General features: G+C 59.5%; 1 protein-coding gene, 1 long non-coding RNA gene and 1 other non-coding gene across 4 annotated transcripts in view; 2 read left to right on the top strand and 1 right to left on the bottom strand.

Moving 5' to 3' along the window:
- LOC130845855 (uncharacterized) overlaps positions 1-1,330 on the top strand; it is a 3,043-nt gene extending 1,713 nt beyond the window's left edge. The window contains exon 3 of the long non-coding RNA XR_009051474.1: positions 1,051-1,330. This is a non-coding gene — a long non-coding RNA (uncharacterized LOC130845855). The remainder of the gene's footprint in view (positions 1-1,050) is intronic.
- A 40,974-nt stretch (positions 1,331-42,304) lies between these two features.
- Positions 42,305-42,430, top strand: LOC130847262 (U6atac minor spliceosomal RNA). The gene has a single exon (XR_009052045.1). It is a non-coding gene; the product is annotated as a U6atac minor spliceosomal RNA (small nuclear RNA).
- A 4,536-nt stretch (positions 42,431-46,966) lies between these two features.
- On the bottom strand, positions 46,967-64,832 carry WDR5 (WD repeat domain 5). Of its 2 annotated transcripts, XM_057723151.1 has the most exons (15): positions 64,749-64,823; positions 63,159-63,308; positions 62,276-62,452; positions 61,508-61,616; positions 61,247-61,320; positions 60,811-60,900; positions 60,509-60,598; positions 60,313-60,396; positions 56,459-56,514; positions 52,635-52,681; positions 49,888-49,963; positions 49,232-49,265; positions 48,907-48,981; positions 48,319-48,406; positions 46,967-47,358 (listed from the first exon to the last, which is right to left on the bottom strand). In XM_057723151.1, the coding sequence occupies exons 3-15, from the start codon at positions 62,354-62,356 to the stop codon at positions 47,258-47,260; spliced, it is 1,005 nt and encodes a 334-aa protein (XP_057579134.1). In that variant the 5' UTR covers positions 62,357-62,452; positions 63,159-63,308; positions 64,749-64,823; the 3' UTR covers positions 46,967-47,257. The 2 variants fall into 2 exon arrangements, with proteins under 2 accessions (XP_057579134.1, XP_057579132.1); XM_057723149.1 differs by lacking the exon at positions 63,159-63,308 and having other exon boundaries at positions 64,749-64,832.
- Between the last annotated feature and the right edge of the window lie 4,291 nt (positions 64,833-69,123).

Genomic DNA, 69,123 nt, shown 5'->3' with positions numbered 1-69,123 from the left:
CTATGGGCGGAAAGAAAAGGGAAAGAAAATAATGATCTATTTTTCTAGAAGAAAGTGAAGAGATTCGGAATCTCCTGGCGGCATCCTATTTTCCAAACACATGGTTTTCCTTTAAGTCAGAAAGAGGTTCGAGAAACTGGCTGACCCGCAGTTCACGGAAGGAACACCCCAGCAGGCATCGGGACCCCTCAGCAGCTGCTGAGGAACTGAAGTCTATCCAGGCCACGGCCACGGCCCGGGATCAGCCCCAACCTGGGGAGCACATTAAGAATCACTACCTGGTGATTTATAAAGCACCCACTGTGTGCCCGGTCCAGGGGGGCCCACAAAGGCCAAGGGCACAAGTTCACTGCCTGCCAAGGGCTTACCCTTGGCAGATTAAACTGTAACTGGGCTCTGCACCCAGCCAGCCCTTCCGAAGGCTGCTGGGAAGAGGCAGAAGTGAGACTAGGGCTCCAGGGATGAGCATGGTTCAGGGGCTGGGTCCAGAGGACAGGAGAGCACAGAGTCCGGGCTGCACGCCTGGGCAGCGTGTCCCCTGACCTCCAGAGCCTCCGTTTCCCTGTCTTTCAAATGGGAATCACATAGTACCTACCTATGAGGGTCAGTATGAGGATAAAAGGAAATGAAGTGTGTGGAATGCTGGCCAGAAGCTGGTGTTTCAGACACATTATCAAAAAGAGGAAATTTGGGAAAACAACGTGGATGAACCTCAAAACATCAACCGACGTGAAAGAAGGCAGACGTGAAAGGTCACATACGGTACAATTCCTCTTATACGCTGTGTCCAGCATAAGTAAATCCTTAGACAGAACGCAGATTGGTGGTTGCCACGGGCTGGGGGAGGCGGAGGGGGTTTCCTTGTGGGGTGATGACCATGCTTTGGAATTAGATAGGGGGCGGGTGCGTGACATTGCAAATGGGCGCAATGTCACGGAATCGTCCACTCAGAAGTGCTTGGTTTTGTGGTATGTGAATTTCATCTCGATAAAAAAAAACCAAGGGACGTCCCTGGTGGCGCAGTGGTTAAGAATCCGCCTGCCAATGCAGGGGACAAGGGTTCGATCCTTGGTCCGGGAAGATCCCACATGCCTCAGAGCGACTAAGCCCGTGTGCCACAACTACAGAGCCTGTGTGCCGCAACTACGGAAGCCCATGCACCTAGAGCCCGTGCTCCGCAACAAGAGAAGCCACTGCATTGAGAAGCCTGCATCCCGCAACAGAGTAGCCCCCGCTCACCGCAACTAGAGGAAGCCTGCACGCAGCAATGAAGACCCAACGCAAAATAAAAACTTAAAAACTAAAACATTTCTTAAAGAAAGAACTTTATATTGACAAACATGACAGGTGGAGTCCATGCCGGGGCCAGAGCCCAGACACAGGGCCCCCTGCCACCCCTCAGCCTGTGAAGCGTGAGCTGCCGGCCCTCCCCCCACCTGCCCCTTCCAGCCCTGGGAGCTCGGAGCCTGGCCAGTGGTGCCCAGCAGAGCCCGGACACGGCAGGCCGGGGGAGCGAGGAGGTAGGCTGCCCCACGAAGTGCGGTGGAGAGGCCCGCGGCCTGAGACTGCTGGAAGGGCTACGGTAAATGCGAGGTGATTTATGGGGGGGTGTATACGAAAGAGAGAAGGATGAGCTCTCAGGCACGCTGGCTGCTCCTGCCGGGAGCTCCTGCCTGGAGCCACGGGAATGTGCGCCATGAGAAACCCACAGGGGCCCGGCAGAGCCCCCGCCTGCCCTAGACTTTGGGGGTGTTCTGCTCCTCTGCCCACCTCCCCAGCCACGCTCCCTCTCCTGTCTTCTCAGGATTCCTCCCAGATTTCCCATCCCAATTCCACCCAGCAGGGCGAGGGAGCCGGGGGCTGTGGGCCTCCGTGCCCTCCCCGCAGGCAGCCAGGCCCACAGTGTGAGTCTCCTGTCCGAGAGAAGGCTGCCCAGCCCAGCAGCCACGGAGGAAGCACCAGCCACAAGTGGCTGACACGGAGGTGGTGCCGGGCTTTCCCCGCTGGGCCCCACCCCCTGGACAGCCTCCTGGGCTCTTGGCCACCAGGAAAAAGGATAAAAGGGGCTGTGTGCCTCCTCCTGCCACGTGGAAGCACCCGTGCCCGGGGGGCGGGGCAGCAACACTGCCACGTGGAACTCAGGCGCTCAAGGACCACGTGGGCGTTTGGCCGGGTGAGGCTCAGCAGGACCAGCAGCACCGCCCGGTGGGATCCCAGGGCTCGGGGAGGCCCTGCCGCCACAGGTGCCCAGCTCTGCCCAGACCAGGCTGGGCCGCACAGCGTTTGCAACGTCACGTGACTGGCAAGAGACACGCGTGCCGAGGACGCTGCACGTCTTCAGGTTCACAAACGTCCTCACGGGGTGGTGACCCCTTGCCACGCAGGCGGGTGTTATGGAGACGCGCACGTGACCCCTTCCTGCTCATCATAACCCCACACGGAGAGAAGGAGAGCCAATTTGCAGAGCCCTTGGCTTTTCTTGGGGTGGGCTTGCCGTTTTCTCCAGGGAGCGGGTTTCATCAGCTCCGGATGCCCAAGATCCTGAGACCCGGCCACTGAAGGACCGGGCTGGGCAGCCCGCCTCGGGAGCCACACCCTGGCTGGCCCTGCACCCAGTCCCCACGTGCAGCTCAAGCACAGGGCAAAATCCACCTCGCGGGCCTGCAGTGCGACCTTACAGACGCTGAAACTGCAGCAGGACCCTGCCTGCCACCCCACCCCTGCCCCTTGCCGCCCCCTCTGTCCGGAGCCTGCAGGCTGCAGCCCATCTCTAGGTCACCTCCTTGAGACCATCCCGACCTCCCACGGACAGAAGCCTCCGCCTGCCCACGGAGGCATCCCCTGGAGGCCTGTCCTCACGGCCCGCAGCAGCTTTTCAGTCATTCTGTTCTGTGACCTGATCTGTGTTTCTTTCCTGCCTCAGCCTCCGTGGGGCCTGACACCTTCCCCACGGCATCTCCCAAGCTCTGGGCCACGAGAGAGGTCAATATTTGTTGAAGGAGGGCTGGACACTGAAACAGAAAACACTCTGTGATCTAGACATCTGAGTTTGAATCCCGGCCCCACTGCGGAATTGTGACCTTGGGCTCGTTACTTAATCCTTCTTGTCCATAAAATGGACAGAACGACCCGTCCGCAGGCTGGCACAGTTTCTCCCTCACTCTGCCTGCCCGCGAACCTCAAGAGTGGAAGGATTTTTTAGGAGGTCTGGAGACCACCCCCACCACCAAAGAGAGGAGCTGCACTTCTCTCCTCCGATGTGTCGACACAAGTGCATTGTGAGCACCCAAATAATCAAATTGCCGGAGGAGAGGGAGGGCGCGAGGGAAGGATAATTGAATATCCGAGAGGAAGCTATTCTCAGGTCAGCCATTTCATGGTTCATTCTCAGATTTATGTTTTCTAAGAGAGCCCCCAAATAAAACAGTTCTACTATTTTATGACATAAAATAACGTTATAACATCTTCCAGCAATCATCGTAACTGCACTTACTGAATACCTACTATGCGCCGTAAAACTCTCAAGGTGGGTCTTACTCTCCCACTTTGCAGCCGGGAAGGCCACGGCCACGGCCACGAGGCCATGCCGGACTGGACCCCGGGTCGGCCTCATGGGAAGCCGCCCTCCCTCCCCTGCGCCCATGAAAAGCCCTTTCCAGATTTCCAGGCGTCCACGCTCAGCCCTCCCTCGTGAGGCTTAGGCACTGCACTGCTTTTCATTTCCAAGTCTGGTTACTACAGATGCAAAATGAAAAATGAGCCAATAACCCACTAAATCCGAGCCACTCGGCGCGAAATGCAATAACCACGGTGAGGACCGGGCAGCGAGTCCAGCCAGACAGATTAAGCGGGCGTCGCGGCGAGAAGCTGCCCTCTCGGGCCCTCGGTGACGTCAAAAGGGCACAGAAAGGTCTCACCCTGAAGGACAGAGGGGGGGTCCCAGCCCGGGCAGGGGTGGGGATGGGGACCCAGGCCCCGGCCGTGACTCACCCTTCCCTGCGAGGGGCCCGGGTAGGGGGCTTCACTCCTCTGCCCCTCGGCTTCCAAGTCCGGACGCTGAGAACACACACCTGGACTGTGCGGCACAGGTGAGGACTCCAAGAACGTTCGTGCCCGCCCGGTGTGTGAAGTGGGTGTAAGCCTGCCAATCCTGAGTGGCACCTTGCCGGCAGAGGGCAGCACAGGTGGTGGGGGCATTTGGGGTGTGGGGTTTTTGTTTTTCACTTTTTTTTCAATTGAAGTATAGTTGGTTTACAATGTTGCATTTGTTTCAGGTGTACAGCAAAGTGCTTCCGTTATACACACGTACTCCTTTTCAGATTCGTTTCCCTTATAGGTTATTACAAGATACTGAGCAGAGTTCCCTGTGCTACACGGTAGGTCCTTGTTGGTTGTCTATTTTGTATATAGTGGTGTGTCTATGTTTATCCCAAACTCCTAATTTGTCCCTCCCCCACCCCTATTATCTAAGTCTGTGGGTCTGTTTCTGTATCGTACATAAGTTCATCTGTACCGTGGTTTTAGATTCCACATATGAGCCATATCGTATAATATTTGTCCTTTTCCGTCTGGTTTTTTGAAAGGAATCGATATAAAATATGACAAGCCAGGACTTCCCCTGTGGTGCAGCAGTTAAGACTCCCGAGCTCCCAATGCAGGGGGTGCCGGGTTCCATCCCTGGCCAGGGAACTAGATCCCACGTGCATGCCACAACTAAGAGTTCGAATGCCACAACTAAGGAGCCCACCTGACGCAACTAAGGAGCCCGCCTGCTGCAACTAAGACCCAGTGCAACCAAATAAATAAATAAAATATTTTTTTAAAAAGCCAATGACTTTAAAAATAAATAAATAAAAAATAAAACAAAAGATAACAAGCAGGTCTGCCTACCACACTGTGTACGCTCTCCCAGGAAGGGGCGGGCAGTGGTGGTGTGGCAACGCCCACGCTAAAGCAATTTGCCAGCACAGACTCAGAGGTCCGCGGGCCGGGTGAGGTCCTGACTGGCTCTCGGTTCTGGAGAGGTTTTAAAACATTCATGCCCCACCCCCGGCCCAGACTGGGATCTCGCCGGCCTGGGTGTGGTCAGCTGGCCCAGCACACCTGACACCTATGCTCCATGGGCCACCCCATCCGGCAAATGGGCCTCCCTCCTCGGTGCCCTCCTGAAGGGCCAGGAGGCTGCAAACCCCTCAAAACGGGCCTGCTCCACCCAGCCCAGCGCAGCCGGCCCGGGAACAGCATCAGAGACCTGCCGCCTTTGGTGCAGAGTCACTGAGCACCGGACGCTCTCGAGGCCCAAGACCCCGTACCTTCCAGCAAGTCTCCGTCCACCAGGAAACCCAACCAGACGCCCTTCTCCCAGTCAAGGCCTCTGGGTTCTGGGTCCGTCAGACAAAGTGAGGCCCTGGCCTTGACCGGCCCCTGGCAGCACGGCCGGAAGGGTCTGGAAGCCTCAAGCATCCACGGCAGGGATGCAGGGCCCATGCCAAGCACGTGAACCGCCTGCCCAGGAGTGAGCCCTTCAGGGCTAAGAGCCCCAGGCAGCAGCCTGCCCGGCCGCATGGGAGCTGGAGGCAGCAGGAAAAGGCAGTGACACTCACCCTCTGTGTTTAAGAACTGGGTATTTTATTCACTGTGGACTTTTTGCATTAATTTTTATCTTTAAGAGTGTTGCATTAAAGCCGTTTCTCTCGATGACAGGGCTTCCTAGAGCCTGGGCTGAGCGCCTTGCTCTCCTTACCCCGGTCCCAGCACTGGCCCCTCCGTGATCCACTGTGCTGGTGCCACGCTGCCTGTTCTCTGGACCTCTGGACACGCTGCTGGTCACTCTGGTGACCTTCCAGCCCCCCTGGCAGGTGAAGATGTCCTCTGTTCAGTCTCCTTATGTTCCCAGAGAGTTTATTGTCACTGGGGTCCTTCGTGATGTTTCAAAGCTAGGTGACTCCACCTCCAAGGGGCATTTTGGAAATTCAGGAAGGGCTGTTTTGGGGGTGTCTCAATGGCCGTGGCGACGGAGAGGCGCCCTTGACATTCAGTAAACAAGGGCCCTCTGTCACGCAGACCAGCCCCACCAGTTACTCTGTTCCGAGTCACACACAACTTCTTTTTCTCTTTTTCTTTCTTTCTTTCTTTCCTTTCTTTCTTTCTTTCCTTCTTTCTTTCCTTCTTTCTTTCTTTTTCTTTCTTTCTTTTTCTTTCTTTCTTTCTTTCTTTCTTTCTTTCTTTCTTTCTTTCTCTTTCTTTCTTTTTTTCTTTCTTTCCTTCTTTCTTTCTTTCTAATTTAATTTTTATTTTATATTGGACTATAGGTGATTTACAATGTTGTGTTAGTTTCAGGTGTAGAGCAAAGTGATTCAGTTATACATATACACAGACCCACCCTTTTTCAGATTCTTTTCCCAAATAGGTTGTCACAGAATACTGAGTAGGGTTCCCTGGGCTATACGATAGGTCCTTGATGGTTATCTGTTTTATATACGGTAGCGTATATATGTTAATCCCAAACTCCTAATGTATCCCCCCCACCACGTTTTCCCCTTAGTAACCGCACACAACTTGTAAAGGTCCCACCAGACATTCAGGTACATGACCCGAGCTGCAAGCTCACAAAGGGAACCCTGAGCCTCTTTTGTGTGTATTTAGCAATTGCCAGATTTTCCAGGAAATTGTCCGCCTGGAAGTTGAAGGCCGCGTGCCTTGCTCTGTTTGGAACTTTACCATCTGGGAAAATCACGTCACAGACAGACACACCTACAGGTGCTGGAGGCCCACACACCTCATCTGTGTCGACTGCCTCCTCAGCTGTGGTCGGTGTGGGGCCTTCCTGCGGCCCCAACAGGAGGCGGGCGGGGCGTCTGCATCCCGAAATACAGATTATCTTATTAGCAATGATCTCCCTTCAATTCCTCCTTTATATCACAGTCGGGACATTATATTGATTTTTTTTTTTTGAAATGATGTGTGAGATGAGTTTCATCTTCTATGATTTTTATATCAAACAGTAAAGGGATGGGCCTAACGAGGGAGAACAGGTCAACACGGTGTCCAGGCTGCCCACCAAACCACCCGGGGGGCGTCCCAACGTGCCGGTGCCCAGGCCCTGGCCCGGGATGCTGACGTACCTGGTCTGGGAAGCGGCCCGGCAGGGGGCAGATGGAGAACGTGGGCAGCACAGATGGCGCCCAGCCCCAGCCTGCGTTGAATTCCCTGCGCTTTCCGGGCCTCGGTTTTCTCATCTGTGAAATGAGACCATCCCAGACGCACCCAGAGCCAAGCACACGGACACGGGAAAGCGGCCACGTCCTTTGGACTCACGTTCCCCCGACAGCGCGGGAGTGTCTGCGTGTCCGCCTCGCCGCTCCCCAGCCTGGGCCCCCTCCGCACGGAGCCAGCACACAGCAGGTGCTCATCAAATGTGCGTTGCCGCGAAATGAGCCTTGGGGAGGTGAGAGCTTCCCTTTCCTGTAAAGGGGCTAGTGGGGGCTCCCTATCCCCGATGGGGGAAAGTAACATGGTCACGGGCAGCCAGGCTAACCTGGCCGATGGGACGATACAGTGTTGAAGACACAGGACCCCTATGTATGGGCCCCGGTGAAGGTTCTCCACTCCAGGGAGGGAGGGAGACCCACTCCCAGGAGCTATTTTCTCCAGCACAGAATGCCCGAAGGGGGCTGTCAGGGCGCGAGGGCAAGGGGGAGAGAGGGAGAGGCCACCAGCCGCCAGAGGCTCTGGGGGAGGTGGAGGCAGGGAGAGGGCCGGCCTTCCTTTGGGGGAAATGAGGGATGAACCCCTCCCGGGAGCTTCCCTATAATCTCAATTACCATTACACAGGGGCAAATGGGAGATCCCTCCCCAAGAGAGTTCCTGATGCTTAATTAGCCTGTTATCTTCCCAGCCCTCTGACTGGAAAGCAAGCCCAGCAGCGGAGAGGCTTTGAGATCCCGCTCAGTCCGCTCCCCCTCCCCCGCACCTGCAATCTTCTGCGGTTGGTTTGTTTGCCTGTTTGGTGAAACGGCCCAGGGTGCTGTTTTTGCAGGAGGAAGCCTCGTCCCCAAAAGAGCCCTATCTTCTGTCTCCCGGGGGGCCCCACTCACCCAGGCCAGGGAGGACCAGAAGCTGGGGTGGGTGGGTGCGCCCCTGAGGCCCCTGTTCCTGCCCCCCGGCAGCCAGGCCACCCTCACCCCAGGAGCTTTTCCCGACTTCATGAGGAGCAGCGGCTCCAGGCCTAGAGAAGGGCAAAGGGACCCAAGGACAGACGGCACAGGCCCTTTTCGGGTTGTCGCTTGTTTCTGAGCAGTGCGTCTGGCCTGAACCATCCCGGGTGCCGACTGTGCCTGGTACAGGGAGGAAGAATCCTTTTCATTGCTTCGTTGGGGTATAATTCACATCCAGGAAAACGTGCCCTTTTTCGTGCACATCCCTGAGAGTCCTGACAAATGCATGCGGTCATGTAAGCATTGAGACCTAGATCTAGATCGTTCCATCACCCGCAGACGCCCCTGTGCCCCTTTGCTGTCTGCAGGCCCTACCCCCGCTGCTGGCAGCGGCTGAGGCTTCCTGTGCCTGTCATCGGGCCACATGAGTGAAGCCAGAGGGCACGTGGCCTTTGGAGCCACGCTGCGCACCCAAGGCTCGCCCTGGTACTGCAGCCCCTTTGCTGCTGCTCGGTGGCACTCAGCGCAGTGGCCTTGGTGATCTGCTCCCTAGACAAGGGACACTCAGGCTGTTTCCAGTTTTTGCTTAGCCAAGTTCTAAAAAGTTGCTTCTCAGCCCAGAACAGGCTTCGTGGCCACCAGCTCCAGAACAGAGCCCCAGAGCACAGCGTGCTGACATCTGGGTAATCGTGAGAACCCCTGGGGGCGGTGCGGCTCGGGGACCCCGAGCCTCCGGCTGGTACTCACCAGGGCCGTGGGACCCCCGCCCTGCTCGTCCCTGCATTGGCAGGTCGGGTTGCTACAAGGCCACCTAGAGCCTCGGGCCTTTTATAAATGGGGTGATGGGAACTGGAGTCCTGAGGGTGCCTGAGGGTGGGCTGCTACCCGCTCTGTGCCCTGTCCACACCCAACACCTCCCCGTGTGGGCGGCACCCAGGGGCTGTGCCCGCCCTCGCCCAGCCCTTCCTGCTGGAAGAGGGTGGAATGAATGATGTTTCTCAGCGGCCGATGAACTGAGCGCGAACTCAGCTCGGGTGAGGGAGGGAGGCGGGGAGAGGCCCCCGCAGCCGTTTCTCGGCCCCTCCGGGCCGTGCAACCCTTCATTCCCCAGGGAGGGACGGTGGGGCTGCGGGGCCACCAGGTGCCTCTCTGGCACCCGCCAACGAGCAGATCACTCAGGCCTGATACGATCGCTGCGGGACAGGCGGAAATTGGAGTGTCCCCGGTGCTTGATCGCGCCCGCGCCAGCCGCGGCCGCAGGGACATTAGCAGCCAGCGTAATGGCCCGCATTCAGCTCCCCCGGCAGCCCCGTGACCTTGGCGGCTTGGAACCCATTTTGGTTTTAATGAAACATCAGGAGTTAGGGAATGGCTGTGGCTCGGAGCGGGGAGAGAGGGGGAGGGCTCCGTGCAGCCGCCCTCCGTCCATCTGTCCACGCCGGCTGCAGGCCGCCCCGCTCCCACCTCAGGCCAACCGGCCCCACTGGCCCCCTCACACTGGGGCCCAGGGACCCCTGAAGAGACAGAGATGCCAGCGCCGGGACCTTGGGTCCTCTCTGTGATGAGGAGCGGGGGGGCCCTCAGCGGAGTGGGGGCGGGGAGGAAGGCCGAGAGCAGCTGTTACAGGGGTGGGAGCAGCCCGCAGGGGCTTGTCCTCACCACTTCAGGACGAAGGGCCACTCCGTCCAGCCTGGGCGGAGGTGCCCACTCCGCCACCCACCCCCCGGCCTCAGTTTCCCCGTCTCGCATAGCTCGGCCCCCCTCTGGCTCCCCCCGTGAGAACTGACGGCGTCATTGAAGCACCTACTCTGTGTCCCCACAGTCCCCACAGCCCCCCATGACCCCAGGCTGTCATTCACCCCATTTTCAGATGAGGAAGCAGGAGTGACCCCGCCGCCAAGATCACACAGCAAAAGGAGAGCACGCCGCCAGGGCGCGGGCGGCCGCCACGCCCACCCCGAGCAGCGTCCGGGAGCTCTTCCCCGGGTGCTTGGGCTCAGCGCCAGGCCCGGCTCCCCCACCTCCCACCTCTGAACCTGTGCCGGCCCCTCCGGGCTGATAACGCCCCCAGGCAGGATGGGGTCTAACCCAGCAGAGCCCCCTGCCCTCGTCTGTCTGCACCCACCTCCAGGCCTACACAGAAGCCAAGTGCCAAAGTCAAGGGCAGGGCCCAAGCGTCTTTGCTGGGGAGACTCCCGGCCCTCCTTCCCCTCACAAAAGGTCCCCAGATCCCCGCCCCTTACAAGCACCCACAAAGCACAGCAACCCCAGGGCGAGCCTGGTGCGGCCCAGGGAGGAGTCCCAGCCCAGCCGTGAACCGGGCAGGGCCCCGGCCACTTCCCCTGGCCCACTGGGAACTGATGGACATAGGACCAGGAAAGGGTCCCCGGCACGTGGGCCTGCCCTCTACTCTCTGGCTGGGCTGGGGTGGGGGACTTTCCTGCACCTTCACACCCCTTCCCAGAGCATCCAGAGATGTGGACAGCATCACAGGCAGAGCTGGGAAATGAGGCCCTGGCCTCAGGTTGGGGGAGGGGTGGAGAGATGGCAGAGGGGTTTTAGGCCTGATGCCCCCCCACCAGACCCAGGACTGTGGCTTCCCGGGGCTGGGACCTCTCCCAAACTGAATCCTCTCTTCCAGGGCTCCCCCTCCCACCCAAGTCCAGGGCTGATGGACATGCCATCAATAAGCAGGCCTGCTACCCACAGGACACTTACTGGGAACCTTGGCCTTGGCCCCTCCTGTTGCCTCTTTGTTCTGTGCTCGCTCCTCCTTGGCCTCTCCTGGGATTCAGGAAGGAGGAAACCCTTAGCTTCACCTGCTCCACACACAGCTCAGAAGGGTCACAGTCGTAAGGGCTCACTACATCTTTGTCCCTCCAAGTTGACCCCCATCTCTGAGCAGGGATACACCTGAGCAGCTTCCCTGGGGACAGTCAGTCCCTCTCTGAGAGCAGAGAGAGAGAAAACAAAACACCCAGTGATGGTGGCTGACAGGCCCGGGTCCTCCCCGGAGGCCTGGACTCCCTAAGGGCCATACATCTGTGACACTCTAACCCTCACAGCAACCCCAGGAGGCAGGGGCCACCGTCAGCCCCATTTTGCAGACCAGAACACAGAGGCATAGAGAGATAAAGTGACTTTCCCACGGTGACACAGCTCTCAAGGGGTGGGACCAGGATGCAAACCCCAATAATGAGTTTTAGAATCCATGTCCCTAAACCCCACACCTTCCATCTTCCACTGCCTTGTTTCCCTATTATTTCCCATTCCTTTTTAGGAAGACATGGAACACTAGATCCATTTCCCTGATGGGAATACTGAGGCATGAAGGGTTAAATTGGCACCCTGCCACCTGCAGGGAACCTTCCTGGTCTACCACTACCTACATTCCACATCCCTCCATGTCCCTTGGGGGCCCCTCACCCACACAGCATGTACTCTCACTTCTATAAGGAAGCTTGGATGGTTCAACCCCCTCCCCCAAGATGGCGTGTCCCTGGCACTGGCACCTTGTGTTCTCTTCTTTCTTGCTCCTGGAAAATTATAGGCAGAAGGTACTCAAAAATGTAAACCTACTAGATAACTTTGGGGTTGCAGAGAAACTGCACCCGGCCGTGGAGCCGGAGACCAGGCACCCGCATGTTCTCTGGGGCCCCCAGGGGAGGGAAAGAGGAGGCGGGGAAGAGGAGAGGGAGCCATCACTTCCTGAGGGCTTCCCCGGCCTGGCAGAGCCAGCCGCTCCCCTGCATCTCCCCCAGAACCTTCAAGAGGCTCGTGGCAGCTCTGAGTCAGATGGCCTCCCCACCTACAGATTAGGAAAAAGAGGGTCGGATGGGGGGAATTACCTGGGCAGCGTCCGCAGCCTGCAAGGGGCGGAGTTTGACCGGGCTCCTGACAGCCACATCTCGCAGCCCCAGGACACCTGGCACGGGGCAGGTGTCAACAAGCATCCAAGGACAGAGCGCCTCACTGCAGGCACAGCTGGCGCCCGTCCCAGAGGGTGAGTGGTGAGTCCACGGCCAGGCTGCAAGGGCACCAGCCTCCCCAACCCCATGCGAGCAGGTTCAGAGCCTCCCAGGGTTATGAGTCGTCCCCCAAGCAGAGGACAGATGTGACTTATAAAGCGGGTTTGGGAGCCCCTGCCTCCATTCAGTGGATGAAGGCAGGGTTTGGTAGGGTCTGCAAGGCTGGGCGTTTGGTCCGGAAAGAGTCGCCTTTGACGATTTCTGCCGGGGGCCTGCAGCAACAGAATCGAGTCACCCCTTTGCCAGTGGGCATACCCTCACCCGGCCAACTGGGGCCATCTGGGGACCCAGAGGGCAGGGGAGCTGGGGGACACTGCCGCCACCATATATACTGGCAGTGACGTGGGTCCTCCTCATCTCCCGGCCAGGTGGACTCCGTGTGGGATGCCAGTGAAAGCTGGAGGCTGGGCTGGGCTGAACTTCTCAGAGGAGAGGAAGGAGTGAGCCCCCCATGCGGGAGGGAAGCAGGGAGAAACAGGGAGTGTTCCTCCTCCTCCTGTTCTCAGAGCCTTCTTCCCAATCCAAGGCACTGCGAATGGCGACCCAAGTCCCAGCCCAGGTCACCTGCACCCCTCTGAGGACACCCCAGTCCCCTTCGGTCACCTCCATGGTCACTGCCAGCGCCCTCTCTCAGGGGCCATTCTCTGGTCTACCTCCTGAGTTAGACCCTGGAGCCCAGACTCTGCCAATGGCAGGCTCCTCAGTGGCGTCCCCTCTCTGAGCCTCAGTTTCCTCATCTGTAAAATGGGTACCTATCCCACAAGGTATGTTTTCTGTGAGGCGAGACAGGTAAAACAGTGGGTGCAGAACCTGGCTGGGGAAATGCCCCATGACAAGGAGCCACGATCATTAGTGACATAATTGGGGCCTCACCACTCAACCGCCTGGTCCAGCCCAGGCAGCTCCCAGAGAGGGAGGCGTCCATTTGCCACGTGGTTGGGTTGGGTTGGCTGGTGGCAGCCAGGACAATGGGCCAGAGCCCGGGGACACATGGACATCACCTGGGAGCAGGACAGCTTGACTGAGATGCGGCGAGGAGAGACCGGGGAAGTTCCTGGAAGCTGGGGCCCCCATATGGGTGGCCCTGCTCTGGGTGTCAGAGGCCCAGGCCCGAGGCACATCCACGCCTCACAGTAGGGGTTCCAGGGATCTTTACCCTGCTCATAAGTCAATGCATGCCAAGTTTTTCCTTGCTAAATAATTAGCCACACAGGTTTTTAGGAGAGAGTTGGCCGAGAGTGTTCGAGCTGCATCTAAAGAAGATAAAGAAAGTGGAGAGTCAGCATTTCCAGGTTTGCTTTCACCCCTGGAGAGCATTTCAGGCCCATGAATGTTGATCGCCACGTGCTCATGGGTGATGTGGTGATGAAACAGGGGCTGGGGTCAGGGCTCAGCTTCCAAATCCACGAGAGACGCCCATTCTAGCTGTCGAAGGCCTCGGACCGTGTGCACAGCTGTGCAGCGTCGCGAGGGCCGTGGGCTTTCTCAGCATCAGGAACACCACTACGGCAGCCGGCCCGGGGCCCTGGGAGCCACCCCAACTCCCAGGACCTGTGGGACCCCACCTTAGATCCAGGGCCTCGCAAGCCCCGGTCTCCAGGGCTCTGGTGGTGCCAACGTCTTCTGCCATCAGTGACAAACAAGAACAGGACGTGTGACCGACCGTCCTCTATTCTGACCTCGTGTTAGTTTCACTCTGTCGGGGTTTAGATGTCCTTTGTTTATGAACTCACGGTGACAGCAGGTGGAAGCGGGTATTTGTTTTGTCTGTTTGAGGGTCTTTACTCAGTAAAGGAAGAAGCCACAACTGCTCGCCCCCAAATGGCTGTCTGCACTTTGTTCCGGGCCCTGAGGGATTGGAGCCCTAGGAAGCAGCCTGTTCTGGGCTAACCTGGGTGTCTCACCTGCCACCATACCAGCTCCTATTTTGACGTGAGCAGGGCAGAATTTCCACCCTAAGGAGGGAGATGGAAGGCTCTTCAGTAAATAAAGAATATAGTTTCTGGGGATTGTGGTGGATGTTACACAGCAAACAAGCAGAGGCAGGGACAGAGAACAACGGCAGGGAGGGCTGGACCCTTTGAGCTGAGGGAGGGAGGGAGCCGTGAGAACATCTGAGGAGGGGCTCCCATGTGGAACGGCAGGTGCAAAGGCCCTGGGGTGGGATGGAGGGGCATGCAGAGCACAGTGTCTCAGGGTGTCCACCAGGGTGCAGCAGGGTGAGCAGGGCCAGACAGAGAATTTAAGGGGCGGGTGGACTCTGGGAAGAGCGGTCTCTGGTTTGGACACGCCAATGATGAGCTGCTAGGTAATCTTACAATTAAGGTTGTAAGAGATATGGGACTTCCCTTGTGGTCCAGTTGTTAAGACTCCTCTGTGCTTCAAATGCAGGGAGTGCGGGTTCGCTCCCTGGTAGGGGAATCAGAATTCCATATGCTGCGGGGCACAGCCAAAATGTTTTAGAAATTTAAAAAAAATTTTTAAAGATATAAAAAAAAGGTTGTAAGAGGTTGACACATCGAGGCGTTGAGTGGGTGGCTAGATGAACAGAACTCTGGATCTCAGGTGCACTGGAGCCCAGGAGCCATCCCCACGTGGATGGCAGTTAAAGCTGGGAGAGGTCATCAGGGAGGGGCACAGACGGGGCTGAGCCCTGGTGTCCCCGGGGGGAAAGAGCCAGAAGGACCAGCACAGGAGACGGAGAAGGGCCTGCCCAGAGTGAGGAGGAGGACAGGTGGGGCGAGGGATGGAGAGCATTTCTCATGACAGGCTGGTTGATTGAAGTGAGAAGTGAGGAGGAAGAGTTTGAAAAGAAATGGGGGGACGGGGGGTCACTGTCGCAGGTTGCTAGGAATGAGCCCACCTGGAGGGAAGGTGACGGCCGGGCAAGAGCGAGGGTGGCCTTGGAGCTATCCTGGCCCCAAACCTGAGACCAGGTGCGTTTTGGTGCCTAGACCCACCCCTGGCCATTCCTCCCGGCCTGTGTGCCTCCTCTGTGAAGCCCTCACGGCTCCCCAGTGCCCTCAGGTGGAGTCCAGACCCCCCCATGCCCCAGGAGGCCTGAGCTCCAGCCTTGACCTTCTAAAGCCCCTCCATGAAGCTCGCTCCCTCCCCTGGGAGTGGGCAGGTCAGGCTCACTCCTCACTGGGGTCCGCTCACCTCTGCCCCGCCCACAGCCCTTGAGCTCCCAGAGGCCTCGACTGTGTGGCCAGCCCGGTTGGGAGTGAGCACTGAGACCCGGCTGCAGAACCGGAGCGCGTGACAACCGGGAGAGACCACCGGGGTCAGGCGGGCCGACCGCCCACCCTTCGGCCTCCCACCTCCCCTTTTCCTCTCTGCTCTCGTTGTCCAGCTTCCCCTTGGATGCCCCCCATGACGGAGTGCTCAGCACCATGCAAGGCAGCCGTGTGCCCACGCTGGTTATTCCCTCCTGGTGCTGGTTCTAGGCTAGAGCAGGGAACCGGGGCCAACAGGGCCGGGGGCGGGGCACACTCCCCAGCACGGGGGCTCTGCCACTTCTTTGCCTCCCGAGACCTGGGCACACATCTCGCTGCCTGTTCACAGGCAGGAGACTGACCCGCCGTTGACCAAGCTTTCAGACATGTGCAGTGACACACACCTCTTCATTTGGACCCATTATCGTAACCTGATGGAAATAAAGCACCTTTCACCCCAAGACAGAGTCGCACAGGTGTTCCCAAATGCTCTTCCTGCACGGCCCTCGGATGCCCGCCCGCCATTCATACCCATCGTCCAGGAGAAAACTAATGTCGTTTCTCTAATGCGCACCCTCTCCACAGAGGCGCTATAAATATGTAGAGATGACATCGCGGGCAGTGCGGCTGTGTGAGGGATGTCATCTTGGGGGGTCGCCTAGCAACGCGACAACGTTTGGGAGGCGCTGATTCTTGAGCAGGGTAAAGTCACATTTCTGCCTTCGGTTAATCAGCTTCCTGGCAACTCCGCCAAGATGATCTCATTTCATTCATGATTATTTGATGCAAAATGCACTCTTAGCTCTAAGAGAACGCAAAGATTTAATTCAAAGCCCGCGATTGCTTTATGTTTCCAGGGTGTCGTTAACACAGCGTCCATGCAAATAACCATGGTAACACGTGGGTAATTAGTACATACGGCACGCGGTATTAGTACAGAGCCGGGCCAGCTCCCAATCGGCGGGGATTACGGCACGTTATTACTGGAGTAATTACCTGCAGTAACACACAAATTGAACTAAATGGTCAATTGAAGTAAAGTGAATGGCTTTTTATTCTAGTCCCTAAATAATGTGTCCGCTTGCCTGAGTCGTTCAAGGTAAATAAAGCTCTCAAAGTGATGGCCTCTCTCCCCACCTCGCCCTGGGTAGAGAATTGGGCTTCCTTCCAGACAGGTACTCCTGGGCGCCCCCTGCCGCTCCACCAGCTTCCCCATCTCCTAACCGGCACCCCGAGGAAGGGGAACCCTTGGCCCCTGTCTCTGCAGTGCTCTGGCCCTTATTGAAAAATCCTGAGGCCTCGCACAGCTGTCTTACTCATCCCCCCCGAGGGAAGAGGGCACAGAACTTTCCAGATAGAGGATGGGGTGAAAAGGCAATGGCCTTCCTCCCAGGGATGTTTTCTTGCCCCTCTGGTAGGTGGGGCAGAATCGCTCGCTTCCCGTTACAGGATGTAAGGGGGAGGGGGTCAAAGGTTACTTCTGCCTTTATTAACAGAACGTTTCTCAAATTCCACAAACTTAGCAGATTCTCAAACAGGAAGTCACCCTGGACCCCTGAGAGAGACCTCCGGGACACGCGCACTGCGAGCTGCAGCTGCCTCGCCTTCCCTTCCGAGAGGCAGGGCGGGCCCGCGAGCGGTCCTCAGAGGACCAGGCGTGCGCAGCCGGATGCCCAGCGGCGGATGAAGGGGAAGCAGACCCGTCTTATTCTGGCCCTTTCCCGCCCACAGAGGCAGCACCAGACCACGGCGAGCAGGCCGGGCGGGGGAGTGTCTGGGCTCGAAACCTTCAGGCCCCCGTTTGGTGGACGCGGAATGCCTCCTCCAGCAGGCCTGGCACCACGACGGCCACCGCTCTGCGGGCTGACCCTCCGGGGCTGGCCACCAAATGCCATCAAGGCAAAGATGGGGTGCAGGGGGGAGCATGCAAGGGGAATCCTGGCTGGGAGTCTCCTCCCAGGAGCGGTGTTTACGCTGAACCTGGAAGGGTGAGCGGCTTCACGGGCAAAGGAGGGCGGGAAGGAGGAAGGCTGCGGCCAGGGAGACTGAGCCAGGAGGCCCTCAGTCTGAGGGAAACTGAAGGAAGGCCACCGACCTTCTCACGGTCTCCACACACCACCGTGCAGAAATGTGTAAAAATAGAGACACGCGTAGAGGGAAGGAAACCATGACTTCTAAACCCACAGCCGTGTCTGCATCCCAGGGCGGTGGGGGCAGATTCACCTCAGGGGAAAGTGGCTCTGCTTCTCAGGAAACATTCTACGAGGCTTCGGTTTCCAGGGCAAGGCCACCTCGTCTACTCTGGTTTGGAGAAGCCAAGACAGACAAAAGGAGCAAATCGCACGCCAAAACAAAGGGTGCGCCAGAATAGCTCGTGGGCACACCCTTCTCCCATCACGCTGCTCCGGCGATAAAAGCCACATAAAGATGGGCTGAAAACGAGGACCCTCTCCAGGGATGAGTAACAGAAGGCCGGGGGCGGGGGGTCTGGACTCCTGGCACCCCCCGCGGGCAACAGGGACCTGAGTCCAGCTGGGGACGCACACAGGTCTGTAAAAGGAGACAGGAAAAGGGCGGGGCAGCCCTCACACCAAGGCGGTCCTTTAGAGGAGCTGCGGGCCGTGGAGGTGGGCGGGGGAGGCAGAGGAAAGCTGAGGCCAGGGCTTAAAGGGAGAAGCCCGGCCGTGCTGCCTTGGCCCCTAGCGTCACAGCACCCCCGGAACACCTCCTCGAGACCTGGTTCTGCACGAGGGGAAGGGGCTGGCCGGCACACACGGGACTGGTCAGGGCTAGTCAGGGAGGGAGAACGGGTGAAAGCAAAACCCCAATCCTCCCCCGCCAAGGGGGCCTCCACACTAATGTTTGAAAAACACACAAAGAGATGGGAGAAAGAAGAAATTAAGTTAGTACAGCCGTCTGACAAGACTCTAAGGTAGCAATGTTTAGGTTCTACAAAGACAGCAACAAAAGTCTACCATCTATTTAAAATGAACAAGATACCTATACATTTGAAAAATGCATGAAGTTAGAAGAAATGGGCAAATTTCTTAAAAGAAATTAATAAAATAATGCATCAAAACAAAACAAAAACTCAAGAAGAGAAAATAATAGAAGTGGAAAAACTGAGTAGTCCTATAACCATTTCATGAATGTTGTCAGTTAAACAACAAAAAAACAGGGTTTCCTAGGTGGCGCAGTGGTTGAGAATCCGCCTGCCACGGCAGGGGACATGGGTTCGATCCCTGCGCCAGGAAGATCCCACATGCTGCAGAGCAACTAAGCCCGTGAGCCACAACTATTGAGCCCATGTGCTGCAACTGCTGAAGCCCACGCGCCTAGATCCCGTGCTCCGCAACGAGAGAAGCCACGGCAATGAGGAGCCCGCGCACCACAACAAGGAGTAGCCCCCACTCCCTGCAACTTAAAAAAAAGAAAGCCCGCATTCAGCAAAAAAGACCCAACACAGCCAATAAAATTAATTCATTAATTAATTAATTTAAAAAAACAAAAACCCCACCTTCCTAAATAGAGAACCTCGGGGCATGTTGAGTGCACACAGAAGCAGTTTCATGTCTTCCTTTCCAATCTGTATATATATTTTTCCTTGTCTTATTCCACTGGCAATTCTTCCTCCAGTGTAGTGCTGAGTAGGGGCAATGACACTGCATACCCTTGCTTCAGTCCTGATCTTAGAGGGAAACTATTCAGTAGTCCACCATTAATTATGATGTTAGGTATAGGCTTTTCGCACACACCTTTTGTGAGATTGAAGACATTCCCTTCTCTTTCTGACCTGCTGAAAGCGTTTCTCTTTTTCCCCATGGGTCGATGTTGAGTTTATCAATGTTTCTTTTTACATTTATTGAGACGACACGGTTTTTCTTCTTTAATCTGTTGATGTGGTGAATTATACTGATTGATTTTTGGATGTTGATCCAGACTTGCATTCCTAGGATAAATCCCATTGGTCACCATGCATTATCCTTTGGGGATATTGCTGGATTTGATTTCATAATATTTTACTGAGAATTTTTATGTCCAAGTTCATGAGGTATATTGGTCTACGGTTTTCTTTTCTTGCGATGCCCATGTCAGGTTTTGGTGCCAGGATAATGCTGACCTCATAAAAGGAGCAGTATTTGTTCCCTCCTTTTCTATCTTCTGGAAGAGACTGCGTATGATTCGTATCATTTCTTAAGGGTTTGGTAGAGTTTGCCAGAAAACCCCTCTAGGTCTGGAGTTGGTCGTTGTTGTTGGAAGGTTTGTTTGTTTTAATGTTTGTTTGTTTGTTTGTTTGTTTTGGCTGCCCTGGGCCTTCGTTGCAGCACACAGGATCTTCACCACGCGGGCTTCTTAGTTGCGGCATGCAGACTCTTAGTTGCGGCATGCGGACTCTTAGTTGCGGCATGCGGACTCTTAGTTGTGGCATGCACATGGGATCTAGTTCCCTGACCCGGGATCAGATCTGGGCCCCCTGCATTGGGAGTGCAGAGTCTTACCCACTGGACCACCAGGGAAGCCCTGTTGGAAGGTTTTTATAACATCCATCTCTTCAGTATAAATGGGACTTTAATATATATATGAGACTTGTTTTTCTTGTGTGAGTTTTGATAGCTTATGTCCTTCAAGCAATTTGTCTACCTCATCTAAGTTGTGGAATATATGGGCATAAAATTGCTTGTAATATCCTTCACTACCCTTTTAATATCTATAGGATCTGTGGTGATGTCCCCTTTTCCATTCCTGACACTGGCAACTGGTGCCTTCTGTCTTGTTTTCTTTGTCAGTCTGACTAGAGACCTGTCACTTACGTATAATATTTTTGTAGAGGCAACTTTGGTTTCATTAATTATTTTTTCCTGTTGCCTTTCTGTTTTGTGTCTCATTGATTACTGTTTCCTCCCTTCTGTTTCCTTTGAATTTGCCTCTTTTTCTATTTTCTTAAGGTGTAAGCTTAGGTCACAGATTTTCTTTTTAATGTATGCATTTAATTCTTTTTTCCTTCAAGAAAATTTTCTAAATAAATAAAATTTCTAAATAAAGATTTAAATTTTCCTTAAATAAATTTGTTATAAATTTTCCTGTAAATATTACTTTAGCTGCATCACACAAAGTTGATATGTTGTGTTTTAATTTTCATTCAGTCCAAAATATTTGGTCATTTCCCCTACCCTTAACCACTCCCTGAGACTAGCTGTGTGGTCCGGGGTGAATGAAATCATCAGGATTTGGGGGTGGGGCACGTGGCAGGGACACCTAAGCAGAAGAGCACCATCTGGGACTCCGGGACTCCATGTCCAGTATCTTGGCTAAGACTCCACATTGCCCGGCGCCAATCCCACAGGTGCTGTTCAAAGGAGAGAAAATGGGTGATGATCCATCAGGCCATCTCGGATACCCTGTACCCAGCTCAGCCCTTCCCAGGCATCCCACCTGGTGCAGCATTAGGGCCTCAACCTTTCTGATGCTCTGGCAGGAGTTGGTATCCAAGGGCCACTTGAGTCATGCTCCAGGATGAGGGACGTCTCACCCCTGTGGCTCCTTGCCCACCAGCCCAAACAAATATGATGCTAGCAGTCAAGAAGGCCTCACTATACACCAGGGATGGTAGGCTCGCTGTCCCTAAACATTATCTCCCGAGTCTGCAATGTTCCTTTCAAAGTAGAGAGAATTACAGTTCCTTTTCCATATTCCTTATGGTCAACAGGCCAGAGGGTCCTGTGTCAGAGCAGAGGCTGCAGGTCTTGCCTGTTTGGTTCGTGGAAATCTCCCGAGACCACCTAGGTGCCCAGGACAGCTCAGAAGCCACTGGCTCTGTATTTCTTTCCTTCCAGTCTAGAACCGCGGTGGGTGTTTGTATTTGGGAAACGAGAGTACGGATCTTTTTAAGGAGAAATGCCAAGTCCTGAACTGGCAGCTCTACCCTGCAGCCAGCTGGGACAGGGGCACAGGCACAGACACAGACACCCAACCTGGGGGCTGGCTCTATCCCACCAGCTGAGCCCCGTCCAGGCCGGGGTGTGCCATGGTGTCCCTGCCAGGTGTCTCACACCACGGTCACCTCCAGGACCCTCCTGTTGCTCCCCACGTGAGGAAGGTGTTACCGACCAGGGTTCTTGGCCTCCTTAATCAATAGAAATTGATCAGAGGCCAGATCAGAAATTCAGGAGAGGCTCTTTCGGGGGCCCCTGCTGCAGCAGGGGGGCTGAGAACAAGTAACAGCTTCCCTTACTCCTTCCCTTACTCATCCGCTGAGTGGGGGCTGGGGGGAGCCTGTTCTTTACGTGGGGTGAGGGTAGGGGTGTGTCCAGGGGTGGGGCTGGAGGGGTGGCTCAGGTGGTCTGCCCACCCCTCGGTGGTGTGTGTGCAGGGGGCACCGGGCAGGACCCTGCTTTAGCTCTCAACCCCCTGATTTTGCTCCCTGCTCTTCAGGAGTAGCAGTTGGGTTTTTGGTCTCTTTGTATCTGATTGTCCACAATTTGCTCCAACTGGGGGTGGAGGCCCTTATTCTTAGTCCCATATAGTTTCTTTGTATTTTGTTACTCAAGGAGATGTTTGTCCAGGTGCAAAGACTGCTGCAAAGGGTTCCTGTCCCGGCCAGTCTCAAAGGGAAGAGAGGGAGACACGGAGACACAGAGAGGGCAAGCACGAGGGCCCAGGGCGGACGGTGCATGGGGGCCACGGGCAGCCAGTGTGCTCGGCCTCTGCCTTCACCGCGGCCTGTCGCCACGCTGCAGCCACGTCTGCCTTTCCCACCGGCTGCCGGTGCCCCACCCCGGCACCCGGGCAGGGGAGGCAGCTGGAGGGGCCAGGGTGCCTTTGTCCACCCCACGCACGTAGCAGACCTCGTGCACAGCAGCCCCGGCGGCCCCCCTTCCGCTGTGCCTGGAACAGTCCTCCTAACGTTCCCTGCTTCTCCAAGATGCAGAAATTGCGAGTGGAGTGGCGTCTGTGTTCTTGTACCAAATTAGCCACACTCAACTCAAGTGCGCGCCGCCCGCCTGCCGCCCAGCCGCCTGCCCACCCGCGTGCCCACCCGCGTGCCCCTCCTGTCGCGGGCCTGACGCACCGCCTGATGCCACTCGAAGTTCACAAGCAGTGGCGGCTCTCGCCCGCCCCCCAACCTCGTAATTACCAGGCCACGATTACTGGATGCCAGGGCTGGCTCAGCTTAGCTGCTGTGTGACCTGGGGCCATGTGCATCCCCTCCCTGGGCCTGCTTCCCCTCCGTGAAGCAGGGCAGAGCCAGACCTCTGAGCACGGACGTGACCCAACGGCAGTGTCGCAGCGGCCCACAGCCCCTCCGCCTGTCCTCCTCCCAGCCCACCTCGCAGCCAGACCCCTGCCAGCCCGACCAGCAGCTCCTTCTCCTGCAGACAGACTGTCCCCACCCTGGAGACCCCCCAGTGGCACCGAGGGAGTGGCAGAAGTCTTGCTGGTTGGGGCCAAGCCACAGAGAGGGTATAAGTTTAAAGCAATGGTTTGGGGGGTTTGGAGAGGAGATGTGCCCGAGCTCAGCTCCCCTCTCCATCACTCTCTGGCTGTGTGGCCTTGAGCAAGTCTCTTACCGTCTCTGAGCTTTGGTTTCCTCTTCTTACAACATGGGGAAAATAATCCCAGAATTGCCGGGTAGTAAAGAGCCACTGTGTCTAAAGGAAGTGGCGGGCTTCCTAGGTGGCGCAGTGGTTAAGAATCCGCCTGCCAATGCAGAGGTCATGGGTTCGATCCCAGCTCCAGGAAGATCCCACATGCTGCGGAGTAACTAAGCCCGTGTGCCAAAAAAAAAAAAAAAAAAAAAAAAATAAAGGAAGTGGCACAGCTCCCGGCACCCCTGCAGGCTCTGGGCGTTTGTTGAATGACTGAATGAAAGAATGAACGTGTGGGTGCCTGCGTGCTGGCGGACAGCGCTCTGCACACTCCATGCAACAGCGCTGATGGCCTGGGTCCCCGGGGCGCCTCCTGGGGAAGGGACCTGAGGTCCAGCACGTAGCGGGTTGAGAGTCCAGAGCCCAAGTCTGGTCTCCTCCCACCCGTACCTCCAGCCTTCTCTGAGCCTGTTTCTGCACCTGTTCACCCCCGGTACTCACTCCTGGTGAGGACATGTGGGCGGGGGCAGTGGTGGGGGGCGGGGAGCCAAGTTCTCAGCCAAGGGAGGCTAGTCTGGGCCATACCCTCCTCCCTACCCAGCACCGGACATGATTCAGAGAAGCTCTTCTGAAATCTACATTTTTTTACCTTTGAAAAATTATACACGAAAAGTATATAAAAATCTCTCACAGAGCTGGAGACTTACCAGTTGTGCCCTTGACTGTATATACGCTAAACCTCAATTTTTTCAATAGTTTTAAAATAAAAACATTACTACAGCTCACTGACAAAAATCCATCACTACAGTAATACAGGTTTCGCCGCATCCAATTTCTATGCCCTGGGGGTAACCAGTGTCAGAGGGCATAAGAGAGGCAGGTTAGACCTGGGGGCTCCTGGGGGGCTGGGGGCAGGTACCCACTGGGTCACTCTGCTTTGTTCCCACTGTGGGATGTCAGGGACTTACAGGCCTGCTCAGGCAGGAAGCTCAGGGCCTCCAGGACCCAGAAAGCCCCGGCGATGGGTACAGGCGGGCGGAGCAGGGGGAGGCCCACCGAGCTCAGGAAGGAGCAGCCTGACAGCGGCCCTGGGGGACTTCCTTCCCCACGCAGGCAGCCTTGACTGCTAGGACCGTGTTGCTTGTACGTTAAAGTCGAGAGAAAGAACTGCTCAGGCAGCCTCTCGGGGCCGAGAGACCCTCAGGTTCTTGGGCCACGGCCTCCCTGATTTCCAGGAAGCCCCCAGAAGCACCCCCCCAACCCCGATGAGAGACAATGTGCATTACCCCAGATTCTGGGCTCTCCACCCGCTGGGGACCCTCAGGAACCATTGACCTGAGACTTCCCTGGTGGCGCAGTGGTTGAGAATCCGCCTGCCATTCCAGGGGACACGGGTTCCAACCCTGCTCCAGGAAGATCCCTCATGCCACAGAGCAACTAAGCCCATGCACCACAACTATTGAGCCCACGTGCTGCGACTATTGAAGCCCGCGCGCCTAGAGCCCGTGCTCCGCAACAAGAGAAGCCACGGCAATGAGGAGCCCCCGCGCCACAACGAAGAGTAGCCCCCACTCACCGCAACTAGACAAAGCCCGTGCACAGCAACAAAGACCCAACGCAGCCCATTAATTAATTAATTAATTTTTAAAAGAAACCACTGACCTCAGACTGTAATGGAAACAGGACAGCAGAAGCCACCTTAGGCCCTCAAGGGGGGTAGCCGAGGGCTCGAACCCTCTTGGTCCCCAGCCCTTCTCGTCAGTTAAGAGCGGGAGGTGGTGTGTTGGGGGGGGCTTCAAGGTGCCTCCGGAGGAAGGAAAACAGCCATGGGGGAGGTGGCTGGGGGGCGCTGGCTCCCCTGGCCTGCTTCCACGGAGGCTTCTGGGGCAACGCCCCACACCGCACATGATGAGGGACACTGCGAGGCGTGGAGGAAGCACTGGCCTCGTGCTTGACCTTGAGCATCACCGGCCATCCCTCTGCCTCTGAGCCTCCCTCCACCTTCCCTTCTGCTGCTTCCTCAGCCCACCTGGTCCAGGTCACGCCCCCCTCAGGAGCCCCCTCCTGCGGCCTCCAGCCCCCGCCTGCAGCTCCAGGCCCCCGGCCTCTCACCCTGGCCTGGTTCCTTCCCCCACATAACGTGCACTCACCCTTCAGGAGCCACCTCCTCCTAGAAGCCTGCCGGGATACTCTACAGACCCGGACCTTGTGCGAGCTCAGCCCTCCCTCAGTCCTGTCATCACGTGCGTGCCCTCTTGTCTGTCCCAATAGCTACCTTGGGCACGGCCAACACGCGTGTCCCCTCGACACAGGTCAGCGCTCAGGAAACATCTGGTGAGCGAGAGGGTGAGGGCAGGGAGGGCACGGACCCCCCCAGTGGTAAGCCCCCCACCCCACATACTGCCTCTTGCTTTTTGACTCAAATCGAGATTCCCAGCTTCTCGGATTCCTGCTGGGCCCAGGGCCCACAGCTCCTGACACACAGGGGCCAAGCAGACGGGGCCTGGGGGAGCCTGGGGGCGGGGGGGCCGCTCTCCGTCAGCAGCAAAGGGCCCCAGGAGGGAGGCAGGACCCCAGATCTCAAGCTCCCGGGGCTCCTCCAGCGCCCAGCGCCTGGCAAGCCCTCAGAGGTGTCACCAGGTTGTTAGGAGGCCAGGTCCTGAGGGGACAGCAGAGGTCGGCCTTGCGAAAGGGGAAGGAACAGCCCTCCTGGAGGCCCGGGGCTGAGAGGGAGGGCTGCCAGCTTTCAGGGCTGGAGGGCCAACGTGGGGAGGGGCCCGAGCTCTGCTTGCAGGCACTGGGGGCCGAGGGGGCCTGAAGCGGGGTGGGGTGGGGATTCTAGCTAGATTCCAATAGCAATAAAAATAACAACAACAACAAAGATAACAGTAGTACCCGCCACCAGGCCGCCGGCCCTGCTCTCAGTCCCTCGAAGGCCCAGAGCCCCCGCAGGTGGGGCGCAGAAGGCCGGCCTGGGGCTGATCAGAGCTGGAATTCTGGCCTTGAGCTTGGGTTCTCTCCGCACAAGCCTCCTTCCTTCCCTCAACAAGGGAGGCCCCCCAACCCCCAACCCCCTCCCCCGTGCTGGGTACTGGGTGCTGGGCCAGCCCCTCGCCCATGAAGGGGGGACCCACCAGCTCCCTGACTTGATGTCACCAGGACTAAACAGGGCATCCGCACTTGGAAGGTCAAGGCCACGGTGGTCCAGAGCCGCACCGTCCACCACAGCCTGCGCGCCACGCTGGCCACTGAGTGCCTGCCATGGGCCAACCCGCCGTGAGAGGCTGCAGCATGAAACGCAGCCCTGCCCGCAGAGACTCGGCCCAGACAACGGGCGCCCCAGTCGCTGTCTCCTAGTCATTACACGTTGAGATGACCGTCCGTGGAGTATGTTAGGTCCCAGAAAACATTACTGAAGCTAATTTCACCAGTTTTGGAGTTTTCTCCATTCAGCTGCTGGAAATTTAAAATCACACTTGCAACGCGCATTCTAGGTCCCGTGGTGTCTCCACTGCAGAGACAAGGAGCCTGGAGGCTCGAGGCAGCCTGGGAGCTGCATGGGTGCTGCTGAGGACCAGGCCGGAGGGAGAGGCCCGGGGTGCGGGACACGACTGGGAGGGCACCACACAGGTGCTGGTCACAGCAAAGGGGTGGCTGCGTGAAGCAGCTTCCTGGGCTCTGGGCCTTACACCCCACTGTCCTCAGGGCCAGGGTTCCTGCGCCTGGTCCCTGGTTTCCAGTCTCCCTGCTTCGGGCTCTGGCCCTCCTGGCCTCTGATGGTCAGGCCGAGCCTGGCAAGGCCTGTGGGTCCTGCACCCCCGGGGGCCCAGCCTGAGCCGGTTCTGAAGGCCTGCTCTGCAGGGCATGCAAGGAGGAAGGAGAGTGGAGCCCCGTGCAGGGTCCCGGCCACCTGACCAGCTGCTGCTGCGAGGCCAATAGCCCCCGCCTCTGAGGCCAGCCCTCCGCCCCGGCCAGAAACCAACCAGCGACACCTGCCTCCCCGATCCCCCACGACCCCATTGCACCTCCTGGGTTTCCCCTCTCGGAGCTCCTCCGCCCCCCCCCCCCACCCCCCGCCAAATAGCGCTGGTGGAGAGGCAACAGCAGCCTACGCTGAGTAACAAATCTTCCGCGTTCCCGCCTCTCCTTCACTTACACCAGGCGCACAGTAGCAAGTCAATCTGAAAAAGTGCCGTGTTTTCGGAGGCGAGCAGCCCGAGAAATTGATGTTTGCGTTCATCAATCTTGTAGGGGCCTGCGGGGCTCGGGGAGTGTGACACCAGAGGATTCTGCTCCTGATTAATTGGACTCCAAGCAGGAGAGATGAGGAGAGAGATCAAACACTCCACGTGCCTGGGCGCTCTGGAGATGGGCAGGTTCTGTGCCCCCCGCCCCTGCCCAGCCCGAGGTGTGTTTGGGGGGCGCTGGCTCTGGGCCCCTCTAACTTCCTCCTGGCTCCAGGGTCAGCTCTGCCCGACTCCCCGTAGGACTCTGGGGTGACCTCCTTCCTGTCTGAGAAGGCGGGGCCAGGGGACATCGCTGCCTCACATGCCACCCTCCCACTGCCCACCTGGCTGGGCCTAAACCCTCCAGAGGCTTTGGAGCCTCCGTGCTGAGTGGTCCCCACGTGGCCCCGTGGCCGGCGCAGACAGGGCTCTGGACGAGTGTGGCTTTGTGTGTCAGCGAGGCGGACCGGAGCCCCCCGCACTGGGCTTCCTGTGGCCTCTGCCCAGCACCCCTCAGTGGAAAGCATCTGGCTGGCCCGGAGCTGCCCATCTGCTGTCTGGGCTGGTGGAAATGAGGTGGGCACTCGGGTATTAGAGCCAGCCCGCAACCATCCGACACAGGCCGGCCATCAGTCCAGAGGGCGCGCCTCCTGGGTTCCATGATGCAAGGCCCAGACTCTGCGACGGTTCCAGGAGCATCAGCTGACCTCTTTCCCAGGGCCTGGGAGGACCGGGAAGCGGCAGGTGAGAAGCACGGGGAGGTGTCAAGGTACCCTGCGTTTGTACGATCTTCGTGGGGCTGACGCAGAAACAGAGCCTGCCTGCTTCTCACTGATGGGGAGGGATGCAGGCCCATCTTACAGAGGAGAACACCGAGGCTGAGCTGGAGAAGGACAGCCAGGAATGGAAAGCAGGCCTCAGGACTGGAAAGCAGGCCTCAGAACCCCAGGGCCAGTGCTCTGTTCCGAAGCCCCAGGTCCCCAGGAGTCCAGGGACCTGGTGCCGGGACCCCATCCTCGTCACCCAGGGAGGTTGCGGGGACGTGGGAGGTGGGGCCCCTCCAGGGCATCCGTGGGTGGCTGGCCGTCTGACCACTTCCCTGCTGGCTGAAGGTTTATTTGGGAGGCAGGGTACTTGCCCCAACAGGCCCAACACAAGGGCGTGAAATCATCCCTTCCTCCCAGGTCAGGAGCCTCGTGGGAATCATTAATGTAAAAACAATCACAGTGTGAAATACATTTGACCCTTTTCTCTTCAGTCATCACCAGCATTGACTGAGCACCTACTGTATGCCGGTAACTGTATTCTCGCCATGTGACGGGACCTTGCCATCACCACCCCAGACTGGAGGCGTCCTCCTCATCTCATGGGGGCAAAACCTGGAGCCGCGAGCCTGACCACAGCTGAGCAGCGAGAGGGTGTCTGTTTCCAGCACAGACGAGTGACTAGGCAGAGACAGCCCCAGGGGGTGGGGGGATCCAGGCCTCCCAAGGTGCCCACTGGCTCTGTGACTGCGGGCGTCTTGGCCCCATCGCCAGGCCTCAGCTTCCCCATCTGTAAAGTGGGTCTGAAGAGAGACATAGGCAGTGGCCACCACCCAGGGCACTGTGCTGGGAAGCCGGTCAGCCAAGCAGGCTTTGTCCAGAGCAAACGTGACCTCTACCCGAGTTGACGGAATGTGCTGGAAATGGCTCAAGGACGCCTGCCCTCACCCGCCTTTGGGGAGCCCCTGGGTGCTGAGGGGAAGCCTGGGTGCCTTGGACCCCCCCATGCTGCCCTCGGCCAACCCTCCCCCTGCTTGCTGCCTCCCCACCCCCGCCCCGGCCACCACCGCCAAGGGGCTTTCCCACGACAGGAGGGCGAGGGGTCACAACGGGAGGGGCCGGACCCCCTCGGTGCTCTGCTCTGAACAGGAAGTGGATTTTTAAGGATGGTCAAAAGGCCTTTTTATAAACTGCTAATTGGATGAGTCTTGCCCCATTTCCCTGCACACGCTCGCACGCACACACACCCCCGTTCACATATCTTTGACTTTCCAACAAACAAACAAAGCGTAATCTCTGTTACTGCACAGAATGTCCTGTTTAAGTTGACAAGAGCCCAAAGGGATGACCCCGAACCGTCCCACCACGAAATGCATTTCCAGGAGCAGTTCGATGGCATGGACGCGTACCCCATCCCCACCCCCACCCCCGCAGAAAGCCCCCGGAGCACAGGCTCCAATCTCAGAGAGCAACCCCCCACCACCCGCAGTAGCCGCCCAGCCCGGGGCTCCCCTTCCCAGGGTCCCCCACCCAACACACGCCGACGTGACCACTGTCAAGCAGAGAGCAAACTCAATGCATTCAGAAAAACATGAATGTTCAAACTCCAAAGACAAACTACAGGCAGAGCCAAAGGACAAAAAGACAAACTTGGAAAAATACTTGCTGCACGTATGGCTGGAAAAGGTTTTCTATTATTACTATAGAAGAGGGTCCCACAAACATGTAACGAAGCCGGTTATCCCACTGGGGAGAAATTGGGCAAAGGACGTGAAAACCAATTCCCTTATAGTCAACAAGCATTTCAAAGTGTTTAACTCCACAGAATTCAAAAGTTAAAAGAAAACAGACATCTCTTTACCTCTCATGAATTGGCCGTGATTGTTTTGTTAATACTTAAAATTAATGAGATGGAGGGAAAAGGTACTTAGTTTCCCTGTTTACTATCCTGGAAGGAAACAGGGCAATTTTCCTACACACACACACACACACACACACACACACACACACACACACACGCACACCGCCACACGCGGGCACCTGCTGAACCAGACACCTCACTTCCGGCTTGCTCCATCGGAGGAGTGGGTCCTTAAGGATGTTTGTCCAAATACTGGTGTTTGTTACAGAAAAAACAGTCAAAACACTTCAAGGGGTGGGGCGGGGGGGGTGTAAATAAATTATGGCGTTTTTATATAATGTGATACCTCCTGGTTATTTAAAGGCCTGTGGTTGAAGATCTCATGATGGAGACATGGAAAAGCACGACAGACAGTAGGAAGGTCTGATCCTCACGACACTTAAATACGGATATATGCCCCCCCCGCCCCCCCACACACAGAGGAGAGGAACAAAGACCTACACCAAAATGCTATGGTCTCTGGGTGGTAGAATCGATTTTCTCTTTTTCATTGTTTCATTCTTTCTGTTCCACTGTTTGTATATTGAATCTGTTTGAGTTTTTTTTCCCACAACTAAACTCTAAAACTTGCCTCTTTTCCAAAGCTCTCCATGGAGCCCAGAAGGGGCCACAGGAAGGCACCTGGTCCGGAACTGACTGCGTGATCTTCAGCAGGTCAGGGGGACTCGGATCTCACCTGGGAAGGGGCTGACCCGCCCTGGGGTCTCTAGGGGGTGAAACTGGAGCGGAACTGTGACCTGGCCTCCTGGAGCTGGGGGCCACGTCACCCGTTCCGTTACGGGCAGTGGCCTTTGAAACCACCAGGTGACCGACCACCTTCTCAGCGCGTGAGCTGATAGTCTGCCTTCCGGACCTGGAGCTGGAATCTCGCCCATCCCTCCCTCCACGTGAGCTGGACCCCATGGCAGGCGTCCAGTCTGCCCACTGCTCCCACAGGGCAGCTGGGAAAGGCAGGGGGACCTGCCCTGAGCCCCACCTCTCTGGGGACATCGCCCGCCGGCCCCCCATGCTGCCAGCTCAGGTCATGAGACTCCTGTGACCCCAGGGCAACATGCGTCCTGGAGAGACCACAGGTCCTTCTGAGGTCAAAGCCAAGTTCCCCTGCCTGCTGGAAGCCTGCCCCTCACTTTCTTGGTCCAGAGCCGGTGTGGAGATCGGCTTTCTCCCACCTCTGTTTTCTCCCATCAGTGAATGAGGGGCCGCCCTCTGAGACCCAGGACAGTGGGGGAGCTGATCTGGGGGTGACAGGTGAGGGGGTGGCTGAGAGTCCTTGGATGTGGTGCAGACACCCGGTGCGGTAGCTGGAGGGAGAGGGGTGTGGGGTAACTGGCCCATGGAAAGGTCTAGAAGCCATGGCCTGGATGACGCCTCTAAGGAGTGGGGACCTTGGAGGGGAGACTGGCGTCCACCAGCATCCGAAGCCAAGCACGGGCAGCCCACAGGGGTCCCGGCGGGGAGGGCTCCAGAGGCCACGTGGAGGAACAAGGATAAGGATGGTCCAATTAGAGGACGGTGGGGGTCTGCACAGGTGGCCCTTGGGGGAGGGGAGCCACGCTCGGGGGAGGGCTTCCTGGGCAAAAGGGAGGGGGGCTGCGAGGGGCCTCTGGGTAAGAGGAGCGGAGGAATGGGGTGACAACACGAGAGGCACGGGGACGGGGCTGTGGGTGTCACAGGAGTCGCGACAGCAGAAGGACAGCCTGGGAGGGGAGGCGGTGATCAAAGAGGAGACGCCACAGGAGTGACCAGGGCAGAGCCCAGGGGAGGGGCCCGTGTGGCAAGAGGGAAGGCGGGCACGTGGGTGCGTCTAACCGTCACCCCTGACGTTGAAGCTGAGCTGGGGCACGTGAGGTGTGAGGACGGATGAGAACCCGGGGTCGCCGGGTTCAGGGCCACATGGCAGACATCAGGAGCCCAGGGTGGGGGCCGGGAAGCTCAGAGGTGACGGGCGCGGGGCTGGGATCAGAGGAGGCACCGACGCCCTCCCGAGCTCCACCCCTCCAGCCTCGTCCTGTTTTCACCCACCAAGCTTATCCCACCCCGGAGCCTTTGCACGTGCTGGCCCGGGATTCCCTTTCTCCAGACCACTGCGTGGCCAGCTCCGCCCTCACCTTCCAATGGAGACTGGATCAGGAGACGCCTTCCCCGGCCTCCCAGCTGAAGTCAGCCCCGAGCCACCTCCCGTCTGTGTACCTTCCTCATTTATCCCTGTGTTAGGATCAGTCTCCTCCTTCTAGAAGGTGCCACCCACCAGTGCCAGATGTCCACTCACCTCTCCTTCCGTGAGACCCTCCCGAGAGCCCCCAACCGAGGGCTTGCTCACGTCCCCAACCCCGTCACACAGAAATGCCTGCCGCACTCAGGGTCACACCTACCGTGCCCGCATCGGGCCACTGGAGGCAGGTGGGGCCGCCCCCTTTTTACAGAGGAGGAGACGTGGGGGAGAAGGGCCCAGCCACACTCAGCCCACGCTTTGCTGCCTGACGTGGTCAGTGCAGGGCCGCGTGTTCGAGTCCCCCGGGCCCACCCTGGACACCGGCCCGGAAGGGAAGAGGAGTACTGGGCCCAGAATCCCAAGGTCACGGGCCAAGTGTGGAGGACGCTGGCTCCCAGCTGAGCAGAGGCAATGCAGGGGTTACTCCAGGCTAAATAAACAAGAGAATTGGGCAGGAAGGGATGAGCGGACGCGGCACGTCAGCTAGCCAACCAGCCGGTCTGTGAGCCTGGGCCTGCGGGGAGCCTGGGGCCGCACCGTGGGGCTCACTGCTGGCCGGGGGGGCTGTGGGCTGGGGCAGCTGCCAGCCTGTTTGGTAAGGAAAAGGCCCACGGAAGCTCCTTCGGGGCCGGGGCCCTGGGGAGAGCTGCAGCCTGGCTCGAGCCCCTCCTTTCCTGCCCACGGGTCTGAAGATGGAAACCCGGACAGTGTCTGTCCCCATCTCCAGGTGCGGCCCTCAGCTGGGGCTGGTGGGTCGTTCTGCCTCCCAGCTGGCCAGGGGACCAGCCGCCCACACAGCCTCGCCGGCCTCCAGGTTTCATTCTGGACAAGCGCAAAATGAACCAGCTTCTGGAGGCTTTGAGCCCCTGGAATCAGGAACACAGCTGCAGTTTTCTGGAGCGGAAACAGGCTTCTCTCAAAGTCTAAAAGGCGTATGACGCCGTCCCCTCATCCCCAGCAGGAATCTCCCGTTTCAAAGATGCAAGAGCAACTTCCCCCAAGGTCTCGAAGGGACTGGTGACAGAGCAGGGACAAAGCCCAGGTCCTGAGCCCCAAGGAGGGCCTGCGTCACTGGAGGGGCCTAGCACCCTGCAGGTAGACGGGGAGGTCCAGGCTGGGCACAGAGACGGCAGAAACTCACTCTGCTCATGTCTGCCTGGTCTTCACGATGGGCCCATCTACAGACCAGGAAACTGAGGCTTGGAGAGTATAGTGGGGTGGATGGTGGCCCCACAAAGATATGTCCCCTGGGACCCGTGAATGTGATCTTATTGGGAAAAGGGTCTTCACAGATGTAGTTAGGTTACGGATCTCAAATGCAATCACCCTGGATTTCCCGGGCGGGCCTTAAATCCAATGACCGGTGTCCTTATGAGAGACAAGAGGAGAGACCACGTGAAGACGGAGGCAGAGACGGCAAAGATTCGGCCATGAGCCAAGGACACCTGGGCCCCCAGCAGCTGGGAGAGGCAGGAAGGACCCTCCCCTGGAGCTTCCGGAGGGAGCACGGCCCTGTGACACCTGGATCTCAGACTTCAGGCCTCCAGCCCTGGGAGACAACGTGTTTCTGTGGTTTCCCCCTGCCCCACCCTGAGTCTGTGGTGCTTTGTTACGGCAGCTGCAGGAGCCTCGAGCAGAGAGCTTCCCTTGCCCTCCACGTCCCCGCCGAGGACACGGCGGCAACTGAGCCAGTGGGTGGGACCCCAGGGTCCGAGCTGAAAACAACCCTGTACTGTCCTGACAGCGAGCCCCAGAGAGCAGAACCTGCCCTCCTGCCTTTAGCTTAGGCTCTGGCCACACCCCGACACCCGGCCCGGCTGGAGGGAGGTACCCATAACCACCTCCCTGTCTCTGTAGTGAGCTCAGGGGTCCAGCGTGGCTCTTGTCTCCTCTGCGGGCAGCAGGCCGAGTGTGAAGGCTGCAGGGAGCCGGGGACGTGATCGGTCCGAGGCTCAGAGGGGCCAGAAGTAGCAGAGGCTGCCGGGGCAACAGCAGGGTCACCGGGTCAGGGCAGGACGCGACGATGGGCCAGGCCTCCCCCCGACCTCTGCCCCCCCGGCCCCACCCACTGTGGGACCTTCTCAGTCACCCCTGTCTCTGGGGCTGAGCCCTCGCTGTCCACAGAAAGTCCAGGTTGGGGCATGTGACCCAAAAGATGACACCCACCCCTACTCTGCCGTGCTCCACCCCGGTGCTTGCTTTCTCAACCATAAATGGGAGAACACCCCCTACCTCGTGGTTCTGGGAGGCCCGCGCTGGCACAGAGCCAGCCCGGGAGTGGACACTGCTGTCCCTACCACCATTCCAGTGCAGGGAGGCCATGGAAGTAGGGCAGAGGCCACAGCAGTGACGCCCCCGCCTCCCTCAACCAGGGCAGCCGTGGGGAGATGCCTGGTGCTCAGTTGCCCCCGGGCGCCTCCCTCCGAGGCCAGTGCAGTGATGGTCCAGGTCTGGACCCCCGCTGTCCAGCATCAGGCCACCCCCACCCCGAGCCCAGCACAGTGGTGGTCCAGGCCTGGACTCCCGCCGTTCAGCGTGCGTGTCCAGAACTGCATCCCCAAACTTCCAACACACACTTGTCACCCTTCTCCAGGGCAGCACCTCCTGCATCTGGGGCCAGTGGCGTCAGCCGGGAGGAGCAGGCTGCCGGGAGAGGGCCTGGGGCTGACCACCTCCCCAAGGGGATTCATGGTCAGAGCAGCCACCAGCCTCAAATGCAGCACCCCGGGGCCCTGGACGAGATAGACAGCCCTGAAAGGTGGGCACCGTTTCTATCTCCACTCACGTTGAGAAGAAGGGTGCAGAGAGGGGACGGTCTCGCCCAGGGCCTCGAGGCTCCTACAGAGTGGGGCCAGGCGTTCTGGGGCAACCGGTTGGGTGGTCCCATCCTTACCAGCCTGCCCCTGCCCTGCCCAGGGATGGACCAGGCAGGCGGGAGAGACCAGTCCACCCTCACGCTTCCTGGAGCTCATGGGCCTCCCCCTCCCCCCTCCCCCCCCAGCCCCCCCCCGCCTCCACAGGGCAGCACGTCTCAAAACGCACTGTGGAGCCCTAGACCTGTGGGGTCCTGCTGGCCCTGCTCCAGGGTGATGGGGGTTGGGACGTGCTGGGTGGGCGAGGGGAGCAGAATTCTTTCACACAGGACTTTTCAGCGCCTTCGGGTGCTCTGCACACTGGCCCTGGGGGAGAACGCTAAGCAGAACTTCCCACACTATTTGGCCATGGGTGGCACCAGACCCCTGTGGCAGGGATGGGGGTTGGCTCTTGGCAGAAGTCCTGGTTCCCTAGTAGAGAGCAGGGGCCAGCCCGGGCTTTGCAGTGACCCAAAGCTGCCTTCAAATCTCTCTCTGTTCCCTTCTGGCTGGGGTCCTCTCTGAACCTCAGCTTTCTCCCCTGTCACCTGGAGAAAGCCATGCCCAGGTCCCAGGTGGAAATCCTACGTGGAGCACCTGGACGCAGCCTGCCCTAAGAGGGTGGGGAGAGGGGCAGGGAGGCGGCACCTCCCACTTCCTCCTGGGTCAGCCATGCTCTGTCTGGCAGCCTTTTTTAAACTAAATGCTTTCCAGTCTCGCTTGTAAGGGTGAGTTTTGGTGCCCCACGCAAAGGGTGTGTAAATACTTCATCGTTCTGAGTTCCCCAGCACCCCTGCCAAACGGGCCCAGCCAGGGCCAAGAACTAGGAGGACTGTGTTCCCTCCCAGGCTCCGTGACCCCGACATGCTGTCCAGGGGGGCGGAACGGGGCCCGCCGGGGGGCAGAGCGATGGGACTCCTCGGTGATTATCCACACCAGGCTATCTGGGTGCTCTGAACAGCGCTGGGAGCACCTGCTTCTTCCTCCAGTGGGAGTTTTTCCAGATTCCAACCAGAGGGACCAGAGCTCACGCCCCACAGCCTTTTGGGAAGAGCCCGGACGCCCAGGCAGGGGCCATGGGGGATGGATGCCAGCGCCACTCCCCCGGCTGCGGGGCCCATGGTGGGCATCTCACCTGTGGGACGGGGCAGCCGGGCTATGCGTGGACCAATGAGGAAACCGAGGCAGAGCACCCAGCGCAGCTGGGCCCGGAAAAGGTGCAGGATGTGTGCCGGCCCAGCCTCTTATCGGCCACGTTGTCCCAGCAATGACTTGTTTAAACATCTGTCTCCCCCTCCCGGAACCCGAGGGCCCAGGCCGGGGAGGGCGGCGCATGCGTGCAGAGGACACGCAACACACAAGCGCCATTTACTGCCCCCACCACGTCCTCCCTGGCTCCCCAGCCCCGGGCAGGACTCCTTGGAGGTGGGCGCGTCCCCTCTTCCATCCCACAAACGACTGACTGAGAAGACAAATAAACCAGGACCCTCTGCCGGGCTGCCTTTGGGGCCTGTAGGCGGAGCCCAGCAGCAGGGCAGCCTCAGAAAGTTCTGGAATAGCTGTGAGCCAGCTCCTGGAGATGGGATGACCTGCGTCTGGGCCCCGCCTGGCCCCCCAGCCTGAGGCTCCCTCCCTCAGGGCTCAGGATGCTTGCAGGGAGCGGGTCCTGGGATATTTATACCCTGGAGGAAGGGCAGCCCCCATGCCTGGTCCCTGAGGAGCTTCCTGTGCTTCAGGGCCGCAGGGGCCAGGGCAGAACCAGAGCGCCCGGGAGGCCAGCGGTCACGCAAGAAAGGCCTCCGGCCAAACACCAGCCCTGGGAATGCTCGGTTCCCCCCTCCCTCTGCACGTCCGGGGGTCAGCGGTCACTTTATTAATAGCAGCCCCTGAGCAGAGGCCTCACCCCCTGGACCGTCATCACCCCCCCGCGGGCTTGGCCGAGTGGCCTGGGGGCATCCCTCGGAGGGACAGCAGGGGGACATCGCCACCCTAGTGCCCGGAGGCTCCAGACACTGCAGAGCGACAAAGCAGTTTTCAAAGATCACATTTTCTCCCTCCCGCCATCAACGGCAAGACACAGCATGGATTTCACAACAGCTCTTGGGGGCAAAAAACTGCACTCAGTTTGTACTTTGACAGAGTGATACGCCCCATCCTCAGAAACACTAGGATGAGAGGGGCAGCGTCTCAGCACCGCAAAGAATACCCTATGTTAAACCATCTGGGCCTATTAACACACAGAGAAAAATCTGGAAAGTTAGTCACCTTCTCTGGACCTTCCCTCCCTCCTCTGCACAGCTAACCTCTAAACAAGTCCTCTACTGCCAGAAAAAATTGTGAGACTTTGAAATTGGCCAAAAAAAAAAAAAAATTACTGCTGGTCCTGCCTAGGGCACCCCTCAAGTCATTGCAAAGCTGTTTGACAACACAGTAATTTATAGGAAATAGCAAACTGGTAAAAGTGCAAAAAGTGTGCCAATCGGAATGGTTGGCTGGTGAGAGTGGGGTTATTCTGCTCCTGTGTGCAATGCGTGGTGCAGTGAGTAGGTATGTCGTGTGTAACGAAAAGAAATGGACTTTTGAAACAATTAACTCCAAGAAAAGTGTCCAGGCTACACCTGGATAGAGATGTTGCATGTCGGGCGCATGTCAGGAACCCCACAAACCTGATGCCTCCCCACACGGCCACCAGCCCACAGCATCTCCTCATACCTCCTGGTGCCTCTGGAGGCCCGAGCCCGGGCTCCAGGCCCCGCTGCCTGCCACACCCGGGGGATACCACCTTCAGGCACCCTGGAAACGCCCTGAGCCTCAGTTTCTCTATCTGGAAAACGGGACAGTAACAGCCACCCTCTACCGAGCCCTCCCTGTGAGCTAAGCCCTGAGCTCCAGTCCTGTCGAGGAGAAAACTGAGGTTTGGGCTGTTAGGTGACCTGCCCAGGGCTGCAGACAGCCAGACTCTGAGCAAGAACGCAGGCTCTGTTCCAGGGGCTGAGCTGAGGTTTAGAGAAGGTGAGATGCGCACGGGGCCTGAGAGGCGCAACCCCGCCCCCTGGTGGAGGAGCGCGCCCCCACAGGAGGGACTGGCTAGGGGGACGCCCAAGGCCTGGGGTGTCCCTTCCTACAGATAGCAAAGCACAGGCAAGAGGGAGGAACCCACCACCTAGGGGACAACCCACTGGCCACTCCAAGGCCAGCAGGACAGAAGCCAGCAGCCAGAGGCATCCACAGGTAGGGGCCTGCCCAGTTCCAAAGGCCCCCAGTCTGCATGGTAGCCGCCAGCAGTGGCCTTGAAACTGACCCTCTGAGCCCAGCAGTCACTTCGAAAGGCTCGTGACGGCCCCAGGAGCTTCCTGGGTCACCAAGGCCTTCCATTCCAAAAGGCAATGAGTCCTCGGGGCCTGTCGCCGTTCCTGGGAATGTCACTGTTCTCCCCTGCCCAGCCGAGGACCACCGGAACCTGGAAAGGCCTCGGGGGCCGCCTGGTCAGCAGGCAGAGGTCTGTGGGCTGGAGGTGAGCGGGGCAGGGACCAGGCTCCCCCACAGCCGCCCACCCGCACCCCACGCCGCCCACAGACGCTGCCAGTGAGATGTGTCTCCAAGATAAATCCCTGAATCAAGAGTTAGCTCTCATCCCACCAAGTCCCTAATTCTGCAGGAAGGTGCTGGGGCGGGAAGAGCATTTACACAGTGGCCCCCTCTACAGCTCTGCCTTTCCTCGCAGGCGCCAAGAACCCCGAGTTGTGAAAGCCGGAAGAGCTGGGCCGTCACACAGATGGGTTTCTGGGAAAGGGAACTGGCCATGGTGGGGGCCCCAACTGGCCTCAGACTTCCTCCAGCTGCCTGACTCCTGACTGGGACGGCTTCTCCAGGTCAGGTGCAGACTTCAGCATAGGGCTGGGAAACTCAAGCTCTGCAAAGCGCCCTGTGCCTGGAGATACGAGCGTCCTAATCAGGGCAGAAGAAGGATTACTCGGCTCTGAACACTCCGGATCAGTGCCTGACGGCGTCCACTCAGTGCCCGCTTGTGGAGTGCCTCCCAGCGGCCAGGAGGGGACTGAGGGGCTGGAACGGGGCTGGCTTTGCAGAGCCAACCGTCAAAGCTCTGTGCCGGCAAATCCAGGGGCTGCCGCCAGGGGGCGCCCCGCTAGGATGCTGCCTGGTCTGGATGGACCCAAGAATCACTGAGGCCCTTGGCCTTCCTCCCCTTCTGCTTTCTTGCCTCCCCTGGGCCCTCTCTCCTCCCTCCTGCCCACACCTGCATCCCACCAGCCCATGAGCCAAGACGGAAGACTAAATGATCCCCGCACAACCCTCGTTTTCACAAGCTCCATGGCACCCCCAGCAGGCTTTCCTTTAAAAGGGTGTGGAGGACTCTGCAATTTTGTTCAACACAGAATTCCCCGAAGTTCCTTCCCTTTATCCCACAGGGTACCTCGAGGGACTCGTGGTCCCTGGAGCACACTTTGGGAGGGGCTGCTTCCTGGGCAGATGACAAGAGCACTGCCCCCCTTCCTGGGGTTGCCAAACTTAGCAAATGAAAACCCAGGACAATTTCAGAGAAACAGGGAGTAGATTTCAGCATAAGCACATCCCATGAGACACCTGAGCACACGTACACTCAGCGCTCACCGTTCACCTGAGATTCCAGCCTAACCGGGCGTCCAGTACTTAATCAAGCATCTCCACCGGGACACTAGCAGGGAAAGGGCTCACACAGGCCCGAGGCTTCGCCAGGGCCGGAGGGGACCCCACACTTCCACCCTCTCGGTCTGGGTCCTCCCCCCAACCACCCAGGCAACAATGGGCAAGGGAGCTCGGGAAGTCCCTCCTCTCCCTCAGCTTCTGCAACATGGGCAGGTCGGCTGGGTGATCTCACCCTCTCTTACTTCGGGGACTTTTCTGGGTGCAGCCCAATTCCACACAGGGGCCTTTAGGAGCAGCCCCTGGGGACGGTCTAGTGAGTTCGGTTTCCCGGAACTCGGGTCTGACGGTGATCAGGGTCCTGGAGGCACCAACAGACGCCGCGAAAAGCAGCCTCGGTAAACACAGCCCGGGGACCCAGGTTCGCGCCAGTTCAAGCTGCTGCCTCCTGGTTCCTTCCGGCCTGGTCCTCTCCACCCTGCGAAGACCCTCTGGCCACCTTCCCTCACAGGCAGCCTTCACCTTATTCTGCAAATTCTCCCCTGGTCTGTGTCATCATCTCAACGTCCCTGAAGAGGTGGAGTCATCCACTCTCCACGCAAAGGCACGGTGTCAAGATGGGGATGGGAGGTAGGGGCCCAAAAGGCTCTGCGAATGGAGATTCCTAGGCCTGACCCTAGACCCAAACCTAGACCCCTCAGATTCAGACTGTGCCCAAGAACCTGCATTTTAATACCAGGGGGTTTGGAGTCTCCCTGAAGCTTGAGAGGCCTGCTCTGGGGTTCCTGAGCAGCCAGCTGCCCGCTGTGTTCCAAGCCCATGGGGGCCGGGAGCTTGCAGACTCGGCGGAAGGACAAGGCCCCACATGGCCTGGCGATGGGCAGGAGGTGACGTCACTGGGCCCCGGGACACTCTGGATGCAGCCTCCCATGTGCCCAGACCCAAGAGTCCCGGGAGGCCCAAGGCAGGGGGTCACGCGCAGCAGCCCCGCCCGTGGAACAGCACAGTTCGGCACAAGCAGCCTCCCCTAACCCTCATCCCGCAGCCTGCCTCTAAGCCCTCTGCTGCCCCACTGGATGTGACGTCCACGTCACCCTACCACTTGGGCCTGTGTGCTCAGCTGGCAAGTGCGGGTGCTGGTGGCACCATCCTCGTGGGCGACGGGAGTGAAAGGGAAGGACGTCAGCGCAGGGCCACCGGGGCCTTGGCACACGCTGGGTGCTGAGTAAGGACAGCAGCCCCCGCCCAGCGGGCACTCACCCTGCCCCGCAACACCTCCCAGACAGCGGGCGCCCCGGCCAGGCAGGGGGCGAGGGCAGGACCCGGAGGAGCCCAGGGTGCTGAGGGACTGAGGGGTTTCTGATGAGGCCGAGGTTTGGAGACGTGGCCCGGGGCCCTTCAGGGAAAAGCAGAGCGCTGGGTCTGAGACGAAAAGCTAAGGCGGGGGAGCCCGCCGACCAGAGCTGCGGAAGGCCGCCGAGCAAGGTCTAGGACGGGTGTGGGCAGGTGGGCAGGGCAGCGGCCGGGACAGGGCCGTGCCCAGACCGCACGCAGACCCACGCAGTCGCAGCCGGCCCCGGCCCCGGGCGCCACGGGCTCTTCCCTCCCACGATGCTCCAAGGTGGGCACAGCGCTCCCGTGCGCACCGGGTTCGCTCTCCGGCCGCAGCGAGCCGGCCCAGCCGACACGCCCCGGAGAAGGCCTGGGGGGGGACGCCGCTGCCCTCCTGCCGGCCGGCTCAGCGTCCCCGGCCGCCCCCAACCCGGCCACGCCGCTGCCCTCCTGCGCCGTCTGTGCGCGCAGACGCGCACACGCCCGTACACACGCGCACACACACTCGCGCCTTGCTCAGCCCGCGCGGCGCAGCAGAGGGTCCCCGGCCCCACGCAGCCCCGCGCACACGCGCGTCCGGCCCGGGAACCGCGCGCCCGCAGCCTTAGGGAGGCGCCGCGTCCCCGCCTCGGGCTGGGGCCGCATCGCCCCACCGTCTACACGGCGGGGACGGCGAGCATCCGCCACATCGGATTAAAAAAATCTCAAAACGGCAGGGAGAGGGCGCCGCGGAGGCGCAGACGCGGGCCCGCACCGGGGCTTCGGCCATCGGCGCGGAGACTGTGCGGAGCCGGCTAGGCGCATGCGCGGAAGCCGGGGGCTTGGCCTCGGAGCATGCGCGAAAGACGAATGGCGTGGGCTGGGAGCATGCGCAGGCCGCGCCCCGGCCCCGCTCCGACCCACCCCCCCACCCTCCGCCCCCAGCACCCACAGTTCCAAGCGCAGCGCAGCGTCCGGAAGTCCGTGGAGCGAGTCTTCCTTCCTCGTTCTCTGATTCGCTACAAACCACTTCCATTTCCGCAGAGAGTTCCGAGCCATTTCCTGACCGCCTGCGAGGCGTGCCGCCGCAGGAAGTGCGTGCCGGCCCTGTTTTGTTTCCGGGGGAATCTATTTTCCTGAAGGACGCTCGGACTTCCGGGTATTCCTCTCAGCCTCTGATTGGCTAGTTTTATGAATATATTAGGGCAAGAAAAAGAAGTCTTTTCCTCACTCTAAAATAATATAGCGACTTAGGATGGGCTTAGTTGTGGCTCTCTGTTAACGCGGTCGCGTTCACGGCTGTGTATACGGTGCGAATCCGAACTCGCCATAAGTGAAAAGTAGTGCATACGGGGGCCCTTAAATAAGGAGTGAGTGCAGAGTAGCATTGTGTTGTATGAAAGGAGAGAAGGTTAGCACTCCCCTTGACAAGGATGGAAGAGGCCCTTGGGCCTGACAACACGCATACGGTTAAGGCACTGCCACCTACTTCGTGGCATCTAACCACTGTTTTTTTCGGGGAGGTGGTTCCTGCGCGTTTTTTACGCGGGGGGATCGCTACACGGTCTCTGGGTGTGCGGGCAGGGGCGTGAGGCGCGCGCGTGTAGGCTGATGCGTGGCGCATAGGTGGGGGCTGTGGCACGGGGCTCAGGGACACACGTGACTGTGTGATACACGCGTGTGACGCGTGGGCGGACGCCTGTGCGACTCTGCTTTCTCCGCTCTTTGAGCTGCTTGGCCTTTTTCGTGATGAAAAATGGATCTCCGCTCTCTCCTACCGGCATCCCTGCACCTGGGGCAGGTGTGCCTTCCCCGCCTCCACTCCCTGTCCGTTCGTCTGAGCCTGGGGGCGGGGGCGGGGAGGCAGGAGACCTGGCGGTCAGGGCACGTCCCGCAGGTGGCTGTGGTCTGAGGCTTCGATGGCTTCAAAGTTCCCCTGTGCGTCTCGTCAGCATCACAGACATTGGGGGACACACAGTAATTGAGCAGCCACCCGCTGAGAGGCACAGGTGCAGGCAGGAGAGGACCGCGGCCCCCCTCCTGGAACTCACATTCCGGACCATTCCAGAGCCTCAGGGGACACATCCGAAGCAGACGACCTCTGGGGAGGGGGTTGGTGGTCAGGGAAGGCGGGCCGCTGGAGGGAGGAGCAGCTGTGGGGACATCTGGGAGGATGTTCCAGGCAGGAGAAAGGCAAGTAAGGCAAGTGCAAAGGCTCTGCAGCTGGTGCGGCCAGTGTGGCTGGAGAGCAGGGTGGAGTCAGAGGCCAGGCCTACTGGCCAGGGTGCTGGCGACTCCAGCGCTGGCTCTCAGCAAGGGGAGACCCAGAGGATTTCCCACGGGTGAGGGACAGGGTCTGGCAGGCTCAGAGGGCAGGAATGGAGCTGCTGGGAGAGAAGGCTGGTGGCTGGCCCTGGGTGATGAAAAGGGGTCACTTTGGACGTGTTCAAGGCCAACAGGACTTGCTGACACAGTGATGCATGACGGGTCCCTCTGCAGAAGGCTGGGTGCAGGAGGAGCAGGTTTGGGAAGCTGGGGGCCTGAGACACAGCCTGGACTCCAGGGAGCAGGTCCGGGCTGTGGGTCTAACACTAAGACGTGTCCGCGCCGTAACCACTTTCAAAGCCATGATTCTGGTAGGGCCATTTAGGAGAAGAGTGTGGACCGAGAGGCGAGTGAGGCCTGAGCAGGGTGTTTGGGACTGGGGTGCAGGGGTGGGGGGGTGTGTGTGGAAGCAACAGCAGGGCTGCCCCTGCACTGCACGCTCCGGCAGTGTCAGTCTGCTCCCACCCGCTGGCCCCTGCCCTCTGGTTGCCCACAAGCCCCAGCGTTTCCCAAAGGCCTCACCCGAACCCTGCCTCCTTCCCTGCACCCCAGCGTTTTGATGAAGAGGTCTAGTGTCAGGAAAAAAAATGTGTGACCTTGACATAGGCCAAAATATGATGGCCAGCTGTCCAGTCCAGAGTGCTGTGCAGAGCCTCCACCTTGGCGCTTTAGGGCCATCTCACAGCCTACCTCGCAGGTTGCCCATGGATCCGTATCCTCAGAAACCGTGCCCGTGGAATGTGAGGGACTGGCGCCCTGTGGTTTTCACCCGTTTTGAATCCATTTGCAAACTCATGTCAGCATTTCCATTGCTGGTGTAAGTGCGGTGCTTGAATTCTCCTTTGAACGGGTCGTAACATCTTAGAGGTTTCCTCACCACGTTGAGTCAAAGCTTTGGCAAGTGTGCATTTTGTCAAGTTGTGACTTGCCTTCACACTGTCTCTGCACCCATCACTCCACTCCTGCCCCCCCCCCCCCCACATTGAGTGCAGGGTCTGCTCTGAGGCACCTCTGCTGGGCCTTCAGCATCCACCATCCCCTCCTCTGGGGACAAAAAAACAAGACCAATTTTTCCTCTGAGCTGAACCTCTTCTCAGTAGCCCAGGGAAGTGAGCCCTTCCTGCTTCCTCAGGACCCGCCCTGCCCTGGGCGGCCTGCTGAGGGCCAGCGGTGCACAGGGAGGCGGATGCAGCACAGCCGCGTGGCCAAGCCGTTCTGCTTGGAGCACTTTCCTCGATGGTCAAGAGCAGAGGTACCAGGACTGAGCAGGTGCTCCTTTTCTAAACGAGGTACTTACTTACCTTCCTACAGACCAAAACCCCAGAAAGGCAGCCTAAAGGGTTCAGAGGGTGTTTTTCCCCTTTATGTCCAGATCACAAACTGCTGTAAGTTTTAAATCCAGGGCTCATTTAAGGGCCCAGAAAGATGGTCAAATTAAACAGAAGCAACCTGACCAATTTAAATGCGAGAGCACCGTCCACCGAGCGCTCTGAATACAGAGCAGGGCTGTGGCCAGTCAGCTCTGGCTCTCAGAAAGTGAGGACACAGGAAGGTGGCAGCAAACTCAGACCTGGGCGCCTGGGGGACGAGTGACCTGGCCTCTACAGAGACACCAAGGGAGAAACCGGGAAACAGGAGGTTCAAGGAAGCTTGAGACTAACCACCAGTGGGGGCTCTGCTGGGGCCTTGGGTCACACCAAGCTCATGTGCGTGTGTGCAGGTGTATACATACGTGTGTATGCGCACGTACATATGTACACTAAGACATTAAGACGACTGGGGGAATCTGGACACCAGGTATTTGAAGAATTAATATTTTAGGTGTGAAAACGGTACTGGGGTAATGCTTTTGGAGAATTATCTTTTAGCGATACCGTGAATTCACTGCTTAAAGTATAAAACATCTGGGATTTATTCCAAAATAACCAGGGAGGGACGCCTGAAACCAGATATTAAGTTTTCACAGCTGGATGATAGGACACAGGGATTTTTCTCCGCTTTTATATACATTTGAAATGTTTCATAATTAAGTTTTTGTTTTTAATATAATAGAAGACATTTCCCAAAATGTTAGTGGTAAGAGGCCTCTGGGTGATTGATTATCTTTGCCTTTCTTTTTTTACACTGTTAATAATTAGCACAAATACGTAACTGTCATAGTAAGAAAACGGCATTTTTTTTTCAAACAAAGAATCCTCCACCAGAACCTGTAGCCCACGGGCACTGCAGAGCCCACGCAGAAAGAAGGGCCTAGTCAGGGGCCGCCTCCCACTCCGGAAACAGCTACATGTTAAGAAAGGTAAACAGTTCTTACAGGACAAAATTACAAGACAGGAAGTTCTTTATTTTCAAAAAGAGAATGTATTTTTACATAAATCTACAACAGAGAATTCAAATGTAGAAAAAATAAACTATATTCAAGGACACGGCATTCTGCACACACAACCCTCCCCCCGGGGCGCGTCCAACACCGGAACCAACAAAACCCAAAGAACCTCAACGTCTAGGAAACCTGGAGGCCAGGCCTCCGCTGCCACCACGGGGCCTCAGCGTCTCCCGTCCAGACGCTGCAGACACGGGGTCCCTTCCCCAGAGCAACTCACTCCTACAACAGCCGCGCCGTCTGTATGTCCACTTCGGCGGGGCGGGGAGCAGCAGCAGAAGGCTCGTTTCCAGATGCCGCTGTGACGGTCCTACTCTCTGGGCCACAGCAGCTGTGGGAGAGTGGCCCCCGCTCCCCCTCCTGCAGGGATCCCAGAGCCTAAGGACTGGCCTGGCCACCCGGCCCCAGGCAGGGGACACGCCTCCACCACAGAGGTCTCGGGGCCACAGGTGGGATGGGAACCCCAGGGTGGCCTTGCTGCAGGGAGGGGTCCCCATGGACAGCAGCAGCTCCCTGACAACCCTGCCCTGCAGCCTGGCACTCCCCACACCCCCGCTCCCCCTGGCAGGAAGAGGCCCCGATAGAGTGGGCAGAGCCGCCGGGTGGAAGACACCCACTCCCTGCAAGAGGAGGCAGGCACCAGCCTGTGCCCCCGCCAGGCCAGGGCCGCCCACACCCCCGCCTTCGCAGCATCTGCCACGGTCCTTGGGACATCACAGGGTCCTGGGCGCCTTCTCAACTAGGCACCCCTGCCTCCTTCCCTTGCCCCCACATCTGCACGCGATTAGCCTGCAGGGGACGGCGCACTTGTCCTCTGGGCCTGAGCTGCGTGTGGATGAGCGTGGACGCAGCGCTCAGGAGACCTGTCTTTTGAGAAAAATCCTTGCCACCTCCTGCCAACGGTGAGGCTTTTCCTAAAAGAGCCACATGGAGAAAAGCGTGGTGTGAGAACGCGGCTGCCACACGCGCCCACGCGCCTTCCTCTACGACAGCCTGAGGTGCCACCTGTCCCGTGACCACCCGCGGGATAAACAAGCGGAGTGGGGTCGCCATGCGGGCAGCACGGGGAGGGGAGTGACCCCCAGACCCGGAAGGCTTCCACATGGACGTCGGCACACACTGCTCTGCGCGTCCCCGGAAGACGCAGGACACGCGGTCACTGCCGCAGGTGGGACGGTGTCGCCAGAGCATCTACTGGACACGTGAGGGGGCAGACCTCTGAGGTCTGGCGGGCCGGGCCAGCGGCCAGAAACAGTGACAGCAACGGGTCGCAGCGCTGGCCCTGGGTGATAAAACCGCATGGGCGGTACAGAACAGCTACCGGAAAAAAACACAACGCGTGACAAGGTGAACGTCGCCTTTTTGTAATAAAAAATTAAAAATTTCTGTTGACTCTTTGAACACAATACAGACTAGGTAGGAACTCTTCCCCAGACGGTGAGAAAGCAACGGGCAAGAAACGTCACCAGCAACTCCCAGCCCCTCTGGTGGGAGACACGCCCCGGCCAGGGGGTCTTCTGAGGCAGCTCAGGCCAGGCCCCTCCAGTCTCCCGGGCCTGGACCAGGCAGCCCCCCGAGAACCGCACGCCTGCCGATCCAGGTGGACCTCCCGACAGTCCCTCCGCACGGCGGACCTAGCAGTCACTCTTCCAGAGCTTGATGGTCTTGTCGTTCTCCAGGGCGGCCGAGGCGATGATGTTCTCGGTCGGGTGGCAGGCCGTCGAGATGACAACATCTGGGAACAGACGGTCAACCATGGTTCCCTCCTTGGACCCGGCCCCCCCCCCCCCCCGCCACAGGGCCCCGCCCGCCGTGTGCTCGGTACACAGAGCCCAGACCGGGTGGGAAGACAGCAGGGGTGCCAGCCCAGAACCCAGCCCGGAGGCTGGGGCGCCACCCGGGCCAGGGGCACAGCCGGGGGTGGCTGTCGGTCTCACGGTGTCGACATCACACCCTCTGCACCCGGACCAGAGCCCGGGGCTGCCCCCCTCCACTAGCACTGGGCCCCGGGACACCCCGCAGGGCCGGCTCTGAGTCCCCCCTGTCCACGGCCCGGACGGCAGATCCCACAAGCTGCCACCTGGGGTCAGGCAGGTTAACGTGTTTACAACTCTTAAATAAGATGAACCCTAGAATTCTTCCCCCCACCTGCGCGGCTTCAAAGCAGCCTCTGTGCGTCCTGCCCACGCAGCAGAGCGGCAGAAGCACCAGGCGGACGAGGGGCCGAGAGCCGGTGCCGGCCCCCAGGGTCAGGTCCTGCTCCCAGGCGGAAGTGCTCTCTTAGGAAAAGGGGGTCACCCTGATCAGATTCTCCACTGAGCCAGGAGGGGGGCGCCTGGAGGGCAGAGCCACTGGGATGGACGGCGGGCGTCCCCTCTCCCTGCACCATGTCCACGCGGAACAGGCCGTGGACGGCTCCTGAGGCCACAGAGCCCACGTGGACTCCGGGGCCAGGCAGCCTGGCCGATGGGAATAAGAGGTGAAAGCCGGGATGTGGCCTCGGCCTGCGGAAGCCCGGACCAGACCACCCCCCAGACCACCCCCCCAAGCAGCTCCAAAATCAGCGGCGTCCCCCAGGCACCCGCGGGCGAGAAGAGGTGGAGCAGGCGGCCAGAGGGTGCCACCTGCACCGGCCGGGTTCCCGGGCCCCCGGGTCCCGCACGCACAAGGGCAGCTGCACAGACGCCGAGCTCACCTGTGTGGCCCTGAAGCTTCTGTACAATCTCCTTGGTCTGCAGGTTCCAGATGTAGACCAGGTTGTCCTCCGAGCCTGACACGATCCACTGGCCATGGCAGAGCGCAGGCGAGGGGAGAGAGCAGGGTCAGGGCGCACGTAGGGGCAGACAGCGCCTGCAGCCCGTGACACGCCCGCCTGTGTGGGCACTCAGCCCCGCCCTCGCCTGTCCAGAGGCCCAGGCACGCTGGGCACATGCCTCGGGGCACTTCTGGGACCAAAACTTCTCTCAAGTCCATCACCATGTCCCGCCTGCCGTCACCATGGGCTCCTTGGTCTGAGCCTGAGGGTCGGGCGAGGGCCGACGGCGAGGGACCAGAACCCGCCGGGCACTGACTCCCAGGAGCCCCAGCATGACAACGGAGCCAGTGGGCCCCAAGCGGACGGGACGGGACGGGACGTCCCGAAACCAGCGAGAGGCACCAGCATTTGCGTAGCGCAGCTTCAATTTGGTTAAAAAACAGAGAACAGCTATTAGGTTTGTGGGTGAGAGCACAAGGCCCGTCTCAAAGGGGCCGGGGGCAGCTGCTGAGCTGGGAGACGACGTACCTTCCCGCCAGTGACGGAGAAATTAGCGAATATGCAGTACTTCTCGTTCTTGTGGCCCGTGTACGTCTTCAAGCACTGAAACAGCCAGGGGACGTCCTCTCAAGCACGACCGCCTGCCTCCTGGGTGAACCCTGTCCAGGTGTCTTACACCAACTGGACAGCCCTGAAGAGCACCGTGAACCCCACAGCACAACCCGCCCGGGCCAGGCTTTCACCCGAGTCGCCAGGAAACCTGCACCAAACCGACGCCACGAGGCGGCTTTCTGGGGCCCCTCTGGCCCCCGCCCGGGACCCTGCACCCCCGCGCGCCCACACTCCCGCTCACCTTGCCTTTGCTGTAGTCCCAGAGCTTCAGCGTGCTGCAAGGCACAGGGGGTGGGTCAGCGGGCGGCCCCCACGGCCACCCACCCTCCAGGCGCGGGCGCCCCGCATGTCCAGGGACGGGAGGACACTGAGCAGCGTGTGGGGGCCCAAAGCGTGTGTGGTTCAAAGACACTTCTCTAAAGGAAGCTACGGAGTGTCCCTAAGCCAGTTCGGGGTCCTCACTGCCACTAAAAAGGGACAGGGGAAGCCCCGTGCAGAACAGCCCCTCCTCCTCCTGTGGGGGCTGACTCCGCGAGCCCACCCGAGGGCAGCCCACGGTGCACAGGAGGCTGGGCACCAACAACCTCCCAGGAGGGCGGCCGATGGCCAGTGACGTCCTCCCTGAAGCTTCTCAGGGCAGAAGCAGGGTGCCCGGGCAGAACAGGGAACACCTCAAGGCCGCCGTGCCCACCACCCCCGAGACAGGACGGGCCACAGTGACCACAGGGCCAACGACCTGAAGTCCAGCCCCCGCCCAGGCAGACCCTCCCAGCGTGGCACCCACAGGGGCGCGTGGAGCCCGGCCCCTGCGGGATGAACTGTCATTCACGCCAAGGGCGCGGCCCTGGGGGGCGACGGGCCTGGCCGCACGCCCACCCCGGGGACGGGAGCGCTTACTTGTCCAAGGTCGCGGCCAGAATGTACTTGCCATTCGGAGAGAACTTCACGAACGACACGGGGGGGTTGTCGTCATCTGTGCGGAGCGCAGAGATGGCTGCCGGCGCGGCACAGGCTCCCCCACCGCCGCCCAGTGCGGCCGCCGCCACCCGTGCCCACCCCGCCCCTCACGGGGTGCCCCAGGGCCAGCCACCTCCCTCACCCCCGGCTCGCGTCAGCGTGCGAGCGGGTGCTCCGTGACCCCGTGACACCAGGGCCTCAGGAGCAAAGGCCCTGCAGCCCGTCCGGCTCAGGGGGCCAGGCCTTCAGCCGACCCAGGGCCTCTTCAGCGCGGGGCGGGTGAGAGGCCTCGGGATGGCCTTCCTCGCAGGAGAGAGTGTGCAAACGCCCAGCGAGACTGGGACACCAGTCCCGCTGAGAACACAGCGGCCCGGGCGAGTCGTCTTGGCGTTCCCCGAGGACACAGTTACAAGCGGAAGGCGTGTGAATTCTCCCCGGAAACCCGCACCCTCGCGATGTCACCCCTGCACCCTTGCTCCTGACGCACGGGGCGGAGCGCGCACCCCGGGCTGCCCTGGGAAGGCGGGTGAGAGACGCCACCACCCCCTCAGCCGCTGGCCCGGGAGCGGCGCCCGGGAGGCACCGGGCTCCGTGACGGCCCCCCCGGGGGGAGGAGCGGGTCCCTGCCGGAGTGACGAGGGCCCCGGGCGCGTGCCCTGGTGAGGGGCCAGCACGGCCGAGTGTCCCAGCACCGGGGGGAGCGGCACGCGCATGACCCCCTCGGGCAGCCGGGGCCCGCCCCCCGCGCACCGGGGGCCTCTGCTCCCTCCAGCCGGTCCCAGACACTGCGAAGGCACAGGAGAGGCACGTGAGCGCCGCCCGCTTACAGGGCCACGCGCGGAGGCCACCCCGGCAGCTCGGACGCCGGGAGGCAGAGCCCAGACGTCTAACCAGGCTCTCCACGGGGCTGCTCCGCCAGCGGCCCAGGCTTCTAACGCCCTAGACCTGAAGTTAGAAACGGAAGGGACTCGGCCCCCCCCCCCCCCCCATCCCGGGGCCTCCTGGGCACCCGGCCTGGCCCACACTGCCTGCTGTGGGCTGGCTGCCAAGCTCTCTGGCCTCTGCTTCCCGCCTGGCGACAGGGCTGCCACGAGGATGCCACGAGTTAACAGCCCACGCTGGGCCGTGTGGGCACGAGAACACATCCCGCCGGGCGGAGGCGGCTGCCCAGACCCCAGGGGAAAGGCACCGTGACAGACACGGGTGACGCCGTGGCCGGAGGGAGGGATGTGCGTGAGAAGGATGCCCCCCCCCTCCCCCGCCCCCCCTCGCAGAGCAAGAAAACCAGAGGCCACGGCGCTCTCCCCCAGTTCTCCTGTTGAAGCCCTAACCCGGCACCTGGGACTGGGGCCCCATCTGGAGACAGCGCCTCAGAGGTGGAGTAAGTTAAAAAGAGGAGGCTGGGCCTTTCGTGGTGGCGCAGTGGTTAAGAATCCGCCTGCCAATGCAGGGGACATGGGTTCGATCCCTGCTCCAGGAAGATCCCACGTGCCGCAGCGCAACGAAGCCCGTGCGCCACAACTATTGGGCCTGTGCTTTACAACCTGTGAGCCACAACTATTGAGCCCATGTGCTGCAACTACGGAAGCCCACACGCTTAGAGCCTGTGCTCCACAACAAGAGAAACCACGGCGACGAGGAGCCCGCGCACCACAACAAGAGTAGCCCCCACTCACCGCAACTAAAAGAACACCCGCGCACAGCAAAAAAAGACCCAACACAGCCAATAAAATAAATAAAAAAAAAAAAAAAAAAAGAGGAGGCTGGAGGGCCCAAGCCAGTGTGACCGGTGTCCCTGTCCCAGGAGGGGGGGACAGCAGGGGCGCATGAAGAGGACGACCACACGAGGACAGCCACGTAAGGACGCGCTGAGGCCTACACCCGGACCTTACACTTCCGGCCTCCAGGGAGCAGGGCCAGGTCTCGGCTACTGAAGCTGCTCGGCCTGTGGTGTGCCGTGACGGTGGTCCAGGCAGACCTCACGGCCAGGAGGCCCAGCCCCAACAGGCCCCCCGACCCCTTGCACAGAGCCCACCCGCCCAACACGACTGCAGACCTTCCGCAACAGTAACAACACCTCCTCAGTCCCATCCTTCCAGGGCTCCATCCCTCCCCATCGCTTTCCTGGGCTCAAGGCCCACGGGGCCCTCCAGCCACCCTCTGGCCACACACACACACACACCACGCCCAGCACCACGAGCTGCCGCCCAGACCACGCTGTCTTTCCTTCCGTGCCACCCGCCCCTCCTCCCCAAGGCGCAGCCCTAATCCCGGGTGCAGGGACCTCGGCGCCCCTTCCCCGCATCCTCCCCACCCACCTCTGCACCCCCAGCAGCTGGGGCCCCCTGAGGGCGGGGCTCAACCCCACCTGCTCAAGGAGCGACCTGAGGTGGGGGGGCCGGGGAGGAAGACAAGGGTCTGCCGAGCACAGGCAGAGGCCGAGGGGCTCACGGGTCCTTCAGAGGACACTGCCGGGCTGCCCTCGAGGGCAGAGCGAACCAGGAAGCAGCAGACGGGAGCTGGAAACAGTCAGGAGAGGAGGAGGACCCCTCCCAGAGGGAGCAGACCCAGCAGGGAGAAGGGCGGGCTTCTAGATAACCGCCGTTGGAGGTCGGGAAGGGCGGGAGAGGCCACGGCCAACCCGGCACCCTGCCCACCCCCCCCACCCCCCCCCCCAGAACACTCACCGATCAGCGTCTTCAGGCACTGGCCCGAGGCGGTGTCCCAGATCCGACTGCAAAGCAACAAGCACAGCGAATGACCACACGCGGCTTCCCGGGCTCCTCGGCCCTCCGTGCAGCCATTTCAGGACCAACACAGTCAGTTCTCTCAGTTACGGTGCTGCGTTTACTCGTTCACAACCCCTCCCTCGAGCTCCGGGGACCAGATCGGGCGCTGCACACACGTGCACCTGCAGCCTCCGGCACCAGCAGTGTGCTCAGCTCGGAAGGTGAGACAGCGAAGGGGAAAAGGACTGTCCCCCGCCGCACACCCGTGGCCGCGAGGCCCACGGCCCGACCTGCTTCCCTGCAGGGCTCCCCATGTGCAAACATGCCAAGCACACGGTCCCTGGGGGAGAGCGTTTTTGATAAAAACACACATTGTAGGCACTTTTCTGGACGTCCTCTTGTTCAGGAGCAAGAGAACTTCTCCAAAGAGCCGCTACTCCTGGCGGTGCACGCGGGCACCATGCTCCAGCCTCAGCGTCTCTGTGATTTCTGCCGACACAGCGTCCGTGGGGGAAGCACGGCCAGGCAGCAGTGCTGAGGCTCCCGGGCCGCAGGTGCCCAGCAGTGGGGGCGCTGGGTCGAGGGCACACGGGTCTTACAGGGAACGGGAGTGGACGGGTCAGCGCCCAGGCGTTCACTGTCCCACCTGCAGCCCTTCCGAGCCAGTTCCACCCGCAGGCCGCGGTGAGAGCGTCTCGGGTTTTAACACTCAGACATAGCACTCCCCCCTCACTGTTCATTTTCTTAATCCTCCTGGCAGAGAGCTCAGTGTACGCTTTTCTGAGAATTTTAAATTCTTTTTATCTAGTTGGAGGGGTTCTACAGGGAACAGCCTGCAGCGTGTCAGCCCAGGAGACGGACGCTCCCCACCACGCCACCCAGACGAGGACGTGCCTGGCCCTCCCTCTGCTCTGTGTCCCTCTAGTTACATTTTACCATTTCCTCCACGCGGACCCTGCTCTCCTGTTAATCCTGTTCTAAGGTGTTTTCGTGACTATTGCAGGGGAGCTTGCTCTCATCTGCGAACTGCAGCTCCCAGCGTGAAGAAAAACTATCAGTTTGCAAACACGGACCTCACCAAACACTTGTCCTTGTCTTGTAAGCAGCAGGCCTGGTGCTCAGAGCAGACGTGTGCCCCGGACCCTGGCTCTGCCACTCACCAGCTGGGGACGGCGAGCAGGGGCTTACCCCTGCCTCAGTCTCCCCACTGGGAAGTGGGGATGGCGGGTATCCAGTACCCGAGTCTCAGGGCGGTTATGAGGCTTAAATGAGTCCATATTTGTAAAGTACAAATACGTGATTTTTAAGTTTTAAAAAACATACAAATGCACCACCTACAAAGAGGTAAGTCTCTACCCAGTTTTCAGGCAATTCCTTCATCTTCTTATCCCATTAGTTAGAAATTCCAAACAACCCTAAATGATAAAGGAAACGGGCATGTCTGTTTTGTGCAATTTCAGAAGCAATGGATCCAGCAGGTCACCACTAGTATAACTGTTACAAGGTTTCTGTTAAACAGTCTATGATGCCGGCCTCTTTGCTAGAGGTTTTCTTACGAATGGCTGCTGGATCTTATCAGGTGCCCGTCTGACTTCCACCACTAAGAGATCACAGGACTCCGCCTCTGACCTGTTGGTATAACTACCAGCTTATCAGCTTCCTGCGGCTGTCCGTCATCACAACCCTCTCACGACTCAGCAAACCCACCGCGTCACGAAACACTCCTGTTCCACACAGTGGACACAGTTTGTAATGTCCTCCTGGGGATTCTGACCTTGAGATTCACTAGTGACGTGTCCTCCGAGGTGGTCTGTTTTGGGCTCACAATCAGGCCTGAGTCATGCTGGACCCAGAAAGGAACCAGGGGGCTCCCCGTCACGTCCTGTGGCCCAGTTTCAACAGCCTTAGAAGCTTCTGTCATTTAACTCAATTCTAGGGTAAACTCGCAGGACCCGATACAGCTTCAGACCTTTCATCACTTTTTCCCGTTTTCCAGTCTCTGCCGTTGTGACCCCTTCCTCAATTCAGGAAACATGACTTAGTCCCCCACCTGCACAGCCTGCTCGGACGTGGCCCAGGCACCCTCCCGCTCGTCCCTCCTCCTCCCCGAACCTGCCTTCTTCCACTCCCTCCCCCCCTTTTTTCTCTGGCTGTGCCTCGCGGCTTGTGGGATCTTGGCTCCCCAGCCAGCGACTGACCCGGGCCCTCGGCAGTGGGGGCCGGAGTCCCACCCACTGAACAGCCAGGGAACTCCCACCCCTCCATTTTAATCTTGCGCTCTTTTGCTCTTTTTCCCCTATTTCAGCTTTCAAAGGCTAATCACTCTATGGGTCTTATTAAGAATACCAATATTTAACGTTTAATTATTTAATATTTAAATATTTGAATTAAATATTTAAACCAAATACTTAAAATGTAATACATTTTCCTGTCATTTTCTGCTTTCTCCACCTTTTAAATTTTATAGCTTTCCTCTCCTCTTCCTTTTTTTCACATTTCTTCCCCTAATTTCTTTAGAAGGCTCCTAGGTGCAGTCCACGAGTAATTCTGAGACTGCTCCACACGTGAGACAGCAGGCGTCTGCTCACAGCACACACATCCTCACACGCGGCAAAGGCACAGCCTGTGGCATCGCCCCTCGGCTGAGCGCCAGGCCCCGCGTCCACGCCCGCAGCGGGGCCCCACGCCCACTCCCACACACTTCAGCTCCGGGATCCCTCGGTTCCCGAGGCAGCTCCGGGCTGCGTGGGCCTGGCGCCGGAGCCTCCTCCCCCTCAGCCCACCCTCACGTCCGCCGGCTCATCTCCATCACCGGCTCCCTGGCTGAGGCGCTGTCTCTGCCCGACCCCACCTGCCCGCCCTTCTTTTCCGAGCCTGACTAACCACGGTCTTAGGTGTGTTTCTCGAAAACAACAAGAGTCAGTTGGGCCTTTAACCCGCACCGGACACCCTCTCCAGAGGGGGTTCAGCCAGTCCCGCTGCTACGTGGCACCCAGACCCTGAGCTCCGTTCCTTCCACCGTATTCTACACCTGTCCCTTGCCTTACTTTACTTTCTCTCTTTTATTTTTGCTAAGTGTGGAGAAATTTCCAGCCACACTGTCTTTCTCCCACGTAGCTGGGAAGTCCTCCTGGGGCCATCAGTCTGACCCCAGCTGCTGCCGCCCACACCCCTCCCCAGGGTCCCCCCCAGTAACCAGGGGAGCTGTGACGCAACCCTCCAAACCCAGACACCTCCCAGTGCTCTACTCCCACACGTGCCCAGTTAAACGTCAAATGTTTATTTCTACGTTTTCCCTCATGCCTCTTAAAGCATCCAGAAGCACTTACACTACCAACGCCAAGGCCACAGCGTGATCCACTTACACTCACTGTTCTGCAGGAGACGTGCCCCCACCTCCCTTCCTCCTCCCCTTCCCTGTGATGGGACCTGTTTTCACACACACGTTCAGGACCCTGACGGCCCCAACGGGGCCCTCTCGGATGTTCACACCAGCACGCCTTTCTCCCCCACCCCCGACCAGTGCCACGAGCTCGGCGCGCTCGCCCTTCAGCATCCACGAGGAGCCACGTGCAGGGCAGCGCCTCCCGGGCGCCCGGCTGGGGCCTGGCCGCCGACAGGAGCCCACCCTCCCGGCCACGCCCGGCCCACCGCCTGCCCACGGCGCCTGCTGTGTGAGCCCCCGCAGGCAGGGCTGCCGCCGGACGCCCGGAGGCACAAACAGTGCAAGGCGAGGCCAGTAAATACTTGCTGCTGCGACAAGGCACAACGCTCTCACTCACCAGAGTCCATCGTAGCTGCTGGAGACGATCAGGGATCCGTCGCGATTAAAATGCACCTGGGGGTGAAGGGGGGAGAAACGCACTCTCAGGCCGTCAGCACAGACTGCGCCTCGCAGGACGAGCTCCGGACCCCCGAGCCCACGGCCGACGCACACACGCCCCGCCACGTGCCCAGAGCGCTCTCCGTCCCGCCGAGCTCCTGAGGATTCTCACAGAGACGCGCGCGGACGGTCGTCTTTGCCTGGTGTCGCAGCCAACAGGCTGTTTCACGAAGGAAGCCCAAACCATGAAAAGAAAACCAACCCTGAAACGTGTTCTTGAGTATTTACATCCCTCACTAGAAAACGCACCCCTGAAAAGCGCAAACACGACCTGCCCAGACCCGCGGGCTCCAGAGAGAGGCCCCACTGCTCAGAGCCTGCCTGCCTGCCGGCCCGCGGCCACGCAGCCAGCCTGACCGGGGCTCCCCCGACTTCCACCAAGTGAGAAAGAAAAGTCAGCAGGAGAGGCGCCCACTTACTCACAAGCTCCAGAGCCTGCCCTCACCCACGCAGCCCCGCCCGCGGGGCACCCCAGAACCACAAGATGCCCAGCTCACTGCTCGGAGTGCCCGGACACCAACTGCTGGGTCACTCAACCTTTCCAGATGGGGCAGGAACAAGAGCCAGGCTGCTCCAAACCCTGTGCCTGGGAAGAGGGTGGCGTCCAGATAGGATGCCGGGCCCAGAAGCCGACCTGTGATGCCTCCACAGCAGTTATTCCACCTGGACGCCTAGCCTGCCCACTATGGAGACAGGCGACACACACCTTCTGATGAAGGAACGTCAACCTGACCAGTCCCCTTCTCACAACTGGCTTGTCTTCAGGTTTGTCCTCTTTTTTTCCAACTGAAACTCAGGGGAAACGAAAGGACGAGCGACGTCAGAAGTGAGAGTTCGTCATCAATTCCCATGACATTTATCTGAGTCCTGGACAGGAGAAGCCTTTTTACAAGAAACAGCCCCTGTTGAAACATCGTGTTTCCTGCTACGTGTGACGCCTGTCCTACGGGAGATGGAGCCACACGAAGAACCGCCCTGATTTAACCACGTGGACCGCGGCTGCCCGCCTGCCTCCACCGTCCAGGCCAGCATCTCGACCTCACACCACTGACACTCGGTCACGCTCCCCTCTGCTACGGGCTGTCCTGGGGAGCAGCTCTCCTGCCCTCGACTCACAAGATGCCAGCAGCATCTGGCTGTGACAACCTCAACGTCTCCAAGCACTGCCAGGCGTCCTCAGGGGACAAACCCACACACACAAGGAGCACCTGGATGGCTTGCTGGAGGCTGGCGCTGGGCCCAAGAGTCTCGTGTCCAGCACACTCCCAGCAGAGGCTGGTCCAGGGACCACACCTAGAGAGCCATCGTCCAGTCTGTCCAGGGCCGGGACGGGACCACGGGCGCCATGTAAACGCCTCGGCCGCTGCAGGGAAGTAACAGGCAGAGCAAACCTGACAGATTTTACTCAACCCAACGCACCTGAAATACTACTTTAACATGTAACCAACACTAACGGTTGTAAAGGAGACACTTTACTGTCTTTCCCCACACTGAATCTTTGGAATCTGGACGCCTACGTGCTTCACGCTCCCACATCTCCATCGGCGGCGCTGCCACATGTGGCTGGTGGCCTCCGCGTGGACGGCGTGGCCCGTGAAGACCCGCTGTCGCCACTCTTGTCCTGCTCCCCCAGCAGTGCTGACCGCGCCCCCCACTCAACCTGACGAGCTCGTTGGCCTCCCAAAGCAATTTTCTCTACAACTCAGAGCAACTGATCTCATGACACTCATCCCTTCGAGCCTGCAAACGATGACGTGATCGAAGCCCCTTGCAGGGTGGTGAGGCACTGACGTGGCCCCTAAAGCCTGCCCCGCCAGCGCTGCGCTCCGCTGTGCACCCGCCACGCCCCAGCAGCACCGCCAGCAAACGCAGCAAGGTCTCCCCTTCCGCCAGCGCGCAGGTCTGAGGGGGAAGACGGCCAGAAAGTCAGTGCTACACAGAGGGAGGGGGGCAGCGAGACAGACGCCAGTGGGGACACCAAGTCTTGGCTCAGACGCATGGCCGCTCCGAGCTCTCCGGAGGGGACACCTGAAGACAGAAGCACCGAGGCGGGGAAGAGCGGGCGAGCGGGGCGAGCTCACAGGCTGGGGCGGGGCGGGGTGGATGCGGTGGACAGCAGGGGACTGCGTCCAGGCGGGGGCACAGCGGCTGCATTCAGGTGGGCGGAAGCCCGAGGGAAGCCCGTGGCCCTGAGGGCTCTCATCCAGGACCAGCCTCGCCAAGGCTGACCGCGCAGACCCCACGCCCCCCAACATCCGCCCGCAGACACTGCGGCACAAGTGTGCGAGGCTGCTCAACAGACGTGCACCACGTGGCTCTTCGTGAAGTGCAAGTCACATGCCAGCGTCCACCGGGGGCACCGGCAGAGAGTGTCGACCACCTGCAGGCGCAGGGCCAGGAGGTGCCTGAGACCTTTCCACGGTGGGCAGGCTGGAGCAGGCTGCCACTGCCTGGCAGCACCACCGCCATCCAACAGGACGGGGTGCGTGGAAAACAAGTATTTAAAAAACCAAAACACCCAGAGGGTAGCCGCCAGCTGCGGACAGTTGCCTTGAGGGTGGGAGCTCAGGAGACTCTGATTTGCTACTTGCTACACTGTTTGCCTTTTTAAAATAAACACACATGGGACTTCCCAGGTGACACAGGGGTTGAGAATCCACCTGCCAACAAAGGGGACACAGGTTCGATCCCTGGTCCCGTGCGCCACAACTACTTAGCCTGCGAGCCACAAGTACTGAAGCCCGTGTGCCTAGAGCCAGTGTTCCACAAGAGAAGCCACCGCAATGAGAAGCCCGCACACAGCAACGAAGACCCAAATGCAACCAAAAGTAAGTAAACGAACATATAAAATAAGCACGTTACTTTCATAAGAAACAAAGACTTTAAAGATCCTACCGTGGTTTGAGATAAGAGCCCCATCCCTGACCACTGTGACACAGACAGAAGCCCCTCAATGCACGGCCGTCATGCCAACTGTTTCCTGGTTACTTCGTGCGTGTTCATTTGCAGCCTGTCTGGAAGTCAGCTCGGCTGGGACCAGGCCCCCAGTGCGGAGGACAGAGGAGCGACGGCAGGGACTCAGGAGTGCCTGGAGCACAGACTGCGGGGGCGCTGGCAGGAAGCACCTGCCCTGCAGCCCCAGGCACTGGCCGGTGGCTTCGACCAGCACATGGTATGCATCCCCAAAGGGTCAGGGCTCTGCGCACAGCCTCAGCTGGACAGAGGCCTTCCAAGGGTGAAAACGCTTAAAATTGCTCACCTCCACAATTTTAGAATCTGAAAAGAACCATCTACTCAGTTACAACGAACACGCTGTTTATACGTGACTCCCACTTTTCAAAAGGCAAACTTGGCTGAGACACCACTTCAGGCTCTTTCCTGACACAGAAATACTTTGGCCACTTATCAATGGAGCCGTTTATGACACGCGTGTAGCTTAACCCCTGCACGTTCATCTCACGCACTGGCCGCAGCCATGGACCACGCGTGACTCCACTCTCCCACCATCTCCCCTACAACTGGGGCACCTGGAGCGGGGACCCTCCGCCCGCCTGCCCACCCGAAGGTAACTCCGTTCAACACCCGCACGCACCCGTGGTCACAGCTGCGGCACACGGCCCCCTGAGGCCGCAGGCAGGGACGCAGCCCGGCCCCCGCCCCCCCACCCTCGGGCACAGGACCCTGAGCCCAATCTCTGCCCGACGGCCTGCAGCTGGGGGGGCATCGAGAACCGGCTGGATGGCAGGGACTCACGGCTGAGACAGGGTCTGAGTGCGCCGGCAATGTCTTGAGGCACTTTCCTGTCTTCACGTCCCATATCCTCACGCTCTCATCGAACTGAAGACAGAGGGAGGGGGGACACTGGTTCTCTAGGGGGAACGGGGAGGACAGATTCCCTGGTCCCTGAGCACCCGTGCTCACCCCCTGCCCGGGGAGGCGGTGCACTTACAGAGCCCGAGACGATGAGGTTGGACTGGGGGTTGAAGTTACAGCAAAAGACGTAATTGCTGTGTCCCTTCAGGGTTTTCAGACACTTTCCCTAAAAGGAAGTAGTGTGAGACTAAGTCATTCCCAGTGGTGACTTCCCCAAACATCGGCCGTCAGCCTACACCCATCGGCACCTAACCCGCGACAGCTGCAAAGCACCTCTGACTGTGTCACAGCACAGCGGCTCCCCAAACGTAGTCCCTAACCCACGCCCCTTCCCCAACCGCACGCGCGTCCCTGGGGGGGCAGCCCCGTGTGGCTTACCGAGCTCACATCCCATATCTTCAGGGTCTTGTCATCTGAGGCGGAAACAAGGAGGTTAGAATCTGACGACCAGGCCACATCGGATATCCCCTGGGAGAGGAGAAACACAGTCACTATCTCAACAAGACGGGATCAGCCAGCAAAGGGCAAATCCCCCACGTCCACTGAATATCACTCAGCAGTCACGCCCTCAACTCGCAGGGACCACAGGCGGAGCCCGCAGGCCGGGACCAGAAGCCCGTCCCCCGTGGCTCTGCCAGGCCTCACAGTCGGGCAGGAGCTCCTCTGAGGAGGTCAAAAGTGTTTGCTTGAAAACAAGAGGCAAATAACTACTCAAAAATGGGGGGGGCGGTGATCTTAACCTGACAACCCAGGAGACAGGCCCCAAGCCCTGTCCAGCAGCAACTTCAGTCCAGGGTGCAGGGCCAAGACCTACCAGCTTGTGACCAGAGATGGTTTTCTCAAATTTTCCGTCATATGCTCCCCAAATCTTAATGAGTTTATCTGCAGCTGAAAGAAAGGAATGAAAAGCAACCGAGGTCTCCAGTCACTCAGGGGCCAAAACCGGGGCTGCCCACAGCGCAGGCCTGGCACCACCCCCGGGCCTCCCCCGCTGCCCGGCCCCGGCCCTCAGAGTCATAGCAGCATGGTCACAGCGAGGGGATGAGGGGACGCGCAGCGGGCCCTGGGCACCTACACGAACTCGCCAGCCACTCGCCGTTCGGGCTGAACTTCACGGAGGACACAGCTTTCGTGTGGCCGGCCAGGGTGAATTTCAGGGCGTAGTTTGGTTTAACAGGTGTGGGCTGTTAAAGAGAGTACCAGTTAGCCAGAAGTAACCACCACCGTCCAAGCCCATCGATCGCCAGTTTGGAGGGGATGCCCAAGGCCTAACTTCACTTTCACACCTATCTTTGGACAGTACCTCCTAGAACCTGCTGGGACGCACACACCTAAATCTGAGCTCCGTATTTCCCCTCATAAGCCCTGCTTCTCCTGCAGCCCCCGCCCTCCAGGTCGTCCCTGTCGGTACAGCTGGCAGCCCCAGCAGCCCCTCACCTGCCCTGAGGTCAGCACCCCCCAAGCACACCTGAAGACCTATGCACTCGCTCAGAGGCCCAGCTGCTGCCTGCGGTCTACGGGGAGGGGTGTGCACACCTACCTCCGAGGGGAATTGTGGGGCCAGGGTCAGGGTGCTTAACCAGAGACGTTTTCTGGGTCCCACCCAGACTCTGTCAACCAAGACCCAGGATCTATAGTGTTGATGAAGCCCCCTCCCCAGGTGACAGGCTGAGAATCCCCAACACGGCCCGTAAGAAGCAATGGCTGGGAATGTGGATTGGGCTAAAACCTGGCGACATTTAAGAGCGGACGGAGAACAGAGTTACGGGCTTGAAATAGTATTTCCGAGAGTCGCCCAGCCTCTGTGCCCCTGGCAGTTCCCTGGGAGCCCTCGGGGACACGCCTTGCTCTGCGTGGCCGATGACGACGGGGTGGGCTGTGCTCGGGCGGCCTCGGTCTCTGGCTTCTTCTCCTCGGTTGCCATGGCTCTGACGCCCCAGCGGGCAGGGAGACGCGGGTGGACAGGTCACAGCTGCGAGTGGAGGACGCACAGCGGAAAGGGCCTTCTGCTAATCCAGACCTACAGTGGGGGACCGAGGCTGATCAACAAACCACCCTCCAAGGGTCAATTTCCAGGAACACAAATGAAAAACCCCTGACCACCTTACTGAGCCCTGTAGCAGGTGCCGTTCCAAACCGAGGCTCCTCTCCCCCTAACTCCTCACGGGTCCTTTCCAGACACTGCGCTGCCCTCGCCCCTGCTGTGCTCAGAGTCCCAGGCCCACCTTCAGGGGTGCTTTCTATTTTGTTACCCACAGGTCTGAAATGCAGCACAGTCCAGGCAGACAAAAAGCAATTCTCTTCAAAGAGCTCTTGATGCATTAAAAAAAGAAAGAAAGAAAAAAAACGCCGAAAGGCTTCTGGTCAGGAAACACACATGCCACATTACAGGACACTGAGCTACGGGACGCAGAAGACTGGGAACTCATCCAAAGCCTTAAATGCATCCCAAGCGATGCAACAGCGCTACCAGCCATGTTTGAAAACACAAGAGCAGACCCCAGCAGTCCACACCTCCCAGGGGCTCCAAGGTCACCATGGGCAGGCTGCAGACACAAGGCCGCTTCCAAAACGCTAGCAGCCGAGAGGCTCTGTGTCCCTGGTGAGGCAACGAGACCCAGCTGGAAAGCACAGACCGGAGCCGGCCCTGCCTGCTGGGGCCCCCAGCACCTAGCCTGCCTAGAAGCAGCCTGAAGTGTGCACAGACACTCTGCAAGCAAACTCACTGCACAGGAGGGATGGAGACCGCGGCTCAGTTAGGTTTCAGCGTGAAAACGGGAACCACTCAAAAGCTGTATGGTAAGAGCCTGGTTTCCTCTATCACAGGAATAGATTCCGTGACTTGAATACGCGGCATAGAAGCACACCAGGTGACTCTGAAACAAGGGAAGGCATTATTCCAGAGGAGAGCCACCAAGACCCTGCAAGTATCACTGGCCAGGTGACTCCTGGAAGCTGGCACCACCGCTAATCCACTGCGTTTACACACTGTAAATTCTAGCCAGCGCCTAAAACGGGAAGCTTGCACAGGCTCCTTGTCTCACCATCAAAGAGAGCACATCCCAGAGTCTCATCCAAGAGCTGGGGAGAGAAATCACAACACCACACAGCTGTGAGCAGCACCTGAGCGGCTGGTTACCTGCAGCAAGGACCCCGGCCCAGGCGGCCCAGGGGTGGATCCCGCAGCTCTGTGAGCCCAAGCCCGAGGGTGGGGGAGGGGCAGGTCAGTACACCTGCGGGGGGGGGGGGGGGAGGGGGCAAAGTGCCGGCACAAAGCTGGTGCTCAGGATTATCTTTGGTGCAACCAGGCTGTGCCAATGAACCCAAGAGCTGCCTTCCCCTGGGTGGGCTGGACAAGTGGGGGGAGGAGCCGAGACGGGGGAGGGACGGTCCTTTCACAGCACCTGGCATCTGAGCACTGCCGACCACGACCAGGGCTGAGAGACGGGAAGCCCGTGGCCCGTCCAAGCGAAACCCAAGAATAGGTGCCCAACCCCTCCCAGCTCAACCCATGCCCAAGACTTCGGCCAGCACAGCGTTAGCAACATAAAACTCAGCTGAACTTTTAGAAATACGATTTCTTGACTTGGTCTTTGGAGCCGGCCTGCAGATCCCTTGCTACCTGCCCCCTCCGGGCACCCAGGGGAGCCTGAGCACCCACGGCCGGGCCTCCAGAACCTCGCAGCGCTCCCCTCGACTGCTGGCAGAATGCAAACCACCGGGCCCCACTCCAGAGACCTGGCCCCCGGGTGCGGGGAAGCAGCGGGTGACCAGCCCCGCCGAGCGCGGGGACGCCCGGCTCTCCGCGCTCCGCCCGGGTTCTCGGGCGCGCTGGCGTCCCGCCTACCTCCGTGCCTCCCACGCGGCCGGGCCGGGCTCGGAGGCGCTGCGGACAGCGGCCCTGCGCGGGAAGAGGCGGCGGGAGAGGGCTCCCGGGGGCACCCGCCACCCCCCGGGACCGGAAGGGGCCGGCAGGAGCGCGGCGGCGTCCCCCCGTGCCGGCTGCCCCGGGCGGGGGGCGAGCGCAGGCCGGCGCGGCGGCGCCCCTGCGGCGGAGGGGCGGACAGCGCGCCCCCGGGCCCCGCGCGGCGCGGCGGGCCTGGGGCCTCTCCCCGGAGGCAGGGCGGGGACGCACGCCGGCGGCACGGGCCGCTCGCAGCCCCGAGGCCGGGCGCTCGGCAGGGAGGGGGGCGGGCGGGCCCGGCGGGGCGGGCCCGGGGCCGGACCGGGCCGGCCCGCCGGAACACGTGCGGCGGCGGCGTGGGCCCCGGCCCCGCGCCCCCGGGTTGTGCCTGCAGGCCGGCGGCCCCCCTCACCTGCGGGCGTCGCGTCGGCCGCCGCCTGGGCGGGAGCCGGGCCGAGCTCGACGAGGCGGCGCGGGGGGCGGCAGGGCGAGTGCGCGTGCGCGGGGGGGCGGGGCGGCGGGGCGGGGCAAGCGCACCGAGCCGGCCTCTCGGAGGGGAGCTACGGAGCGCGGCGAGGAGCAGAACGCCTCGGCCGGGCGCAACGCCTTAAAGGGGCAGGGTGCTGCGCGCGCCGGCGACTCCCAGGCGTCAACCCCGAAGGCGGCGGGCTGCGGCCCCTCGCGCGCACTTGCCGAAGCCTGAACCGTGAGGGTACCTACAGGGAGGGCCCGAGTGCCCCTCGGTCGTTCCCATCCCGAGCTGGCCCTGCAGCGGCGCCCCGTTGGGTGGGGGGAGCACCCGGCCCGGGCCCCGCGGGGTGGCGGCCCCCGGTGCCCGCGCCCGGTGGGGAGCGGCCCCGGCGCGGTCTCCGCTCACCCCGGGGAAGCTGCGCCCCGGAAGAGGCAGCCGCGGGCTCTGGGAGCTGCGCCGCCCCCCAGCGCTCCCCCGGGCGGGCGTCGGGGCTGCGGAGAGCCCGCGGCGCGGAGATGCGGGCAGCCACGGCGCGTAGGCCGCTCTGCGGGGTGCGGGCTGACGGCGCCGGCAGGTATCTTCAGCTCCAGGTGCAAACGGGGCAGGGGAGCCCCGGAGAGGAGCGATCCGGGGCACAAGGAGGACCCGGAGCCGGCGTCCTGGCCCCACATCCTGCGCGGTCCCACCCCACTGCCCTACTCCTGCTACCCACGGGTCTTAGAGCCGTGCGTCGCCTCCACAGCCCCATCCAAGCCCGTGGGTAGAAGAACATGCAATCTCCTATTTCCCAACTAAAAATGGGAACCCCGACGACGACCCAGGAACCCCTGCAAACAGAAGGACAGAGCATTTAAAGTGGACATGCCCAGGGAACGTGAATTGTGTGGTTGTCATAGATACAGGAGCCAGAACTGGAGTGCCCCTCCCAAGTAGGATGCAGAGGCCGAAAAGGCCCCCTCCGGGCCCCGCCTGGCTGGGTGCGGAGATCTCTGTGCCCTGGAGCCGTAGTCGCCTAGGGCCGGGTGCCCGGAGCACGAGGCAGTGACTGCCAAAGGTAACAAGATCAGCTCCGGATGAAGAAGGCACCTGCATCCTGCATCCATCCTGCTGCCTGGGCCCAAACAGAGCCCGTTGAGGATACCCCCCCTCACCTCTCAGACAGCTCTTACAGCCATCCCCTCTCCTCCATCCCTGCCCCAGTCCAAACCTCTCCCAAGCACAGTCACAAGAACTTGTAAAACCCCAACTCTGATCTGTCACTTCCCAGTTTAAGACTCAGAGCCGGCTTCCCATTGCCCTCGGGTCCAAACCCAGTCTCTGCTGGCAGGGTTCACCAGACTGGCCTCCCCCTGTAGCTTAGTGCTGCCCCCAAACTATGCACCCCAGGTTCCAGCCCCAAATCGAAAGTACTTCCTGACGGTGGAACTCAGAACTCAAACCAGGCTCCCAGGTAAATTGGTCTTGCCTTCCTCCCTCCACTCCCCATCCCGCCCCCCCACCCCCACCCCAACCAGGAGATAGAGCCCTTCTGGTGAAAATGAGAAATTTTTCTAAACCTGTTGAGTGTTTTTGTAGTCCATCTCTGCCGTCATAGCTAAAATCCTGAAACCAAATAACATAGCAGGTAAAGCAATTTAACAAAAGCAGGTGATTTGTTTATTGTCTTAAGTTTTAAATCCTTTTCTATCCCTCCCCTAATGCGGTCAGGCTCAGAAAAATCACAAGTGGAAATGGAAGAGACAATAAAAACTAGAGAAGGAGAAAACATTTTAGAGATTGGTTTTTCTAGCACACTTGTAACTATGCTTTGGCCAATGGGGGCCAATTGGGAAATGGAGCTGTTTCCAGGAATGATTTTGTACATACAACCATATCTCAAGGCTGTCCCGTCAACCAGACAACACGAGCATGTCTAGGCACCCTCCACACTCACCCAGGTCCCTCCACCAGGCTCTCCTGCTCCTCAGGGCACCCTTTCCCCCCCAACAGCCAATGTCTGTCCCCTTGGGCTTCTTCCCCTGACCCCCAAGCCTGGTAAGTCTTCCTGGCTACATTTTGGCGGCTCCCAGCTCCTCCCCATTGGAAACACTCCTCTTTCATTGTAATTCCTTGTTCAGAGTCTCCTGGCTGAGGTCGGGCTCCTCATCACAGCACCCGGGGCAGGTGGCCCAGGATGAAAGGAAAAGAGGAGCACCTGTCTGCTTTATTCTTTAGTAAGTTTGTTACATATGTTACCTGCAAGCCTGTGAAGTGAGTGCCTTTATTTCTTTTCACAATGAAGAAACAGGTTGAGAATAAGAGAGGTTGAGAAGCTGCCCAAGGGCCCACAGGTAGTAGGCACAACCATGGAATTCAGGGCTGGGAAGGCAGAGGCTGTGCTCCCAACCACCAGACTACATAGTATGCACTCACTGGTGCTTATCGGATGGACAGATGGATGGATGGATGGATGGTGGGTGGTTGGGTGGATGGTGGGTGGTTGGGTGGGTGAGTGGATGGATGGATGGATGGATGGGAGGGAGGGTGGATGGGTGGGTGGGTGGGTGGATGGACAGACAGATGGGTAGATGCCCGCACGATGGGTGGTTGGATGGTGGGTGGATAGATGCATGGATGGTGGATGGATGGATGGACAGATGGATGCCTGAAAAGCGAAAGAGCAACCTCGTCAACAGCAGCAGTCAGCAAGGGTCTATGGACGCAGCAGAGCTGAAATGAAGAACATCACCTTCTTATAGGAACTGAAGCTTTTGAAAAAGCCATGTATTATCACCTAGGGATAAATATTTCATCTAGGGACAGAACTGGATCAGGGCTTGCCGGGAGGTGACAGAGGAGCAGACGACACGGCAGATGTGGCAGGGATGCGGGCAGCAAGCTGGGTGGGGAACACTGGCCCTTTAATGGCCAGGGCCAGAGCTTTGGATTCCAAGGCAGTTGATGAGGGAGGATGCCCAGGACCCAGGGCCTCCAGGCGCTGCCCACCCCCCCATTTCCCAGCTGGACAGCCCGCCTCTGCTGGGCCACCGTTCCAGGGAGCTGCTGACGCTGCCCGGAGACCCCAAGGCTCCTGCCAGCCAAGGTCAGTGGGGTTTTGTGTTAAAGCTCCTTTTCTCCTGGTAACTGCCAGGGCAGCTGGTTCAGGGGACTCTGCCCCCCTTTACCCTCCCTGGTCTCTGCTCTCCCTTTCCCCACAGCTCCCCATGGGACACCTCCATCGGGACAGGTGGTTGACCCCTCAACCCCCTGGGGCCCAGTGGGCCTGCGGCTCTCAACCCTGGTATCCAGAAAGCCGTCTCGAGTCCTAACTGTGCTCCCCTCCTTCTCTGCCTCCCACGGCCTCAGTTTCCCAGGTACAGAAAGAGCATATGAGACAGCAAGAACACCAGCTCTTGACATTGACAAGATTTCCCTTAATGTCAAGTTCCCTCCTGCCATAGCCTTTGCCCAGTGTGCCCGCCACCCCATGTACCATTCCTGGGCTCTCTGCCCCCTGCCACTGGCAAGGAAGCACCCCTGCATGGCCTCCCCTCCTGGTGCCACCCTCCCTAAGGTCAGCCCTGTAAGTTGCCCTCCCCAGGGAGACTGACCAGCCAGTTTGCCTGGCACTGTCCTGTTTGAGACCTGAGACTGACCAGCCAGTTTGCCTGGCACTGTCCTGTTTGAGACCTGAAAGCCCTCATCCCTGGCAGCCCCTCCATCCCAGGGAAGCCGGGATAGTCACCTGGACTCACCCCCACCTCTGTCCCTCCTGTGGGCTCACAGGAGCAGGGACCACCCATCTGGGCAGAGATGCATGCTGGGAGGGGCCACAGTAGGTGCTAGACCTCCAAATGAATGAATCCTGGAATGTCTGATTTCACTTCCTGTTGGAGTTAAACCTACCCTAACTAGTTTGAAAAGCCCCACCACTAAACCCCTCTGCCTCTCCAGGTGGAGCTGGGTACTGGGCACCAGTCTGGCCTGGAGCCAGGCTGGGCCAGTCGCCTGGCAGGAATCCCTGAAATGTGACTCCCACTTCCAAAGCCAGGCCCCACCTGTTCTGGTCTGCAAATGGTCTGCAAATCCCCCTCCCCGCCTAGGCCTGGGTGAATCCCCCTGCTCAGAGAGGGTCCCAGCGAGACAGAGAGAGAGAGAGAGAGAGAGAGAGAGAGAGAGAGAGAGAGAGAGAAACAGCTCCTGTGACAGGCAAGTTGGAAATCAGAGGCCCAAGAAGCCACAGGATTTTTTTCAAAGGCTTTCGAGTTTTGTCGGGGTTAGCTGGGGTGGGGGAGGGGAGCGGGTGTGGACTGTGCAGCCGTGGCTTGTGGGGCCC

The sequence above is a fragment of the Hippopotamus amphibius genome, chromosome 2, assembly GCF_030028045.1.
Source record: "Hippopotamus amphibius kiboko isolate mHipAmp2 chromosome 2, mHipAmp2.hap2, whole genome shotgun sequence".
Classification (NCBI taxonomy): Eukaryota; Metazoa; Chordata; class Mammalia; order Artiodactyla; family Hippopotamidae; genus Hippopotamus; species Hippopotamus amphibius.
This window is presented reverse-complemented; position numbering and strand designations above follow the sequence as displayed.

What these genes read in the sequence shown, in the direction of transcription:
- WDR5 (XM_057723149.1), bottom strand. Translation starts at nt 62,356, where the DNA reads ATGGCAACCGAGGAGAAGAAGCCAGAGACCGAGGCCGCCCGAGCACAG. An exon ending in CTGGCCGCGACCTTGGACAA is followed by an intron (nt 49,266 to 49,887) that starts GTAAGCGCTCCC and finishes TGTGCCTTGCAG; the next exon opens with CACGCTGAAGCTCTGGGACT. An exon ending in GAAGCTTCAGGGCCACACAG is followed by an intron (nt 47,359 to 48,318) that starts GTGAGCTCGGCG and finishes GTCTGTTCCCAG; the next exon opens with ATGTTGTCATCTCGACGGCC.